Here is a 72,089-nt window from a genome sequence, read left to right on the forward strand (position 1 = left end):
CTTAATTTCCACTTTTCTGAAATTTATCTGGGACTACATAATTTTACTGCTTAGATTTATGAGACTCACTGAATCTTCTAAGTAGCACTGAATAAACAAAAGAACTTCACCATGTAAAACCAAATTAAAAGGTGACTCTGTCCAAAACTCAAGAAGAGCTGCATGAACAGTCAGGTTTCTGGTTACAAACCATCCTCACAAGGCAAGCGGTTTACAGAAATGTTCACGAGAGCCTTTTCTGGTGAGTCACAACAGGGCAGAGCATGCAGCATTCCATTCTAGAAACATATTTCTCTAACCTTCATGTCTAGTAACACACAAATTTCCGGAATATTCCAATGAATGAGTCAGTCCCTTACGCACTTCACAGATACCTAGAGTTACTGATCATCATTCTCTATCTTTTCCATGCAATCTTCTGTTCTTAGCTTGTTTACAACTGTTGCTTAAGTCACTTTTCTAGATATAATTCTTTTGGTAGTTGAATTATACACAGAATCACAGAATCACAGAATCACAGAATTGTAGGGGTTGGAAGGGACCTCTAGAGATCATCGAGACCAACCCCCCTGCCAAAGCAGGTTCCCTACACCAGGTCACACAGGTAGGCGTCCAGGCGAGACTTGAATATCTCCAGAGAAGGAGACTCCACAACCTCCCTGGGCAGCCTGTTCCAGTGCTCCGTTACCCTCACCGTGAAGAAGTTCTTATGCACATTTGTGCAAAACTTCCTATGCTGCAGCTTATGTCCGTTTCCCCTCGTCCTGTCTCCACGTACCGCTGAAAAGAGACTGGCCTCACCACTATGGCCGCCACACCTCAGATATTTATAAACCTGGATCAGGTCCCCTCTCAGTCGTCTTTTCTCAAGGATAAACAGACCCAGTTCACTTAGCCTTTCTTCATAGGGGAGATGCTCCAGGCCCTTCACCATCTTTGTGGCCCTCCGCTGGACTCTTTCCAAGAGATCCCTGTCTTTTTTGAACTGGGGAGCCCAGAACTGGACACAGTACTCCAGATGAGGCTTTACCAGGGCAGAGTAGAGGGGGAGGATCATCTCCCTCAACCTGCTGGACACGCTCTTCTTAATGCACCCCAGAATGCCATTGGCCTTCTTGGCCACGAGGGCACACTGCTGGCTCATGGCCAACCTGTCATCCACCAGGACGCCCAGGTCCCTCTCTGCAGAGCTCCTCTCCAGCAGCTCATCCCCCAGCCTGTATTGGTGCATGCAATTATTCCTCCCTAGGTGTAAGACCATACACTTGCTTTTGTTGAACCTCATCCGGTTTCTTACTGCCCAGCTCTCCAGCCTGTCCAGGTCTCGCTGAATGGCAGCACAGCCTTCAGGCGTGTCAGCCAATCCTCCCAACTTCGTATCATCAGCAAACTTGCTGAGGGAAATACAATACAAAACCTATTAGTCTGGGCTTTTTCAACACATTTAAAAGGAAAATGAAATACGCTTCCTGCACTTGTGTGTAAAGCAACACTATAACTTCTTGAACCTCTCTGCATTCATCAGAAAAGATCATTTCCAAGCAACTACCACCATTTCTCCCCTTATAGAAACAACCTTTCAACAGTGCTGGAGGAAACTTTCTATAAGAAAATACAATTGTTAATGCTAGAAATGAGGGTAACAAATAGGGAGAATGATTTGCCTCATTGAAAATCTGTGAGTAATATTCTGACTCATGTTTGGTTCAGCATCTTCCAAAGGTGGACAGAACACAATAAAGTTGAGGTATCTGCTACCTGTCAGGGCTTCTTCACATGACAGAACTCTACTAAAACTCATTCTCTACCAAGGCAATTCTTCCCTTTGTAACAGAGTAAATATCACCACTACGGGGTACAAAAGCTGCTGTTTTCATGCTGAGGCCAAAACAAAGTCCAAGACAAGGTGAGACCATCACAGAATTGGCATCCTGTCTTAGTGGCAGCATGTTGCTCAGAAGCAGAGCATGGCATTGCATGGATCACTCTTCTCCTAAAAGATGACATTTCAGGCAGAAGAGAATGCGACTTACAGTATCCTTTTTCAGGGAGTTTCCACATGAGTGCTGGAATCACAAAACATTGTTCTCTCAGCAGGATGTTCACTGACAACTACTGACTCAAAAATGCCAACTTTAATTTACAAACTTCACATTCAGCAATATTTCACACGTGGAGTATGTTAAAAAGTGCTCACCTCCATATGAAATCTCGGCCTGTGGCATTGAGGAAAATGGTTGCAATTTTGTTTAAAATGGGTCAAATTCATCCCTTCTATTGATGATTTTTTGATTTACAATGATGGCAAGTTTTGTCCAATGTGGTTAATGGAGTCATTAGTTAAAATTCTGCTTAAATAACTTATTCGTCCTTTTTCCCCACACATGAATTTTATGTAGCCCAAATCTTTTATTATTTACTACACAGGTAGCTAGCAATGATGTACTCAATAGAGTACTGTCCCTAATTATCAGAAATTAGTGATTTGGTACAGTCTGTATGATATACAAATTGTGACAAGTTTGCTTTCAGAGTATAAACTTTTAAAAACCACCATAAAGACCTCCATAAAAATATGACTTTGACTAGAAAAAGATATAAGCAGCATAACAGCTACATGGGTATTTTTCCTTAGAGATCAGGAGAAATATGACAAGTATGACTGCTATTATAGTTATATAGCATATTCCATTTAGCGGCGATATAGCAGAACTGTGAAAGCATATCCTAAGGTATTTTCACTTCATGCATTTGACATTGATATTAGTTATTGCATTTAAGATGCATTGGGCTGTTTATTGCCAACTGCTTCCCTTCACTGAGAATGTTAAGCACAGCAGAGAAATATTTGATGTTACAAATTATTTAGCTTGCTACTCTTCATTTTCCTTTTAGTATGCAATTATTTGTTTGGTTTCACTGAGCAAATGAAATTTCAAGGGCATTTCAAGGAAAATAAATAAAGTACAACCCAAAAGGGCTTTTTTTTTTGTTTGTATTCAGGAACAGCACTGAATCATGCATATGTATGAATCAACAAAATCAGGTTAGCTAAGAAATTGGAAATTGCACTCCACACTAGAGCATTTTTCTTGCTCTAGAGATCCTTGCCATGGATTTGAAGGACTAATAAAAAATCAGCAGCATGACTGGAACAGATGTTTTTTATGGACTTGGCTTGTTAACAGTCTTTTTAGCTTCTCCGAAGGACTTAAACCAAGTTCCTCACTTGTCCGAAATATCTGAGATGATGTTAACATTGTCCAAAATGTAGACTAACAAGCTGCAGTTAAAAGCTAAGGTCTTGCACATGGTTATGAATAAAAATTCAAAGGATTGCTGCAAATGTGATGAAACCCCAACGTAGGTAATGTTACAGAACAAAAAAAAAAAAAAAAAAAAGGAAACTTATTGAATGTGTCAAACCCTTATGGTATGATTCTGCTTGAAGGGAAGACAGGCTGGGAAAATAATTCCATGCACTGTACTGCTTGTGTTGTAGAAGCAAGAGCTCATTGAGCTCATTACAACCCAAAAAATAAAATAAAATAAAAAAATCCTTTATATTTAAATCATGGTTCACTCCTGTATGCAGTGAGAACTGAAACAAAATGAACCAGATCCTCAAGCTCTACTGTACTCAGTGGCACTGTGTCAATTTATATTTTCCATAGACCCTTTGTGTTCTCAATCTAGTTAGCAGTTATATGCAGATAAAAGACATGAATGAGAATAATTGAGAATTAAAAATCAGAGTCTGTCAGAGATGCTTCACTGGTCAAGTAATACTTAATTTACTCAGTTTCTGTTATATTCACTCATTCTCCTGTAATTTGCTAGTTTCTTCCATGAATTCGTGTCTGCCAGACACTCCATGAGATGTTCATTATGTCAAGCTCTGAGAGGCAAGAAATTGCCTTAGGACTTGCCATTTTAACATAACTTTCAGCTAAGACTGTAAAAGAATGGTACTAAACAAAACCATCCAGACCTGCAACTGGTCAGTCCAAATTCCTTTCACCAGGGAAAGAAACAGGAGATGTATAAATTACTACTCAGGCTTAGAAAAGGAGGAGGAAAGGAACAAAGTTTCATTTTAGGGAGGATTTGTTTAAATGGTACTTAAAAAATTTTACAATTCAACTATCTGTTTTTTTGTACAAACGTACCAAAGTGTTATTAGTGCTGAAGATTGAACACCCTAATGTCATTGCTGTGTCAGTTACAGAGATTCACCTTCACTTCAGATAGAATCATAGCATATCCCTCACTGGAAGACACCCACAAGAATAATCAAGTCCAACTCCTTGTCCCACACAGAACCACTCAGAAATCAAACTCTATGTCTGGGAACACTGTTCAAACTCTTCTTGCATTCTGGCAGCTCAATACCATGACCACTGATGCACCCCTACGTACATTTGGCCCTTTTGACTTCCAGTACATACTGCTTTTCAGATTCAACTTGCCGTCAGCCAGAACACCCCTTCAGTGCTCAAGTTCAAATATATGGGATTTTTTCTAAGGATGAGTTGGCTTTTCTTTATATATATAGTATTCTCTTAGAAAACTGAGAGAAAAAAAAAAAGACTTTATTCCTCAACAAGTGACTTAAACTCAGGTCAGTAAAGTTCCCTTTCTTCTCAATTTTTTTTTGTGAGCACTGTTCATACATTTCTCTTGGAAGTGTTCATGAATACCCTGGCAACATCCCCACAAGAAGGTTTGGTGTGTTTCTTTTCTCACTAAATATTTAGGAATTATCTTAAAACCTGTGGTAGATTCCTTGGGAGATATACTGAGGACTGTATTTTAACCTAGAGTAGTAACTGAGGTCAGTAGAAGTTTGCTATTATGCATGTCTGTCTTCAGATATCTTTGTTTGTTGCCACTGTCGTTCTTATATTTAGAACATGCAGCTTTGATTTATGAGAGCTTTGGTTTGTAAACAGCTTGAGTTTGTAATATTTGATGAAACATCTCCCACAAGTGGCTGCATAAAACCTACAAAAATACTTATCATGCCAAAATGTTCTGATTGGACTCAATAAACTCAAAGTAACCTAAAATTCAAGTTTGAAATTCTTCCAGATTTATGCAATCAAACAAGAATTTTAGTCACTTACTCACTCCAGGCTATGGACTGTTTCTATACAAATAGCATTGCAAAAAGAGAATGTACCCTCATTAAAATACTACACACAAAATTAATTTTCTACTTGCAAGTTCTTTGATGCAAATTTTAAATAAAATAGCCCGCTTCTTCTATCATCTCCTGTTTTATAATTATGTAATTCATCAGCCAGAATGCTCTAGTATATAACTCATCAGAAATACAAACAACAACAAAAAAAAAGAAAAACAAAACAAAAAACAATAGACAAGACAAAAATTATAGTGAAAAACTATATGCCAAATGCACAAATATTTCTTGCGTCTCTCCACAAAATCAGATTCTTCTGACCAGCAAAAACATTTTCAAGAAATGTTCAGAGTTGATTTTTTCACTAGTATCACACAAAAGGGGCAAACACTCACTGAAGGGAAGCATTTACCACCAAAAAGCAGATATTTTGAGGGAAGCTATCTTTCAACATCCAGCTTACCTTTGTACTGCCTTAGGACTCCTGATTCCTGGCTTTTGGGAAAGACGGGAGCAGCCAAGACGTTCTGATTACTTATTAAAAGGAAGGTACCCCACAGAACAGAATCCCTCTGTGAATTCACATTTTAGGAATGTTTAACTGGACAACAATATAAAATGTTTGATAGTTACTGAATCACAACACAATTTTCTCAGCACTGTCTTTCGTATCCCACCACTACCCTCATATTGCTTCCTTCGTCTCTCAGTGTGCCTATACACAATAATCTTTTGCTTATTTCTGTTGCACTCCTTTCTCTATTAGCATGGAACATGCTAAAGTAGCCTAGATCTCAGCTGGGAATAGCCTAGACCTGCAAATAATTGCTTGACAAGATTGCATACCAGATAATACTGATACTTTGTCTCATTTAAAAACTCTTGTTTCCTTACAACTGATCAGAAAAGACTCCATCACATATTATTCTTTTATAACACTGAAAGTAAGTGTGAGGACTGCTGATTATCTGATAAGAACACAATTAATTTGTACTCATACTCATTAGTCTTTCTTAATTCATGTCAGACCATTCCATTTGATCCATGACCTCTGTCCCCAGTCTTGCATGAAAATCTCACAGGATCAAAATCACATCATGAATTGGCACAGACCCACCAGCTCCAGCAGTTGACTGCAAAATGCTTCAAAGCCATCAGCAATGGCAGCTGCTACTTTTATGTGCACATGACTGAGTGATAAGTTTGCAGTTCCTATAAGGCAGATTGAAGTTGGCCACTGGAAAGCCTGAATCCTATTAGAAATACAGCTGGGTCTCTATTCTGATCGAATGATTACTCATCTCCACTTTCATTTCTATTTCCACAAACACAAGTGTCATTTGGGGTGCTGAGACTGTCCATGCAAATGCTTTTCCCATGGCTTTTGTAAGCAATGTTTGATATAGCATTTAAAAAAATGCAAGACAGCTTTGAAACCAAAGTGGTATGTCTTATATTGCATGACTCTTCTGCAAGTTTTTTAAATTTTGAGAATTTACATAATTACCAATATTGTTTCAAAGGAAAGGTAAGATATTCCAAAAAGGAAACAATTACCATACATGTTTGTCATGATTTTCATTGTTATATTTCCTTCCTGATAATTTGGTACTTAGGCTCATTCTGATCATGCTATATCATAATATTCAGAAAAAGACAAATTCATCAAGAAAATATATACACTTGTTTAGGAAATAAGAAGTAAACAGACATTTCTTTGCATACACAGGGGAAAAAAATATAGAATTAGTTCTTTTATCAATCATCAGAAATTTCAGTTTGAGGGTCAGCTGTCAGCATTCAGGTTTTGCTAGGTGTGGCCTTTGCAACAAAATGCTCAATCTGTATTTCTGCACAAATGATGTTCTGTGCTCTTGTTAGGAGGAAATAAAAGTGTTTTATTAAAAGATTGAGCAGGAAGATGGAATTTCACTCAATATACTTCTCTCATCAAGAACAAACTCCTCACAGCAATAACATCCACAGCCAGAGGCTTTAGTGTGGGTTCTTCTGAGGGCTGTTCTGTGAATACTATACATGTTTTTTGACTTTCTCTTACTTTCTTTCAACCACAGGAAAGGGGTGGAGAAGCCTACAATATAACTGCTAAAGACAGCTCCCAAACATAAAGCCTGTGTTATTTAAGTGTAAGAAATGTTTTCTAAAGTTACAGATAAACTTACATTATCTATTTATCTGCATCCCAATATTTCCTGATTATGTCCTAGTAAAAAAAAAAATGCTTGTTTTATTCTTACTAAAATTTCAAACAGGATCTTATTTGTATTGAACTGATTACACCGCAGCTTTGAATTACACTGCAAACAAACAAAAAAAATCCACATTCATTCATTAACCATTCATTCATGCAGTAAAGGTGAGATTGTTAGATACTTACCATGCCTGATGGGATAACTGTGAAGGGGCACTACTTAGCTGCTTGCCAGCTGCCCAGAATTGTAACTCAAGGCAAGAGAAGGGAAGAAAATTCCTCATCTCTGCCCTCACTCAGCAGTGGTCTTTTCACATCTTCCAAAGCCATGTAAAGAAGCAGACTAAGCTGATGCTTTTCTACCACTCTAGCATGAGGATGATCAGAGCTATGCCTCCCTGCCTCCCCCTCCACCCACAGACATCAGATTGTGGTCCGTCACCTTTAGATACTTGTTTCTACAGAAAGAAGAAAGCATGAGGGAATACATGTGCTTATCTTTCCAAGTTTCACTGCAGGCAATGTGGTACATTTGCCCACTCCTCTTCTGGGAGTTTTCTCCAGCTTTAAATGGATCCTCACCACAGACACTGCCAGACTGGGATCAAGAGGAAAGTTGTGGGTTTTTTTTTTTTTTTTGTGTTGTTTTTTTTTTTTTTTTTTTTAAAGAGCAGAACTCACACAATGATTGTCACAAATGCCACAGCATAAGCAAATTTGGACTCAACTGCCAACCTTATGGCCAGATTGTCAGAAGATCTGAATCAGGAGAATAATTTAAATGTCAAATCAAGGCACTGCAAAAGCAAGTTCCTGTGTTTCTCAGAGATAACATGACCTAAGGGTAAAGAGAAGAGCTGGCTGAAAAAAAAACCTCTTTTTCAGAACGTTTTGGAACTTTTGCAAATTTGCCAAATAATTTGGATACATAAATTTTTTCTCAAGCAAAAGCACAGCAGTGGTACAAGAGAGTTCTCCAAAAGGGCCTTGGGTCTTACTCAGATATATTTGCTTTTAAAAATATTTGCTATGGTAAGAAGTAATTTGTTAGCATTTGATCAGTGCTCCAAAATCCTTGGGAATGAAATGGTTTCAATGCCAACTATTGTTATTTTCTAAACAAAATACTTTACATGGTACTGCTGACATATAATTATGCTGATATTATTTTGGAGTATCTTTCATAAAGCACACACTAGAAGCATGGAGACTAAAGAGAAACACACATATTTATAATGATAAGCCATCAGTGGCTATCATTGTGTTGATATTCACTGTTTCAGAGGCGATTTTGCCTCAATAAGGACTGCAGAATAACATCCATATTGAGAATATTATATGAACTGAAAGAGAAAGTCCAGGTTAGGAGCTGTCATTCTGAAACTCATTTTCCCCACCATGAAGATGAACTCTTATTACCTGTGAATATGGAATTCAAATACTATTTTCAAGTTTTAAATGTAGGTAACACTTTACATTATGTGTCAGCATGGTACCAATTACAGCATAACTCTACTATTATGAATCTGTTGAGAGATAGGACTGAGCCTAGATGTTTCAAAGTATCCCAAACTTCAAGTAAAGTTCAAGAAGACTTCAATTTCCTCCTCTCACACAAGCCCATATTTAGTGTACTGAGACAATTGGTTCTTTGGATATAAGAGTGTTGTGGTTTTAGTAACAAACACCTTGTACTTCTTTCTTCCTTCCTCCTCCACTTCATGGGTGAAAATGAGGGCAGTTGAGAGATTCTGACACTGGTACATTAAGGAGCTACTGCCTTCCACCTGCAGAAAGCCCTGGACTTTGCCAGTAGAGGAGTACAGCATCACATTTGAGCTGCTACTTTGCTACGAATACGTAACAAATACATCTATAGGTTTTGAACCATGCAAGTTACGCAGTTCTTGAAGAAAGGAAACCAGTGAACTATGTTTAAATAACAAAATGAAATTAATTCTCCTGTGGAATATTTCAGCTAGATATGCAAGCTTGGAGTCTGTTTGCTGGACTGTGTTTTTAACCAGAATGCTAAACTCCAGTGTACAGGCACATTATCTATGCAAGTATTGGTTAATTAAATGCACTAGTCTTATTTTCCCCTAATGGTGAATTGAGCTTATATACTGATATCTGCCATTAACGCTAAATTGGACTTACACATGTAAAACTCCTCTGGCATTGAAGGGGAGAAAGAATCTTTCAGAGTTTCATGCATAATGGATCAGTAGCAAGATTAGCATTACATGAAAAAAAAATAGAAAAATAGAATTATAATGCAATTTCTATTTTGTATGTCCAATTTTGGTAGTGCATATTAGGATCCAGCACACAGGTCATTTTTATTGTGCATCTATTGGAAAGTCATACCAAAAAAGTCTCTCATTTATCTACAGAAACAACTACTCACCCAATAGCTATATCCTCTGTGACAGCATGATAAGAAAAGAATCTTTCTGTACAGTGGTAATAGGTTAATTTTCTGGTTTCTTAAAATTCTGGGATTTATTTTTACTAAACAATAGCTGTAATAAATACAATACCTTCTCTACCGTGAAATGTTTCTTTTTCTGTGCATTCTATGTGGTACACTGCTACACAAAAATTTTCTCAACAGGTACAAATATAAGTAAATCTTGTCTGTTCTATTCCAATAAATATTCATACGGAAAAAGTTATAAGCCTAGGTCATTAAACACACACATTGCAGGCTGTGTACAGTGCACTAAGTAAATATACACGTATTCAGGGCATCAAGCAACTTTACCTCCTAGTCTGCTCATTATATTCCTAGTACTATCTAGGATGACCAATATACACACAATATATACAGATCTCCACGTGTTTTTTGGGTGTACTCCACACTAAACCCGTCTGCATACGAATCATCTGTGCTGCCATAGCACCACAGAACGTGCAGAACTTGTTTCCTTTGTAACAAGATGCTGAAGATCTCACCTAAGCCAAGACTTTACTATGAATTTGACCATTATAATAAGGAACAGAGCAAGGAATAGCCCTTCTAACTCCCATGAAAATCTTCAGACAACGCCTGTGCAGAGTGGTGTTACAAGAAAAAAAAAAAAAGAAAGAAAAGAAAGGGGCAAGAAATCATTCACATGTGAAGACAAGTGGGAAAATGAGTTTAGCAGGCCCACCCACAAATGGTAAGGCATCACCTTCCCCTTTTCAGGATTCTGTATCTCAATCCCATGGCTTTAAATTGTGAAGCAAAACCTATTAACATAGGCTCTATGTTTCCAATAGAATAGAAGCTATAATACCAGCAGGAAATCAAACTCAGAGAATCACAATTTTGGGCTGCTCAGTATTCTGAGCCTAAATTTTGCAATAATTTTTCTTTTTTTCCTTCCTCAGTGAGTAAATGCACACTGAGAGCAGCTAGGAAGAGCTCAGTTCTGCAGTCAGGCATTCTTGCAAATCAGTATTTTTGGTCAGTACCAAAACAAACGACAACTTATAAATTTGTAAGTTCATCCAACTCACTGAGTTGGCAGGAAGAAGTTGCATATTCATTAATCCATATTTATATTCCTTAACTCCTATAACTAGGAATTCTATTCAATTGTTCCTTTGCACAATATATTTTAAAAACTTTTTAAGTCCAACCTTTTAAATTGTGCTTCTTTCTATGCTTTTTTGGTGCTTCGATCCTACAAAATTAAATACTAAATAGGGATCATAAATAATTATATTTTTTATTCCAGATGTCGTTATTCAATTTATCCTAAAAAAAAAAAAAAAAGTACGTTTTCCCAGTGGATCAAACAAAATAGCACAGAAGTTGAAAGAGAAAAATAATGTCCTCCTAGGGTTGAGTAATGTGGTTCGTATTTCGTTTTTCCAGCTTTTTGCCTATGGGAGGCATCTGTCAAGGCTGAGTCAGCACCTTCCCAGAAAAACCTCATAAACATGTTGGAAGACATTCCATTTTGTCATCTACCTAGGCACACTGGATTAGTATGCAAATAAGACACAAGAACAGACCACAGCAGCAGTGCTAATGCTCTAAGTGATCTTTCAATGTAATTAGAATTTGTTTCATCACACTAATTTGACATGGCAAATTAGTGAAGCTAAAATAAGGGAGCTTAGTATGGCCAGGGTGCTGGTATGTACACAGAAACTTGCCAGTAAGTCCATTTGCAAATGGGAGATGTCTAACATTGCATAGAAGTGACAATTAGCAAAAGCTCTAGAAAATACTATCTTTTTAAAATTTTAAACTGGTAATTTAATAGATTACATTTTCTGCTACTAGCTATAATAATGATTTAAAAATCTCTATGCTGTTCAGAAATCTTTCAAGACTTTGGATAAGTTATGTGGTACCACAGTTATACAAGTTTAGTCAAGTCTTGCCCAGTGGTACACAACAGCATGCTGTGTTGTCACTTGGGAATTCAAAAGGCAGCTTCCTGATTTCTGTCTCAACAAACGTGTGAGCCAAAAGCCATTCCACAGCAATAGCAAAAGCACTGGGCTGAGGACAGCGGTTGGTTCTGCACCCTCCTGCTTCAGACCATGAAAACTCAAGAGAGTTTCTCAGCCTGAAATTAAAACCAGACTCCTATTGCTACAGAGCAAATATTTCAAGGGTGCCTGGAGCAGCCAGGAACCTAGAAGAGGTCTGAGGAAGGCCTGGTTAACAGAGGGCTCATCCAGATTACAGAGAAGTCAAAACTTCTTGATTAAAAATGAAGGCTCCAGACTCAGACTGTTCTTATTTTTTTTTTTAAATATTTATCCTTACTATTAAACAAGTTATCTGAGCTTTGATGCAACATACTGTTCATTTGGACTTGCTCAGATTCTCAACCAATAGACAACATCTGGCTAGAGATGTGATAACAAACCTCCCTCAGCTGAATCACAAGCCCCACACAACATCCCCTTGAGATGCCGTTTCCTTTTGCATCTCTCAGTCCCTGAAAGAAAAGGGCTGTATAAGGCAAAGAGCAGCTGCTCTGAAATGCAGTCCACAGATAGGGGATACAATTTTTATTGTGTTCCTTTGTGGTGTACCAGAATAATGACTGAGGGTATAATAACAGCAGTTGCTTATAATATTTGCATCATATAATGAAATGCCAAGATAGAGTTTATTACTCATAATTTTTAGGTATATTGGAGAGGAGAAAGATATCAAGAAATATATATTTAATCTGATAATCTGATCACTGATAGAATAATTACCTATACTTTCAGTTATATACTTTGCATTGCTTGTATAATTTGACAATGTCCCAAAGAGAATTTATGTTATCTCTAAGGAAATGCCAAATGTTTTGGGCAGTTAGAAGAAAAAACATGATACTAAAAAAGAAAGCAAGCCCTAGGCAGTGTGGGAATCCTCACTATGGAGCTTGAAAAGCATTCAGAAAGGAACAAGTAGGACAGCAAGCTACACAAGTTGCCCTTCAAAAATGAGACATCTGTTGGTAACAAGTTTTGCATATCTTAAAGCAGTAACATCCGAAGTATGATATAGACTAGATGTTAGCTAAAGTCAGCAAAGACAACCCCACAGACCTTTCCTTTCCTTTTCAGATGAAGATGTCATGTCTCTGGGAAGAATTTCTGACCAGAACATCAAACCTTTCCAAATTCAGACTTTTTTGAGCAATGGTAAAAAGCTGCCCATAAGTAGGCTCCAGGAAGAAAGCAATGGAATTCCTCCTCTTAGAATTACCTTTGGGGGCTTTCTTTTTTTTTTCTTTTTTTTTTTTCTTTCCCTGAGCCTTGGGTTTCATGCCCCACAAATCTGAAAATCACTGGGGAATTCCCTAGAAACTGCACAGTAGAATTGTGTCCCTGAGGAACAGCCAAGCAAAACAGCATTGAAAAAGAAAGATGCTTTTGCATTCACTCATACTGAGAATTCTTCTCGACTTTAAATGTGGGCAACCTATTATTTTCAGAAGGATTTTCCAAGCCTGTTTTTAATTTAAAAAAAAAAAAAAAAAAATTGCCATCTTCTCCTTATAAGAGTCACTTGCTAAGCAGAGCCTAGGAAAAGATCAGCATTTTGATTTTTATCCCCAGAGATGCATGGCCACACACAGACATTTCTGATAAAAATAAGCAAACAGCACTTGCTTCTCTGCTTCTAAAAGCAAATGGATGTTGCTCACATTTCAAAGCTCAAAAAGTTAACACCTAATGCCTGTTTTGTAGATTTTAAAAGAAAAACTAAATGCAGTATACCTAGAAGTTGTGGGGAGATGGTGGGAGAACATAATACTCATCATAATATGGGATGGGACAATGCCTTCTTTTTTTTGTTCTCTTTTTTTTTTTTTTTTTTTTTTGGTCGTTGTTTATTTTTTGTTTAAGACAGAAGAAAGAGCCATACTATTGGGAATATTTCATAGCTAGTGGGAGGGTTAAATAAACAAATGATAATAACACCAATCAGACCTCTTTGCTTAAAGCCTGCAGAGTCAATCTGCTCCTGACTGTGGAGCTACCAACCAGCAAAGGCAAACTAATTAGACACAGTCAAACACTTAGGCAATCACACCTTGTGAATGTAAGCGTCTTCCTGTCATTTGGCAAGTCTCTCAGCTGCCTCTGAGCGTGAGACAACAAATCCCCTGCAAACAAGTTCCTCACTCTCCCTGTTAGTGAGATCTAACAGAGCACAATGCTGGAGGTGAAAGGTGGCAGTCTAGTCAGGTAATGACATCGTCTTGAACAGCCCACATTAAAATAGTGGCACTTGTTTAGACTAGCCTATTTGCACCTACCTGCAGAGGGCCTTTTTAATGTAATTATTAGCCTCTGCAGCCCTGCTTAGGATTTGAAAATATCATTCATTTTCATCTTGCTTCAACTACCGCTGCTATCTCCTATTCAATCCCAGTCACCTCATCTCCCCACAAGTAAGTGTAGAAACAGAAGCAGATGAGAAGAGTTGAATTAACAAGAAACAAGTTGGCAGGTGAGCTGCAACACAATAATAATAACAATAATAAAAGCTAAAAGATTTGACAATATATTCTAATCACTTCCTGACTGTAGCAGAGCTGCAGGCACTGAAATATCTTTCTGGGGAAAAGAAAAAAGACAGCAGGAGAATACCTAAATCCTCTTGTGTGAAACCCAAGGGCAAGAACCAATCCTTTTGAGCCTTAGAACAAGTATGTAATTATGATCTTTCAAAATTGTCTTACTTTCTCAGGATTAAACTATCTGCTATTGACAAATCATGTCAATAAGAACAATTCTAAGGAGAGATATTCATAACTACCACCCAGTTCTAGCTTGAGAGACCTAGACATAACTGAATGCAGAAGATATAAGCCAGCACAAAGGAACTGTGCAGCCACATACCAATGCTTCTTTCTGGTTTCCTAATGAGAATCCATGTTGCACTGCAGAGGTGAAGTGAGTTACTTTAACTCCATACCTTCTCATGTACAAATATTCTAAATATTTGTCTATTGTCTAAAGTCTGGCATAAGCTATCTCAGAGTGCAACCGCAGCATTTGCTGGATGAATGGGGCAGGGTGTATTTGAGAAGTACTTTATCAGCATGTGGTTAGTGAAAGCCAAAAAAGATGGGAAAAAAGAGGAATTGGTCAAAGAACAAAAGCTGTGCCATCCATTTCCTAAAGGAGCACAGAGTGTTCCAACTAAGTCCTCTACTCTGGGGACATTTTAAGAAAACAAAAACTGGATTAAAAATAAAAAGATGAAGAAAAAAAATTTCTTCATTTGTAAAGAGATTGATTTCAACATCTTCTAAGGAGAGGTCAACAATGAATAAATGATTTAGTTCTTGCCTTGTCTAGCAAGGGTCTTTCCAGAGAAAAGATGCCTTATTCACAAGATAAGTTGCTCTCCCTAATTAAAAGAAGGTTCGTGAACATCTTGAGTAGATTTGCTCAGTGTGACGTTTTGCCTCTTGGTATGGTTATTTTGGGTTGTATTTGTATTGCAAATATTAGTGTCACAAATTGTGTCAGAGAAAATAACTGCTCTTAGTGCTAACAAAGCATTTATTCATTTCTCCCAGCAAACAGTTTCATGAGTGACTGTTATATTGCAAGTAACCGTCTTTATTAGTACCACTGTCCAGTTGCCAGTTCTGAAGGAGAATCAAATTATCTTCCAAGCATTGCTGATACCTATTTTGTTTGTTTGTAGGTTTTTTTCCACCATCTGGCTATGATGGATGAGGGTCCTTTAACTATTCTTGTTCTGTAAACTGATATTATGCATCTGACCTAAAATGACAGCTGGAATCAGGGCCACACTTAGAGACGATCTTGCCTAACACAAAAATATAAGCGAGTTCTGGAGGGTGCCAGCCCTGGGTCAGTCTCAGCTTATTTGTCAATCTGCCAGTTCACTGCTCCTCAGTGCTCTCCTTCCCTGACTAGCAGAAGGCACTGCTTTCAGGGGTAGTAAATGCAGCATGTTGAGAGACAAGCAGTTGGCAGGAGTCCTTATGACAGGGGTGGCAAAAGCAAGACAGGTAGCCAGATGGATCTGGTGCGGCCCAAGGCAAGCACTGAAGCAAAGGGGTGAATCAAAATCAAAGGGTTACTGTACCCTGATGGGGAATCTCTGATTACAGTGACATTGTATAGGGAAACTACATACACACTGCAAGTTCTTATCAGTGCTCTAGTGCAACTGCAGTATCTTGTTGTGCAATGACATTATAAGTCATTTTATATTGCTATTATTATTGCTACGCACGTCACTTTATCTCTGATCAGTCCATCCTCTCTTTTCCATTTAGTCTCACTTTGAGACTTCAGGGGTTTATTGGTATTCACTGATCTTCCAGGCTCTGTATTAATTTGCTTTTAAACATTCGTGCTGCATTCATCAGAAATGAAGACCTATACAGACTAAATTAATCAATTAGAAAAAAAGTATTTTTTGCAGACAAAAGTAGGACCTTTCAACTGACTAGCTGATCTAAGTGAGAAAAATAGGCTCTCCAGCCATCAAATACTTGATTTACCATGATACCCCAAAACGCCACAAATACTATTACTGCAATATGCTTATTAAAAAAAGAATACTGTAAATGAACTTGTGGAATTCAGTTTGAAATGTTCAACAGCAAAAGGCTGAAAATAATTCATTTGGCCTGGATAAATTATTCAGTGCTATTGCACCATTAATACTTGTTTACTTATACTTATTTATACCCACGCATACACACAAACACACCCACTCAACACACTGTTACTTAGCTAAATATTTTAATTGTATAAAATATTAAGTAATGAATGCAATATTATCTTGTATATAACATGACCTTATTTTCCAAGCAAAGGTGACAGGATATTGAAGCATTAATCTGTGTGTGAATCTCTGTAATGACAAGCAATGCTGTGAGAAGCAGCTGCCTCACAGCTCTGGAACAGCCTTCGCTCACACAAGCCTAAATTAGGATTTGACTGACCCCTGTACCTGTAACTACTTTCCTCTTGACATTACATCTTGTTTTATAGCACATTTCATACTTGCATCCCAAGATCCTTGCTTGCAGGTTTATCTACCTAGAGGACAGGCCAAGGGGCACCTACTCTTTTGCGAGACCAGTGGCAAAAGCATCAAATCTACAGTTATCTGTGAACCTGTTGAGACACCATCCATCCCTTTGGCCATGCATTTGAAATAGTGGTACTGAGGGAAATGAAAGAACCAGGATTTTCCACAGCTATGCACCTGACCTCTTCCCCTGTTTCCCTTCAATGGTCAGATCCGAATAAAGACAGAAGGGAAGTTCCTGGAGCAACTGACTCCCCTAGGTAGAAGACAGGAGTGTCCTGGACTTGCCACCAGCCCTCTGATGTCCGAACAACAAAATTTGGTTTCTTTAATTTTCTTTCAAATTGTCCTTTAAAGGTAGCTGTGTCCAATAATGGGAACGTTTCCACAATAAGGAGCAACCAAGGAAATGGCTCAAAAGAGACCTGAGGCAAATTAAAGCCCAATTTAACTTTTGCTCGATAACTTCACTTTATTTGGATGAATCATTTATATGGTGAAAAACTTCTGCTTGCTACACTAGAAAAGTCAATTAATAGCCAAAGTGCTTAGAGTACAAGGGAGGGGAACATGGAGGAGAAACTCAAGTAACTGAGTTAAGAAGCAGAAGCACAAGACTTTTGACACAGAGCATAAGAAATATTGAAAAGGAAATGGGAAGATTTTCCCTGGCAGAAGGAAAATTTGTACCGGGTGGTCAGCAAGTGACAAGCAACAACAGATGCAGTTGACTCAGGCATGATTTGTCCCACACTGTGCCCCTGCAGGTGGCCCCAAGGAAGAGGGAAAGGCTTCACGGAAAGTCTGCAGGATAGAGCACGGAAAGGAGCAGGATAGAGACCAGCAGTGCCAAGCTACCCACCAGCTCTGTGGTCACCCTCACTGCCACCCTAGATAGATCAGAGGGAGGCTTTGCCTGCCTGCCCCTTGGATTATGGAAAGAACATTTTACCTTGGCTTGTAGACACACTTTCCCGATTGATCCGTGCTGCTGGCATAAGGCCTTTGTAACTGGACTTGGTTTTTAGGGGTTGCTCTCACTCTGCTCTCTAGGTAGAAAGAATCAACAATATTCAGAGCAGCAGCATAAAGAAAAACCACAGCTTTGTCTTTATCAACAGGAAATGGGAAAAGATAGGAAAAACTCCCACTTTTTCATATCACTCATTGCTTTTCTTCTGGATCTGTAATTATTCAAGTCAATCTTTTAAATAATCGGGAAAATAAGTCACATTATCAGAGTATTAGATATCCTTTTTCCAACAGTTAGGAAAAATCTAATCTATCAAGTTGTGGGGCAGGAGCAGCTTCTGAAATACAGGGAGTGAGCCATTTTATTTGCAGCTAATTTAAATTTAGTACAGAAAAAAAACCCACAAGTCAGCAACTTTTTTTTTTTTTTTTTTTTTACTAGCTCCATTGCTTTCTTCTTAATTGCAAAGGAAGGAATATTAGATTCAAGTAGTAGCCACAGGAAAAGAGATAGTGAATAGCTGTGGCTGAATGATAGCTTGATTGGTGTGGTCTCTCAGGTTTTATCACATCTGAATAGGTTTAACCCTTCAAAAACTGGTCACTTGTCATTTCTGGTAGGATAACTACTTTGTTAGAAAAAAAATGCACTGGTGCATATGGTATACCATTAATAAGTCTCACACCCCATAATAGGAACATTTGTACACAAATGTGTTTTTTGGAATCTAGCCAAGAGCGTAGCACCCTAGTGAATCACAATGCACAGCTAATGAGTTATTTTTGGTAAATTTGGCACTTGGAGTTAATAGAACCAATTTGTCCCTCCAAAAGCTAAATCACTTATTGCTTCTTTGGAGGTGCTAAGTGGATCTAGAACTTCAGGATGCTGTCAATAAAAATTCATCAAAGCTGCCTAGTAATTTGTGCTCCTCTCTGCTACTGTTTAGAACAAAGGTAAAATGCAATGACAAGCGAGCAAGAGTTTGTTACAGAAAGCAGTAGTGCAATTTAACTGTGCTTCAGGGCTGATGCTTGCTGTCTGACGCAGGTGAACACAAAGAAAATAGACTATTATTATTGGGAAACATCCAATTAAGACAGCTAGACTCAAAGTGCAAAGCTCTAAAAAAAAAAACACCGAATTCTCCATGTCCCAAGCATTTGGAGATGGGGAGCTTTGGTTAAGCTTGCTACAGACTACTTATAAATTCAGATCTGGAATTAAATTTCACATCCCTTTGAAACAGAAAGGTATCCAATTCAAATTGAAATTGAAGGGGAGGCTAGGAGGTTAATATGAGGTTTTGGTTTGGGAACATCTCTGGTGACAGAAAAAAACTCAAATTATTTTTCATTTAGAGAGCATTTCTCCAACTCAGAAAGTCATAGCCACAGATGCCAGCTGTACTTCCTGTGGGAAATTCCCCTTAACTCCTCCCTTTCAGGTGTAAGATGTCATTAATGACCTTCCTATGTTGAGCAAAGAAGCTGCATATGGTTGTGCAAAAGATATCCACTGAAGTTTCCACTTTAATATCCAATGAAAAATGTATTTGGTAAGGAACTCTAGTTTTGAGTGTATAGCAATTGTCTGCATTAACCAACCAGTCTAAGTAGAGTGCACTGAATAGGATATGAGAGTAAAGCAAAAGTTAGAGCTATGCCAAACTACCTGAGTGTAATGTGGATAGCAGTGAACTGTGACTCATGTCATGTTGTGTTATGTAGCATCAAATCACTGTACAGTGTGACACAACGTAAGCAACATGAGTGGCGTGAATGTGACACAGCACAGCCTTTTTTCCTCTCTCTCTCTCTTTACTTTTTTTTTTCTAAAGAGCATTTTACTTTTAATCAGATAGCTGCTGTCAATTCAGATAACAGCTGCCTGACCCAAATTTTCAGCTGACTGAAGTGGACGAATACTGAAGTGTGGACTTTCTATTACGAAAAGTTAACATTCCAGACTAGCATATCTGCGCTAAAAATACTCCTGCCTCATTCTCTTCCACCTACCCTTTTCTTCCTCCCCTAGAACTAGCTATATTTTCTTCTTGATATTGAATCAATAATTTCATTCCTATATTACAAACCTTGAAACAATACTGGCAAAAAAAGTATACTAGAATTTTACTTACTGGTGTTTAATTATTGATGTAGGCTTCTTTAAACATATTTGGCTCTCTGAAACAGCTCTTTAGAACTGTGTTCCATTTCTTATTGCTTACCTATTCTGTTTGTTCTCTGCCTCCCTGATCCCTTTCGATTTTCTGCAGGTTAGCAAGTGCTGCATTGTCTGCTTTTGAAATGTGTCTTTAGGCATGCTTTTGTTTGACAAGGAATGCCAAGGCTGAGCTGACAAAGTCTGTTTGAAAATCTTTTTCCAGGTATACAAGATCAGTAAGTCTGTTCAATGTATTCTGTGATTAGTATTTTTCTTCAGATATTTATATCAACATTTCAGGTTCAGTGAAAGATGTTTTCTGAGCATACCTGTCAGTGGGAAACCTACTAAAAGTAAGTAACAGTATCATTTATATATTCAAATGTATAAATATATTTATGGTAAATAGTTGACATCTCTCTCTATATAACTTAAAAGAAAATATACCTTTAACAAGCACTCAGTCACTGTTCTGTTCACAGGTTGAAACAAATATCAACTTATGAAAGCTGTCTTTTAGGTATTTTGGCTCTAGCTCTTCACAACCAGGATCAGTTTAAACATAATATTTAGATTTCTGCACCCTTTCCCCTGCAGGAGCAGGGGCACTGAGACTGAGGATAATGTTTGTCCTATAAGGCAAACTCTCAAGTAAAGAAAGCCTTTATATATTCAGATACAGCAAACTCATGAATTCCAAATACTTTTTTTTTTAAACCAAAGATATCTTTTGCCTTTTACCTTACCAGTTGTAACACAGAGATCGTGTTCTTTACAAAATCGTTTCGTAAAAGTGGTACCCAAGGTATACCTGAAAGAGGCAAACTGAACGGAGGTAATGCAATTACAACACAATCTCTCTTTTACCAACACATCTCCTATTTGTCATGGTATATCATGGCTTTGGGAAGCAGTCTTCCACACTAGTGATTGCAGATAATTTTCTGAATCCTTGGGAAAGAAGTACCACACCCCAAAACATTCACCTTTTATTCCTGTCTTCCACACATCTGCCTTCATATAGTTCTACTGTCACACACTGGCTCTGGTTAGGGCTAAAATACTCTTTGCTTTTGCATGGGGTCACCTCAGCACAATGACTCCAATATACTGAGCAATTCACAAGGTGGTGCTGGGATCCCATGCAATTCCTCTGGAAATGGAAGTCTGTATAAAAGGTTTGACACAAAACAAGGAGTTGGCAAGGGCATGAACTTAAGGCAGGACAAAGACCTAGCTGAAGGACAGAAATTTCAGTCTAGAACACAATTTTCCTTCTGATGACCACAATACATGCTTCTTGGAAAGCAAAAGGCAAATAAGGTATCAGTGAATATCTCCAATAGTGAGATAAAGTCTGTTCTCCTGTAGTGACATCAAGTCATCTCCAATCTGAAAAACAAACAAAACAAACAAACAAACAAACAAACAACAACAACAAAACAGAAGAAAATCTCTAGATGTAAAACTCTTAATTCTAAAATAAATTTTATTTTTTAGGTTCTAAGCTTTTGTGTGTGCATGTGATTGTACTGTGTGTGGTTTTGCACTTCATTTGACTTCATTTCAAATATACTATTGACAATGGTAAAAAAAAATCTCCATGGATATAAGAATGCATTGCTGCACAATCCTTACTTTAAAAAAATAACAAACTTGTATTTTTATGAAAAAAATAAAGATCATAAATATTCTAACAGTCTTTTGTTACAGTAAAAGTATTAATCTAATGTGTTTGAAACTGGAAAAGGATAACAATTGAACTTAACTTTGAAACATGTGAAAGTATAACGCTTATGATCTTTCGCCATATGAAAAGAAATCAGTCAATTCTGTACAGGAGTTCATTTTGTTTAAAAGGTGCTTGGCACTCTAATTACATGAGAAGTACCTTTCTTTAATAATCTATTTGAAAGATGGGGCAAGATAAAGACAAAGTCTAAAAATACTCACAATGTAAACTACTCTTCAACTGCTCTGTTAAAATTAAAAGCTGAAATTCTTTGGCTCTCTCATTTCCTAGCAGAACACAAGAAAGGAATATTTTAGTTGGTTCTCACCCTCCAGGCAAAGTAGTATAAAACCTCTGGCCTGATTCCAACCCCATTATCAAAGGACCACTCACCTAATCTAAAAAAGCAGCTCTTCATCAATTTATCATTAACAAGACCATTACAATATAATGTAGGGAAACGGCTTTCCACCAGGGATTCAGTTAATGGGAGTCTAGAGCCACATAACAAGCATGGCAGAAGATATGCCACAGTAGGTGAAGATAATATACATATATTCTACTCAAAGAATACTGCAAATAACTTCTCTACTGTTGATGAGCTCTCTGCAATCATTATTATTTTAATATTTAATTTTAGAAGTTGTTTTTTTTTTAATTCTCCTTCTATTTACAGCAACATGCATGAATTCAAAATAACCAGTTGTCATTGCTCACTCCCTGTGCAAATGTTTTATACAATTTATTTGGCAATCAGTAGGACTGTGGAACTGGCAGAATGAGCTCGTACCAGAGCAGCACTCTGCTTCACAGGACTGTAGGTTTTGGGAGTACTTTCGATGGAAACACGAGTCTAACTATATTGCTGAACCATGGCCTCAACTAAAGCAATATTTTATGGACAGAGTGTGAACTGGATCTCTGCAAATAATCCAGGCAACAGCCACGCATCACTCATTTTTCAAAAATAATTTCATCTTAAGAGAGAGTTATTGGTATACTCCTAGTATTACACTTCCTTAGCTTATGGAATTGCTGGTCTACATTAGTCTGAGACACTTAAATAGAGAATTTGCAATTTATTCCATATAAAATGTATTATCATCCACCAGCTGTGAAAAATTCATCCACCGCAGGCCATACTAAATTTTATTGTACTTAAGTGAAGGTAAAGGAGATTAGGAAAAATAAAAGCCAAAAAATGCCTTCACTGAATGAATGGGTTTAAAGAAATTGCAAACCGTGTGGTGTTTACGTCACTTCAACTCAGATCTGGGAGTGAAGTTATATATCCTGAAAAAAAAAAATGTGAAGTGTTGCTGTACATAACAGTTCACATGATCAGCAAGGCAGGTCATAGCAAACACTTCACCCCAGTGCTCTGGCCTACCGTGCTGGCTCCCTGTAGGGCAGAGATGAGCTCAAGGTCACTACCCTGAAATTCGAAGTGTGCTGCAGGATTGGCCCCACCTACCTGTGAGACCCCCTTCTCCTTCTCCAACCATGACCTTCCATGACAGCGGTGTTCCTCCAAATGGTGAATCTACCTGCAAACAGGCAAGATGCTCCTGAGAGGAGACAACTTTTGGAGAAGCTGGATGTTGACTACGGACCTTCCTCCCTGAGGAGAGAAAAATAAACACATTTGTAAACTTCACTGTGTGCCTCATCCTTCCATCTGAACATCCCTCAATTTCTTCAAACAAAGCAAAATTCTATAAAATAATCAAACTTGTTTCCCAACTAGGAAGAGAAAATGCTTCATATACAAAGCCGCATTCATACACACAGCTTTTAGTAGCAGAAAACATTTGGATGTTGCACTGCATGAGAGTACACAAGAGCATACTGAGACTAAACAACACTATTACAGTAGTATTTCAGGTACAGAATTAGGAGAATCAAATATGTATTACACCAGATATATGTATTACACATATACATTTGTATTTGATGTTCTTGCCCTTGGCCCCTGTGCATTGCCATAAGGAACTGATACGATGATACAGATTTGAGAACAACATCTTCTAAAAATGTTTTATGCATCACAGGGCAGAGGATATTCACTTCCTTCCAAAGCTTCTGGTGGTCTCTGATAACATGTTTTGTTTAATATTAATTTCATATAATATGTCAATCCTTCATTTAAACTATTTCCTTTGAAGTGAAGAGGAACTAGTAATTACCATAAGCCATGTTCTGCCAATATTTTCAAAATCTATTTATTCATTCAGACCCAAAACAAAGAGGAAAAACTGAAGGGAAAAAAATGGCACAGGAGTTGTGTACAGCAAAACAAATCACAACCGTACAAAGCTTCCACTTCAATCACCTCAAAATATTTTATTTCAGTTTTTAAAAGATGTGTTTTGTGCTTCCATTTACTGGATCTTTCAAACAAGTGGTTTCTGTATCACTTGGAACTTGTTCAAGCAGAAGACTTAAATACAAGGGAACATCTTCCAAGAAGTTATTGGCACTTATTCATTCCTATTAACTGTTTGACTTTGAGGAACTGACAGCAAAAAAAAAAAAAAGCTAGTTTGTCAGATAAGTCTCAGCCAATCCTAACTAATAGTGGTCCTTGGGAAGATCTCAGGAAAACATTCCCAGTGCTTTTCTATGTTGAACACTGATTTCTATGTGCGGCAATATCAAGAAAAAGCTTTCAGGGGGTAGAGGGCTCATCCAGAATAAGACTGACCTATGATTTCTCTCCTCGTGTCACTGGAGAAGCCTGGAGGCTGTACCTGCTCCAGGAATCATAGAATCAGAATGGCTTAGATTGGAGGGAACCTTAAAGTCCGTCTAGTACCAACCCCCTTACCACAGGCAGGGTTGCCACCCACCAGATCAGGCTGCCCAGAGCCCCATCTAGTCTGGTCTTGAGCACCTCCAGGGATGGGGAACACACAAATCCCTCTGGGTAACATGTGCCAGTGCCATACCACCCTCTGAGTAAAAAATTTCTTCTTAACATCTAACCTAAATCTCTCCTCTTTTAGTTTAAAGCCATTCACCTTGTCCTATCACTATCAGCCTGTGTAAAAAGTTTTCTGCCTCCTGCATGTAAGTTCCCTTCAAGTACTGGAAGGCTGCAGTGAGGTCTTCCTGGAAGGTGTGGGAAAATGCACAGGTTGCAGCATCTTCACAAGAGGAGCATGATTTCAGAAAACACAGCATCTGTACCAGTTAGATAATGTACCTGACCAGGAAACTGCAAGAACAGCAGCTGAAGAACTGGGCTGAGAAGATGTAGGAGCAGCAGTAGGAGACGGGGATAAAGGTTACTGAAGGTCAAGTACAGCCAGCACATCGCTGCTGGCACGAAATTGCTGCTGCATTCCAGGAAATCATTTCCTCTCATCTTCCTGAGCCTGTCACATCCTATTTCACTTACCAGTTCCTCTTCAAGGTGTTCGTCTTATTTGTCTCCTTGGGTTTGCTGTTTACCTCCATTTATTCTCAGCATAATTTGAAGCTCATTGTTTGAATCCTGTGACTGGTGGGTGAGCAGGGGGAGAGCTAACCTGTGTAATGATCTGGAGAATCTATGTGGGAAGGAGAGAGAGCAAGATTAGTGAAAGTGATTACAGCGGGAGTTGTGATGGGAATATCATTTCACCAGAGCGAGCAGTGGGAGACCGGCTGGCCTGTGTTGTTTGTGCAGAGAGAAACGAAGGAGCTGCATTACGCTGTGAGAGCTGTGTCCGGAAGCTATTCAATTACCTGCTGATGAATAAGCCAGAAAGTTGTCTGAAATACAGTTTAGGAAGCACTAATGCACCTCATACAACTCCAGCTTTATGGTAATGATAGATAATTAGCACCAATGGGTAAAAGGCATGAATACTCAAAGTAAAACATTAGCATATATTTAGCAGATTACAGTTAAATTTAACATGAGCTACCTGTCTCTGCTGAAGCAATTCTTGCAGCAGGAAACTCAGCCCTCCTTTGGAAAAAAAAAGGTATTTTAAGAACTCTACATTTGGCTTCCTGAGGGCTCTTTGGAAGAAACTGAAGCTTGGTATTCACAAAAGAACTGTGAACCCCTCCCTCCACCCATAACCAGCCTGGGCCTATATACAGGGGGCAAGGTGTGGGCAGGGGGCTCTGAGAGGAATGGTGTGAGGGAAGCCAGGCCTGTCTCTGCCTGACACAGCCAGCTCCAATGGCCCCACCACGGGGCATGGCTGGGCCCCTCAGTCATGTGTGAGCTTCTCTGGGAAAATGTGTTTGAGGAAGGGTAGAAAAACATTGTGAGGAGAGGAGGAGGGAACAGAAAGAGTGTGAAACGAAAGAAGGAATACCAAGTAGGAAGAGGAGGAAGAAGAGATGCTCCTGCAAGGCAGAGTAGATTCCTACACCATAACCCATGCCATGCTGGAGCTGGTGGCTGCCTCTTCAGATTGCTCATTTTGGACAGCGCTCTGATGTGTCCCCAGCACACCACAAGAACTTTACTGCTTCTATTATGCCTTCATTCACTTAAGCTAACAACTTTTGTTCCCTGTAGGTGCATTTAAGATCTTTATTTACTTGTTGTCCATGATACTACTTTTTAACTTTCTCTCACTTATTCTTCACGCTGACTTATTCTTAATCCATTGCATAAGATGAACGGGCAAGCCCCAGTGCAGGGACCAGAAGCCTCAGGGCTCTCAGTAAGAAGCATAGGTCCCCTCCTGTTCTCTGGCCCAAGAAAGACACATTTACAAAGTTTCAAAGCTTCAAGAGGCTGAAAAGACAGCGTATGCACCCAACAGCAGCCAAAAATCAACTGAAGCCTTGCTGTAGGAAGAAGGAGCTGTGGATCTAGGTCTACTAAAGCAAACCCACGAAAGCCTACTTTTGGGCTACATTTCTAGGATGCATTTATGAGCAGAAACAAGTCACTACTTTTCGTAACAGTATGTTATCTACATTTCAGTATGTGCTGTGTATATTTCTGAAGCATTCTCTGAGTGCACCTGTGTTAACATTTCTGAGATTTTGTTAGCAACTTTTCTAGCATGAATGCTGTGCTTTTAGACCCCTGTCCAAGCGCTATTATTTAGGAAAGTTTAAGAAAATGCCTTTAAGTTACTAGTGAATTAAGGAGAGAAGAAATAATCCCTCTATTTGTTCAAAGAAAAACAACAGAACCTCAAACCACACTAGAAATAATGTTGAGTGTTTATCATTTCATGCATATTGCAATACCTGAGTAAAAACATTTGCATCTTCTGAGAATAAAAATGAGAAGCAGCAAAAGAAATAAGGAATCTACCAGAAAAGTACAGAAAACTATTGTAAGTGGAGGCAAGCTACAGCAAAAGCTACAGCTGTAACACTACTCATGGATGGAGTATTCATAGATATTATGATGTACAATATCTGCAATTAAATTTTAAAATAAATTGTTAAAACAGAGAGGTACGTCATTAAAGGAGGAGAAAGATGTGTACATTTGAGAATACAATAATTCAATTGTTTTCTTGAAATTCTCTTTTCCTTCAGGAGATATTACAAATTTCTGTCTTGGATAAAAGCAGAGCTGTTTGTAAACTGGCCTATATTGCCCACTTTGTTACAAGAGTATTTATAAGTATTTTAAAGAGAGATATAAAGAAAAGCATTTTTGAAGAACAAATCTTATTTCTCTTCATATATCTAGACTCACACTGAACAGTAATACTCAATACTCTTATTCATACTGCAAAAATGGAGATCTAAATTTGATGTGAGAGGAATTCAATGTCTCTTTTTGACACAGAAATTAAAGAGGTCATGTATCTGACATTGGTTAAAACCTGTATACTGATCACAGAGGTATCTTGCAGAAGTAAACTTAGGCTTAAAGTCAGCAAGGGAGTTTCTGGACAAATTCATACAGAAACTCCAACCTTCTTACCCAGTTGATAGAGAGGCTTTCATGAATGCATCCTTTAGGTACTGGAAAGCCACAGTGAGTCTCCCCACAGCCTTTTCTTCTTCAGGCTGAACAAACACAAGTTTCTCAACCTGTCTTCATAGGAGAGGTGCTTCAGCCCTCCAATCGTTGTTGTGGCCATAAGTCACTTGTTCTGTGTTGTCCCACTTAATCAGGGGGGTTGAATGAGGTAACATCCAGAGGTCCCTTCCAACCTAAATCAACCATTCTGTAATTATCCTTCCAGTACTACAAGAAAAATCAGGAAGGACTCTTTATCAGGTAAAGGAATAATAACTTTAAAATAAAAGAGGGTACATTTAGATCAGATAATAGCAAGAATTTTTTTTACTCAGAAGCTGGTGAGACATTTCAAATCCCTGGAAGTATTCGCTACCAGGTTGGATAGGGCCCTGTGCAGCCTGATCTAGAGGGTGGTAACCTTGCCCACAGCAGGAAGGTTGGAACCAGATGGTCCTTTAATACCCCTTCCAATCCAAAACTTTCTGTTATCCTACTTTGTTTGCTTTTTCCTTTTTCTTTTTTTTTTTTTTTTTTTTTTTTTTTTTTTTTTTTTGGTATTTTTAGCACAATAGAAAAATCTTGTAAACTTTTCAAATTATTTTTTTTCCAGTGTTTTTTATGGTTTTGGAAACACCTGCAGTACTTAACACAAAATGATTTTCTCCGTCTTCAAAATAGCATTAAAAGCTACAGTAAACACACAGTTACAAGTAATTGCACACACAAGAGTCCATAGGGATAATGGTTTGGCAAGATTTAAGTTTGTAGTACAACACCAACTCAAAGCTGGAGTTCAAATACATGCTTTGTACCAGCAAAGCATACACGAGCTTTGCAAAAGAACATGAACTTGGTTGCTTCTGAATAAATGATCATTACAGGAAGAGTGCCTATATATTAAGCAGTTGGAGAACAGTAAAAAGGTAAAAAGTTAGAACTGGAAATGCTAAAACCAGTTTATTCCAGATTTAGACAAACTTTGTCAGCTTTATTCCCAACATCTTTTTGGTGACGTTTTGGCTGTGAAAGTTTCACAGAACCTTAAAAAAAAATACAATACCCTTCCTCCAATCTACATTTTGCACAAGCACATAGTCTTTACAGATTCAATAAATTATTCATGAAGAAGGAAATATTACTATTAGACCCTGGGGTCTTGGACTCCCCACATGTAAAAGATCTAACTCTACACAATCAATCCAGCAGGATAACTCTGTTATACTCTACTTAACCCACATTGCCTAACAGGGTTTGAAAATGGATTAGTGGATGATGAGCTTGTTTTAAAAGCCATGTTATCCCCTAGAAAAAGAAAGGATAATTCCTACTAGCTGGTTTAAGAAATAAAATGATCCTGGGTTGGAGAGAAAGTTTTCCAATGTTCTTATAACTAGCTAGACACTGATGTGCGATGACCAGAGATGGAGAAGTTGAGCATCAAAGCAGGGAGTCAGGTAAAAATATTACCATTAAGCAGTAGCATTCTAGATTGAAAAGGAGATAATAAAGTTGGATTATTACTGCATTTTTTCTGAATATCATCTACAACAAAACAAGACTTCTGGAATGCTTGTAACTCTTCAGCTTTATAACAATTCACTTAATTGATACTGATATGCTGAGGATATTCTAACACAATTACAAAGACAGAAATAAAGCTGAAAGTATATCTGGAATCCAAATGTTTCATTACTTTCTAGTTTTTGGTGACTAGGTTATCAAAAAATCCCAGTGGAATTTGCTATCTATAATGATGAGATCCATTTTTGTCACATAAATCCCTGTTCACTATCAAAGCACTGTGGAATGGCTGCTTTTGATTCTGCACTTGTCAAGATAGCTGTGTTTTTCATATATGCGTACATTTTATTTGTAATATTCCCTTGCAATAGAGAAAATGACTGTAAATACTTCCTGAGTGGGCTGGGGAGAGAAAAGAAAAAGCATAAGAAAGCTTACCTCCAAACAGAGACAGCACATAGAGTCCACGAAGCAGATCAGAGATGTGCTCTTCTGGGAGGTCTATGAGGAATCCCTGTTCCCAGCATGTTACCGGCTCTATAGCCTCAACAATGGCAAAGCTGGAGTCAGGAGTACTCTACAGAATACAGATTATGAGTCTTCATTCACAAAGAAAAAAAAAGCCATCAAAAAACAACACACAACAGAATTTCACATGCTTCCTGTTTACTGCTGAGAAATATTCTAGATCCATACTATGACAGCTTCTCACCAGATGTTAGCATTGAAAGAATAAAAGAGCTCATCGAACAGGAGTTTTGATTTTGCAGCTAAGAGACTGTGCATAAAAATCTGATGCCAAAACTTAGAATATTCTAGATGGAGAACAGAGACATATTCAGAACTTCCTATGCATCTACTCAAAACATATTTTGAATATCAAATCTTCATGGCAAACCATACATAGGCAAGCCCTAGGCTGAAAGATGTTTGCATAAAACATTAGTTGAATAAATTTTAAATAATGTACATTTCTGGATCCAGTAAAGCAAGTTTTAAGAGGAGTATCTACCACGAATGCACACGGTCACTCCAGGGTTCTGTGAAAACACAAAACTCCAGAACTCAAGAAATGTTACATCGGTGTAAAACATTTCTCTTGTTAACAAAATGGCAGCATGACAAATATAACGCAGGAGTACTGCCTGGCCCCCTTTGCTTAGCACATTTTCTCTTTTATTCTTCAATACTTTTTCTCCCAACATGCTTTTTGTTTTCAGTGCTGCTACCTGGCTCTTCCCTTTCAGACAGCCTCTTTCTGACAGTTATCAGGGTTTAACATACTGTACTAGGAGGCTCGTGAATATTGCTCTTTGATTTTTAGTGCTTTATGATGAATGGCTAGGAATCGTTGCTGTAGAAAAAAAAATAAAAAGGAAAGAAAAATAGTTTCTGAAAACCTTTGTGCTATTGAATTCTGCCTGCAAACTTTCCAGCATTGAGCTGCTTTGCAAGAGGACTGTCACTCTGCATGCTATGCATGCTAGCTGTAACAAACCTGCCTAAAAAGAGAAAGGCATAATGTTGGAAAAATAGGAATATGAACAATAGGGTTTAAATAGGATGTGTTCTTTCTTACATTTTCCCTTCTTGGTTTTTGGTCTCTCTTTTTCTTTTTTTAACGAAGTTTTCCTAGATTTGTTTAAGGTACTCTGCGTCTCAAATCCTTCATCACTTCACAACAGGTCCTCACCTCTTTTTTCATTACCTAAACAAAAAGAGGTAGTTGAGAATTAAAATGTTGAACCTTGGAATTACAATGATTGTTTAACTCAGCAGAGGAATATGCTACCTTCTACTGCTTTCAGCAATTTGGACAAAAGATGGAGTAGGAAAAGTCGGAGGAACAAGAAGAGTGCAGCTCTAGAACAAGAGGTGGAAAGCCTGCCCAATAAAACATTCACAGGAGGAAAGTAAAGAAAGTATCCCAACCTCTGGGCTTCCCTAGGGATGTCACAGAATAATTTGAACTGGAAGGGACCTTTAAGGGTCATCCAGTCCAACTCTCCTGCAACGAACAGGAACACCTAGAGCTAAATCAGGTGCTCAGAGCCCCGTCAAGCTCAAACTTGAACATCACAAATGATGAGGCATCCACCACCTCTCTGAGCAACCTGTTCCAGTGTTTCACAACCCTCACTGAGTCTTTGACTCAGAAGGTTTTCCCCAGCGAAATTCAAGGAACTTATATACTTGTTCAGGGTTTCCAGAGTTTTCAGGTGAAATAAATCTCAAGAGGACTGGATTTGTCCCTCACACTTGGCCAGAGCATGTGCAGCAAAATCCACACCTTCTAGAAACACTGGCAAAGTTGTACCTGGGAAATTCCAGGCAGGAGTAGGGCCATGCTCTTACTGTGTGCTGTCATCACATTCATGCAGCCGGAAATCCAGCTGGAAATCACTGCTGAGGAGCCTGCAGGGACATCCAACAAAGCAGCAGGTGTCCTGGTGAGTGAGACACCTGATGCCAGCTCCTGAAGCTACAGAAGTACAGTGCAGTCACCAAGCCAGCAGCTCCAGCTGGCAGCCAAGCACAGGGAACATCGTGAGCACCCTGCTCATTCCCACAGTCCTCAGAGAGGACTGGTAAGGAGCAGAGCACTGGCTGGTCTGTGGGGGATGAGTAAATGAGGGTTGTTTTTCTTCCAATTTCAGCATGCTTGTGTACCCTTCTTACTATCTGGATGCAACATGGAAAAACCGTACAAGCTTATCTATGCACAGGAACTAGGATAGGCTAACAGACTTTAGTCTGTACCGCTTCAGTGCTACAGCCCCTGAATAACAAAAACATACTTTCAATCTGGTTTCCAATGCAGCTCAGTAAGACAAATTGTAAGATGTCTTTCTTTGCAATTCAGCAGCACCTTTTAAAGTCACGCACATAGCCAGATTCTGTTCCCCTGTCTGCTGGCTCACAAATGGAGAAGAAATGAACAATCTGTCAAAATCAAACAGAAATACAGTGTTATGCATTGCGTGACTACACAGCGGGCACCCATGGCACATATCAGTATAATGCTAGTTATGCTTGTCCGGTGTTGTGCATGTAACGGTGTGTTCACCAAAGCTAGCTGATAAAGTTCAGTGGGTAGAGCATAGGTTAGTACCTTGCTCCTTACCAGTGTGCTAAAAGGCTGCACACAGATGTGTCATTTCATTAAGAAGCCACTTTGCCTTGTGAAATCAGAGTGCCAGGGTCTCAGATGAATACATGGCTCTTGGCTGTGAGGTCACGATTTCTTTCTAAGTCCAACTTCTTTTCTCTGCTGTACCAGATCAGTCTGACGGATTTAATAGGATTCGTGGGATTTTCATTTTTCCTGAGAGTCTGCTCTATTTATAGGCAAGAAATACTGTCTTGCTTTCCCACCTCACCAACAGTTCTGTAAAATAGCTCCACCTTTTAGGGGTCTACACTAAATTTTTTAATACTATGGAGAATCCTTGATTTGCAAAGACATGCTCAGAGTAGAAGAGGTTTCCTTTGCAACAACCCCCATCCTTCAAATTCATAAAGTTCTCTTCCCAGAGTTCTAAAACATCTTTCTTTAGAGGCAAAGTTCTCAGAAAACTTAACGTTAAATTAAACTTTTTTCCTTTGTTCTGAAGAGTGCACTTTGGGGCAGGAAAGCAAGGAAAATAACAGAAGATTCTCTGCTGAAAAGGGCATTTTCTGAATGGAATTTCAGTTCATACCTATTAAATGCTCACATGGAGGTGTTTTGTTTTTTTGTTTTTTTGTTTTGTTTTTATTACTATTATTATTACTTAATTATTATTGTAGTTTTATTTTTTTAAAGCCAGAAACAATGTTCAGTCTCATATTCAGAATTTTCTGTGTCACATTTCAACCTGGAGCATATTTTTACAGTTAAGTTATAAACTCTTAAGAATTTATCATTAAAAATGTGTGACAACTTCCTAGTAATAACTTTGGATGCTATAACAAGAATGCTATAATGATAAAAATGATTAAATGCTATCATTCTGTTCAAGACAATGCCAACAGATTTTGTGTTAACTGCCTGCAATTAAAGGTCTGGCTTTTTTTAATAACCTATTAGCATGAATTCTGCCAATAGTTCTGTAGCTTCTGAACTATTATTAAGATAAATAAGTTCAAGGAGTAGAAAGAGTAACACAAACATGAAAAGAGAGACTGTTTCAGAATTATAAATTCCCATGATAACAAAAAGTTCAGCTTTAATATAAATCTAAGTGTTCTTATTGCAGGTTAACCAGAGCAGGAGAGATGACATGTACCAACCTGATCTAACACATCTGCCTGGGAGCACTGAGCATTCAGAATACAACTCTTGGTAACCCTTAGGAGTGCCCTAGTGAACTGACAATGCAAGATTTAACTGGAATAAATCTTAATTTTTCTTTTTTTTTTTTTTTTAACTCATGATAGAGGGAAAACAAAATTTGCACTGGAGTGGGTTGCATTTCTTTTCCAGTCTCTACATTGTTCATTACAAATAAGTTAGCTAATTGCTAAATAACAATAACAAAAAAAAAAAAGGCACTAATTAACATAGTAGCTTTGACATCTGTGAAAATGCAAAGTTAAAACTTAATTAGAAGTTAAAACTATGTTGTTTTATTGATGTGTACTTTGCATTTTTAGGCCTTTAAACATTAAATGGAGGTTTACTTAGGAAGAAGCATTACAATTAAACATTTAAACACACCGTTGATTTTCCCCTCTAGTTAGTGATATTCAGCCTTCCTACTGAAACAGTCACAAGCAAAGAAAGCAAAATGAGAAAGCTGCAAACACGATCAAATATTTCCACCTTCTTTCTAGAGTAAATGATTGCCTCACAATTGCTACTCTTCTTATTTCGGTTTTATTCTTTTCATTCATCGGCAAGGGAATTCATATACCCCAAACCCCCCAACAATGATACTCTGCTAATAAACTCTTACTGCCTTCTTCTATCCATCAAAACCACTGCAAAATCACTGTCTAGGAATCTCACCACTCAGACACACATACTGCTGACTCCCCTCGGGAGCAGTGTGCAGAACCCTGTGCCAATCAGCAATTATAAGATAATGGTAATAAAAAGCCTGAACCAGGGAGTTATTCAGTTGCTCTGTCAACTCTTCCAGGACTCTTTCACATGCCCATGAATTAAGTAATTAACAGAACAATTTATTGCTCAGTTTAAAGGATTTCCATCTCTCTATTCAGATCTGACAATCACCAAAATTCATCTCTTCATCAGAGAATGCCAACTATTGATCCTCATATCCAAAAGACAAAGAAATCCATGGAATGTTGCTAGATAGCTTTTAAAACTGCCACAATTGGAGAATCACCCTCCAGTGCAATGCACGTCTTACCTTCCAGAGTACCATTAAATAAAAGGTAAATTCACAAGAGCTGGAAAAAACAAAGCTGTGATTAAAGCAGGATGCAAATGGTCTTCACTCTGAAAAAAAAAAAGGATTATTCTGTCCTTAACCTGGTGACTAATTTCACTGACCCCCACGGTGCCAACACAGCATAACCTAGAACATTTTGCCTACAGAGATGATTTCTATAAAGAGGCAGTTTTAAGCATTGGTGGCGCAATGAGCATTGTCACTCTAGTTCACAACCCAGTCTGCAGCGAAGAGATGAGCATTTATAACCTAGCTGATACACAATATTAAGGACTCATTTGCATTACAAATACTCATTGTCTTTAAACATGAGCATGAGAGGTTACATTAGTGGAAGCAATGTCTGCAATACTACAGTCATGGTGGTCAAGGGAAATAGTGTTCAACTCCATGGGTTAAAATCTGGTGAAGAGCATCACTTTACCTCTGTGCTTTAAGTATTCTCTACTAGTGTAAGGAATTTTGTTTTCTTTGCAGAAATTGAAGGAAGGAGTCAGACAGATTGCAAAGGAGAAAAGTTATACAGAAAAGGGGGAAAAAAACAAACAAACAAAAAAAAACCAACAACAACGAACTAAATTTAGACATGAGTTTGCTTTAGAGATATAAAATCTCCTTCACTGAAGACCTTTAAGAACAAATTGGAAAAATGTCTACTGGGGACAAGACAGACATTCACATGCCTACCTTAGTTCATTTTTAGTGATCAGCTGTTCTCTTGATACCAACTTGCTTACTTTCAGGGTTTCAGTACTTGCAATACTGTTCAGTGTTCTCTTGGTCCAGTCACATCACTGAATCAGTCATATTGGCCCAAATGGTCCTGTGACCTTGAATTGTTACAGGGCAGGAGAATGAGTCAAAAGAACTACTGTTAGGTCTGAGACATTTGACCAGCCTGCAGGGGTGGCAAGGAAGGTGTTTGTAAAGAAAAGAAAACTCTTGTAGAATCTCCACAAGAGTTTCCAAAGACTAAGCCAGGCTTTCCCGATTTTGACAGAGGAGAACTTCTTTTCATTTATTGGTGGAGGCAGGAAAAAGGGGCTTCGAAGAATGGCGAGTTTGCTAAATGTAAAAGGGAAAAAAGTTATTAGAAGAAAAGTGAAAATGTAGAGCATATCACTAATAAAAACGTGACTGAAAAGTTGTATTGAAGGATAGCACAAAGAAAAATCGTTATATCAATTCATAATACATCATGCAAGTATTTTTAATGAAATTTTTTTTAGACCGTAGCTCAAATCCTGACATTTATTATTTCAGTGATTTCAGATGCTCTTTCCAGGATTTCTGAGAAGAGAAAAAAAAAAAAAAAAAAAAAAGGAAGCCATTCTCAAACCTTGAAACAAATTGGCTCCCATATGTAAGTTTAAATTATCCATCACCCTGCAGGAGGATTCAAGTAAAATCGAAGGCCATCTTGATGAATAATCAAGGTAAATTTGTCACATTTTTTTTATCGTGCTGCATGCTTTCAGAGTTTCATGAAAAGATCCACATAATTAGTTTACCTTACGAGGAAAAAAGTTGAATGACAAGGTCAGGCTCTTGCCCTTTCAGTAAATTAGAGAAGATTGCCATAAATTGCATAATATAATGAAACACCAATTTGCATATTTGCTGCTATATTAAAAGGGATCAGTTTTAGCTCGCAAAGCAGAACAAATAAAAACATGCATTTTAATAACTCAGATTACTCCCAGGAAGTGACCCTCAGCAGAAAGCCTGATTATCACTACTTAATTAGAAGCCTTGGAAATCTAAATCCTCCTTTAAATCCTATTCTGTGTACAGTGAAAGATGAAGTCGTGAGTTTTGTCTTAGATTCAATATTTACTCTTTACTAATATGTTTGCAGGGGAGACTTTCCAAGCATTATGAAGACATGCAAAAAATTAATATTCAGAGAAAGAGTGCATAAAACCTGTGTTGGTTTGCAGGTGCAAAGCAATTAACAAGCTGGCATTTCCAGTACTTTTAATTAATTAATTAAAAATTCAAAGCTGACTTTCATTTCTTTAAATGTTTGAACATTTTATCCATCAATAATGAACCACTACTTACTGATGTGCTACAACAGCTGGTAAATAAAAAACTTAGTCCAACATTGTTAAAAAAAGTGCATAGGAATTTCACATTTTGCTTTTTTCTTGCAATTTAAAAATTCAGTATTTAGAAACTGTGTGATGTGGAAGTGATTCTTGTTTATCCATTTTGCTGTAAAAATAAACAGCACTTTCTATTGGAGTTGAACCTAGAACAGGGATTTAAAAAATCAGAAGTTTCAGTATAAAATATTTTTGGGTTTAATTTTTAGTTTAATTTAAAAATTAAATTATGTTTGCTTGGGAAGTCAAGGCATTTTTCTTAAGACTAAAGTACTCTTTTCTGATCTTTAAAGGTTAAAATTATACTATAAAATGAGATTTTGAGTCATTTCTAACTGGCTCCAAATAATAAATAGTCAGAAAAAGGTGCCACGATTAAATTTACAACTTGATATCACCTGAATGATAAATACATTGTTCTCAGCAGAAAGAAAGAAAGCTGGTACGTATTTAAAAGACACCACCATTAATACACTAATTAAAACATAAATACTACATTGCTACCTCACTAGGCATTCACTCAGCTGGAACTAACTGTATTTGCTTAATCTACAATTTTAGATGTATTAGCAAAAATAAATGTTGGTGAATGTAAGAGCCTGATTACATATCTTGGGTAAATTGGTGATAATGAGTCAAGAGACTTTGTGTTCATTCACATATATTAGAATAAGAATCATTATGAAATTAAAGCTAAGATTAATCCTGCTAATGACACCATGGAGCATCTGGGAATAAGATAACCCAGATGTCAAATTCGCTGTGATACTGTGCTGCTATTTGATAGAGTAACCCCTTGAAGTGTTCTTGTAAGGCAGCTAGCTGGTACCCCACAGTCCCAGCACTTGAAATGCAAATGAGTGACAAGATAGACTAATAATGAGAGCAGATTCTAGCAGTAAGGAAAATGAATAAATTAAAAAAAAATCTGAACCACTGATAAGAACAACCAGCAGGCAACCCAATGTCCTCAATTAGGGTGGATGACATCTGCAGTGTATTTCTCTCTAATAAAGCCCTCACTCTGTATTCCAAAGCACACGATTCTAACACTGTTAACATTTTAATGTCTTGGGCGTGCATGGTAACATTAATTACAAGATGATTTGGATGACTTCTGAATCTCTTTTATGTCTTCCACTGAGTAAAAATCTGAGTTGCAGCTTTGATATCATAAATAAAATGTAGAGACCTGCCAAGCATTAAAGCTCTCCTGAAGTAACTCAGATCTGCTAAGTTACATTAAACCTTTATAGCTAAGTAAAGAGCATTCTCTAGGAATATAAAGAGGGTCAGCATCTATACATCTTAATGGCAAAGTTTTACAGTTCTCCAGTATTTTTCATTAGACTGGAGCTGTTGTTGTTTTTAATTACTAATGAGCCTAATCTAATGTTTTGTTGAGCTCAATTTACCTTCTCTGATGCACTTGTTCAGAAATTTACACCAAGACTTGGTGACTTGCTTCCTTGTTTCCCCAGCTGTGAGGAACAGGAGATCTTCTTGCTGACTGCTCTGCTCCTCATCTGAAAAAAAAAAAAAGAAAGAAAAAAAAACAAAAGGAGCAATTGTTAGTAAAAACACTCCTAAAACAAAACTAGACCATCCACAACTGGAAAAGGCCCCAGCACGTACTTGAGCAAACCAATAGCAATCCAGTGTCTCCGTGGAATTCTACGATTCATGCTGAAATGACTTGGCACCTGATCCAGCACTGCTAGCCATCCGCAGCACTGCCACCAACCCTGTATCAGCCACTTAGACAAACTCAGTGCAGTGGGAGGAAAAAAAGTAGACAAGGCAACTTTAGTGGAGGGAAGATGCACAATATCCCTGGCTTGATACTGCCGTCATTCCTCCTTGAAATGAGGAGAAATCTTTTCATGCAGTGTCATAGCCATCTTCCCATCAGTACCAAGGAGCAAACGTCCACTACATTAACTTGTAGTTTCTCCTGTGAAGCAGACAGTGGACATTCACTGCTGTCTGGAACAGGACAAGGAACAATTCTGCTTTATTTCATCAGCTTGACACTACTACCACTGGGGAGAGGAAACAGATTCCTGGCTGTGAAACTCTCCCTGGGGATAGCTCAGCAAAGATGCCCAGTTTTCTTCAGTTTCTGTCAGCCCACAAAACTTCACTCTGGAATAGGTTGCCATACACAACCCAGTAGTCTTTATGAGAAACATCACTGTAGGAAAGGCTCCTATACTTTTGAAAGTCATAATTTAGGGTGGGGTGCGTGCAAGTGAGCAAATGTAAATGCTTTAATCTTTTCCTTGATATTTGGACACAAGCGGACTGCAGTCGTTGTACCAAAGATGCAAGACCAGAAATGACTAAATGCTATGCCTCATTCAGAAGAGCAAAGAAAGAATAATATGAAAATCCACAGTTAAGACTAGCAGTAGTGAGATTTGCGGTGAGGAGCTGCTCAAGCTATTAAATCCCATGAAGGACCTCCTGCCCAGAGCCTCACATCTATGTCTCTTTCTAATGACACTTATAGGACACCAACACTAACTTGTTTTTTCTGCTTTCCTGGATTCCGTAACACAAACATTCCTCTCTATCCCTCACTTTCTCTCCCCCCATGCCTTCCTCTGTTTCTCCTTTACCCTTGTCTCATACACGTGTTTTTCTTCTTTTTTTTTCCATCCAAATATATTGATAAGACATTTACTGATCCAATTAAATTTTGTACAAGTATGAAGCAAGATAATTGAAGAGAAATTAAGAGAAAAGCAAAGTGGCCTTGGGATCTATGCCTCCAACTGCATTTTTTAGGTGCATTTTAGAGGATAATTTATACAAACTCTCATTTAATGCAAATGTTCTTTCCTTTTTCAGCCTTCACAGCCACAAGAATTAATGAAGCGCTGAGAAATTTCAGAGAATATCTTGATGTTAATAATTTTAAACCCTTCCTCGGAAGAGCAAGGGCAATTATTTCTAGTGCTATTGCCATAGATCTTATCTTCCAGGTGGAGCCAAGTGCTAGCACAGTTATGCTTGTTCTTTACACCAGAAGTTTTGGGGGCTTCATGAGTCAGAATTTGAAATGTTTTCTCTATATAATAAAGTGTACCTCTCTAGATACTTCACAGTCCATGATTTGCTCAGTCATGAATGTAACTCAGATAGATAAGGTTACATAAATGACACAGATTCTTTTCCCTGAACAATGATATCAAAATACTCATGTTTTTAGTTTCCTGTTGAGATTCACAGAACCCAGCTGCAGATAGACGAAGAGTACAGATGGGCTATGACTACAGTCAAAAACTGATGTATGGTGATGCTCAGTGAAAGAATCAATTGCTAGCTACATGGTTTAAAAAAAAATTTAAAAAAAAAATCAAAGCAGGAGGTAATAAAGACTCAGTTGCCATGCTGAGAGCTGGAGCAAACAGGATACTTCTTCAGGACAGCTTAACTTTGCAGAGACCAGGCCATAATAAAAGCATCTCATCTCTTTCTGACTCCACTTATTCAGACTAGACATGCATATAATATATACACACACACAACAGTTACATGCCAGTTTCCACACCTCCCCACTTCACAAATTAAGTTAAACTCCAATCACTCAATTCCCAGTCACCTTCTGAGTCTTCAAGAAATATCTTTATTTATCTGAGGTTCATTTTCAGTCCTATCTTTTAGCTTATACGGTTGTTTTCTTAGTTTTTCTAGGTCAGCTGTGCAGGAGAAGGACTAGTTATTTGAAACAGTTCACAGTCTCACCCACTTAAAGCATTGAAAAATTTGTATAAGGGCCCCCAAAGCTAAGTTAAAAAAAGAATTCTGCATGTGTATACTAAAATGTGAATCTGTACAATCACTTCTAGCTATTGAAATATGTGCATCCAGAAGCATGTGTTGTTGACAAAAAAATCCTTTATTTTAGGTTAAATAGATGACGCTACAAGCTGTAAATCACCTTCATATGCTGTCCTTGACATACACCCAATGACTTTGTAAATTAACTTTTCTAAGAAACACGGACTGATCTTTTCCCTCCCTACAACACTTATCCTATTAATCAGCATCTTAATAACCATTTGAAGTGACTTTGGGGAAGAAATGACCACTAAGTACCTTTAAAAATCCATAGCCTGCATCTCTACTCTAAAAATACTGGTTTGTTTAATTTTACCCATCAGGAAATTGCACAATGCACCTTCCTACAGTGACCCCAATGTCTATACACACATATAAACACATCAGGATTTTTATTTATAACAGTCTTCATTATAAGGGGGGAAAAAAAACCCCACACTGACAAAACATGCATAAAATATGACATTTTTTAATGTCATGTAACCACAGGACTGAACCACAGAGACACAGAAGGGGAAAAATTCTGCAGATGGATTAAGAAAAATACCCCCTCCATAAAAGGTAACTACATCATCTATCTATTACTATTTTCGTCGGGCAGATTTAGCAAATTGCATGCCAGCAGGTTCCAAGAACTGTACAGGGAATTTCCAACACAAAAGTTTAAGTCACAGTTTCAAGGGTCTTGTCTTCCCTTATGCTTGGACAAAATCACCATTAATATTAATGGCAGACAGGCATGCACGTAAGAGAGAGAAACCCCTAATTAGTGTCATAGCACATGCAACATTCCTAACAGGGAAACCATTTTGTATGCCCTAATTGCACAAAATTGGCAACAAGTTACTGTATACATCTGTATCAAAGGCTACAGAAGCTCATGAATTCTCCTGAGGTAGGAAGACGTGCCCATACTGCAGAGTTTGGGTGACAAAAGCCGTCTGCACGTGTGTTATCCCTACAACCTCTGCTAGATAGCAAGGGTAGCCCCCCAGGGTTCCCTGACTGCTGCTGCTGCAGACCCTGTCTCAAAGGAGGGGAAGCAAAAGCACCTGTTCTTTCCACCGCAGTAGAGATATTTTTGAGTGATTTTTTTTATTTTTTATTTTTTTAACTCAAATAAATCTAAGGGATTGATTTCTGCTGGTATGCAGATGTTGCAAAACTGCACTAAACTCACCCTGAAGTCTAACAAAAATACCAGAATTGTACTGATCACTTTAGGGAGTAGGGGTTTCTCTCATCTAAAGGAGGCCTTCTTCATGAAATGCAATGCTGTAAATGATCAGAAATTCAGTTTGGCTGCAGAAAGACCTTCAACATTCATGTATTCCCTGCTACATCTTCTACTGAAAAGCACGAAAGGCTAACATTTCTCAAAAACACTGCAGAATGCTTTTCATTTTTAGGTCAAAAGTTTGTTTTCATCCTAACTCAAACAATAAACCAATGTTATTCATAAGTAAAGGTGAGTAGGTAAGTGGAGTTAAATGAGCAGCATTTGGTAGAGTGTTGTTACGGAGAAAGCCCCAGCTTTCTTACAGTAAGAACCCTTTTCTGACTTCAAAATCTTTAAATAGATGTTCTTCAAGTGCTGTTTTCTCCTCTTAAAAACATTCGAGCAAGCAATTCTTCAACTAATTCACCTGACTTTCCCCTGGTGCTTTAGTGTGTCAGAAAGAAAGGCAAGTCTTTTCTAGACCTTTCATTCTCTTTTTTTTTTTTTTTTTTTTTTAATTCATTCTTCTAGAGCCAAAATCTGTAATTAAACAAAATAGGGGCTGAGAATGTGCAAGTTCAATCATCCAGTACTTCAGATTGTTATAGCATATCCACTTTACCGATTAGAGCAACACAAATCTGCTCATGTTATATTTGTGGATAGACTGCTTGGCCCTTAATACTCAAATTGGACAAGTTTAATGTTTCCCTGGCTGGTCTACTGTCATACCCATCTGTCAGAGTGGCAGAGTGCCCATTCACAAGGTAGGATGCCAGTTTCAACCAGAGCATGGATACTAATCAAAGAGCAGTTTAGGAGGAAAACCCATTGGATGTAGCTAATGACACCTTATTTACAGAGATCCTCCTGGTGTCAAGCAGTGCCAAATTAAGAACACATGCTACATTACAAGGATCACATCTGTTAACAAATATTGGCACTTTGTCACTGGCATCTGCCTCTTTTGTTAATCTGCTTCAGTACTGAAAAGGCTGCTGGAGGACGAGAGGTATTCAGCCTTCAGTCTACCAGCATTGTCACAGATTTACTCAGCAAGAATTTCCCACCACCAAGACAACGTCTGTTAATGTTACCTTTGTGTATATCTCTTTCTATGGTCTGTGATGCCCTGTAAAAAGCTGTGAAATGGTTACAGAATCATAATATCTGTTCAAATGAGCTTTTTCATGTGTTTGAGGATTTATTATTGCTATCCTGTCAGCAACAAGATGAACATGATTGCAGAAAACAAGAGTGACAAGTAATAAAAGATGGAGAGAACTGTTGTATATTCTCAGTACAGCTGAGTTTATAATCTAAGACTGAATTAAATACCTCATCCCAATGGAAAAGCCAAAAACAGAGTGCGAAACATCATATTTTTGGGACTCCTTTGCTCTAGTATGTTGGGTAGGTATTTGGTTTTGTTTGTATTTTTGCTTTTAAGCTGACCAGCGTGGATAAATTCAGGCATGTACAGCATGGGCCATTACAGAGAGAAAAGCTTCCACTTCTGAAAGCACATGATTACAACAGTTTCCAAACAATTTCTATTTTAAAGTCATTTCTAGCTTTCACCATGATAAAAAACAAACTGGAACGTGTCCACAAGTTATAATTAACACCGCTAGAGCCTGGGCTCACAGTCTTGAGCAGTTTGCCATATCACGCAATGGATAGTAGCCCTAGGAGTTGCTAGTCCTTGCCAGCAGTCTCAGCAGTGCAGTGTACGGCTGGAGAGGAGGGAGGGATGCTGGCTCCCTCATCCCACCAGGTGGGAGCTAGAGCACCGGGGGCTCCTAGCAGCAATCCCTTTTGGGAACTGCTGCCACACCTCCTGTTTGCTGATTGGAAGGCAATGGGGTCTGCATTCCTAGTAAATCATTTTCCTGTGGTCCAGGAGAAAGCAATGGGATGAACGATACAACAGGAAGGTGAGGTTGAGGGTTGGTAGGGCCTGTCATCTTCTAGGGTACTGAAGCAATGACAGGGATCACCATCATCTGAGGCTGGCATAAGTGCACTGTGTAGATTTAGTGAGAAAAGAACATATGTATTAAACCCCGTTTGGGTATCTCAGCCTGATGAAGAAACAAGTACTCTTCTCTTTGCTTTGTTGATGAGATATAGTTTCTTGGCTGCTCACACTGCAGCATGACACAACACTGTGCATGATAAAGGATAGGGTTGAAAGCTCTTGGACAGCTGAAGGTAGCTAAAGGATTAGCTGAATTTTCTTGAGCAGGCATTAAGAAAAATAAAGCCTTAAAATGCTCTTTTCTGTTGGCTCTAGGAAGGACAAATCACATTTACACCCTCCTGGAGCCAGAGATGATTATACTGGGAATGGAATTACTTCTTAGTCAAACACAGTCACTGTTCAAAACTGCCTGAGAACTCAGTATTACTATTTAGTTCATATCACTCTTGAACTGAAAGGTTTGGCTCTAGGACTTTTCACTGGTTTCCATTAGTCACCCTGCTCTTTGTTGCACTAGTGAACCATGATAACATCAGTAGTTTGAGCTGGTTGCACTTTAGCACGGTGCACTTTTGTAGCATTCATAGAGAGGGCAGTGCTCCTCAGGAAGCACTGAAGATAAGGTTCCATAAAAATTCAGTCTTCCTGTGCTACTTGAACAACTCTGCAACATAACTCCATCTTTGTAGGAGTTCATCTTCAAGCTTCAAACTGAGCTAGGTGAGCCACTTAAAATGAAGGCATAGGACTGTATGTTGGTGCCTTTGCTGTCCAAATATAAACTAATCTCTCCTACCACCATAAAAATGAAGATTCCTGCACGCTTTTACCAAGATTAAAATGTAAAGCAAGTAGTTTGCTTCCATGCCATCTTAATGTTTCACTCACCAGCCAGCAACAGCGTGTAGCCAGTACACAGAAAGGAATTGAACATTTTGTTGATTGATCCCAGGAAGTTGTGGTTACCATAACTATTACAGATGATTCTTTCCTCTTCATTTATAGCAGCACATCTTGAGGAGAGACAGCAATTCACTACGTAGAAATATGCAAGTAGAACAGAAAAAGTGAGCATCACTTAGCAGGAGTAAATCAGAAAAGATCTCCAGATCAGCCAACACACTTGCAGACCTCCAAAACCAAAACTGGGACACATTAAAAGAGGCATTTAACAACAATTAAAAATGACACATTGATTGGTTTGTCTCAAAGGTCTAAATAAAATCTAGCTTGTGACAATCTCTTCCAGGGAAAAATATCGCATATATAATGATACAAACATCACTCTCAAACCTAACTGTTGGATTTATTTTGCTTAAATAGTCTTGAAGCACCATATGACATTTGTGATAATGTCATAGGAGAAAAATGTTTAACTGCCTCCTGGATTTACCTGGCATGTGAAAAATGTATTGATAGAACAACATTGTTGTTATCTTTAGAACTACATCTCCTGTCATCCAAATTAATCCTCATGTTTTGCTAACTGCACAGGAATATCCTTAACCATAAAGCAACAGTCAACACTGGAGGCTAAAAGTTTAGAAAGCAATAAGGATTTCACCTTTTGACAGCCAGAGTCTGAGAGAAGCACAACACGACTAACCACAGCCCAGCTTCTGAGTTGGGTGTGTCCTCGGTGTGTTTGCTGCAGCCTGAGCACACCCATCCTTGGGATCCAGCTTTTACCTTGCCCACACAGCTAGTGATCACAGCAAAGATGTCATTTAACAAAGAGTTCACTTAAGTCCACACTGCTTAGCCTGGAAAGAACGTGAAGTTTGTTAGACCACCAGAACACATACCAGCACATGTAATGGTTCCAAAATGAGCACTGGTCATATTTGCCTCTTGTTCACCAGGGAAATGCACTGAAGTCACTGTTAGAAGTGACATATGTGGCTGTGGAGTCCAGATTGTGCTGCAGTTTTAGACAAATGAATTAAATGTCTCATCACTCAAATGCTTCCTCTAGATAGGGGAAAGGATGCGCACCTCCAGAAGGCATTTCAAAGTCGTAGGTCAGACAAACTGCCCTTTTTAACAATCTTTCCCTCCCCCACAACTAGAGAGAAAGCCGAGGGTGACTTAGCCTCCGCAGATAGATCCTTATGCTTGGTGGCAGGAGTCACTTTTCATTTGATGCACCTAGTTCAGAGAAGCAAAATGGCTTTTCTTGGCTAGAAATCAATCAGAAAATACCTGCTTATCTAAACCCAGCACCAAATCACATTTTTCTTTAGGGGTTCCCCTCCAGTTGGTCAGTACAAATAGTCTGTCTCCTGGGCATTTGCATTCCTGGTGATGAGAGGCTGTGTAGAGCACTTAGCACTCTGCCCAAGATGGCTGGAAGCCCAGGAGAAAACTTGCAGACCAGTGACCTTGTAGACCACTGGTTTTCCAGTACCAAGACAGGACTCAACAGGTGCCATGCTATACAGATCTAATGAGACTGCAGCAATCAAGGTTTCTGGTGAATAATGTAATAACAGTGATGGGACTGCTTGAAAAGCAGTAGTACTGTCAGCATTGGGAGGGAAGTCAAAAAGGAGAGCTAATGGTCAAGTGAACCTACCGATGTTTTATTCTTTTACAAAGACATAAAAAATTAAAATATTAATTTATGTACATTTTAAAAACTATGGAGAAAAGATAGAGGCTTCAGGATAAGTATGATTCCTACAACTCTGAATTCATATATCCATCTAAAAGAATTCATATTTATTAGGGGAATAAATCCTTAAAATTCTTTCAAAAAGTCTCATCAAGCCAAACAGTGTTCTAGGCTAACAAACGGAGACAGAAACCTATGTCAGATAATGCTTTTAAAAGAGTTACTGAAGCGATCTGCATGCACTTCCTTCACTTCCCTGGAAAAAGCCTCCTTTTATACGTTTATCAAATGCTGCCCTCTAGTGAACAGATGGCCGTCAGTTGAACATGCAGAATTCAAGAGTTACATGGCTGAAACAAAAAACTTGGCTAAAATAACCAAAGTACATACCAAATTGAGACAGAAGTTACATATCTGGACCACCAGCAGCAATTATGAAGTTTTTATATGGTGGTGATAGTTTATCCTTGGTGCTTTACAAAAAGGATTAATGAAATTAATTTGATTGTTGTAACATATCCTTTGCATCTCTGCCATCTTTTCATATCGTTAACTTTCACTGGGCATTTATATTTCATATGCTAAAGCTCTTGAGACTCTCCACCACCACACAGGTATCCTGTCAAGAGTTAAATGCTGAATCTCAAATTAGCCTAAAGTTCACACTGTTCAATGGCATTGTATATTTACCCGGAAATATGTAAAGGAAGAAAAGAGCTGTGAAAAATAAATGCAAACATGGAAGCAGACAATTCTTTCTCCTTTTCCCAAGAAAGAGTTATCTCCCATGTCCTATTTGCTTACCCAATTTTTTTTTATTTTTTATTTTTATTATTTTTTATTTTTTTATACACACAGGAAATTAAATGCTCTGACAAATACAGCCTTAGAAAAAAAAAAAGCATGGAAGTTTTCATGAACCACAGGTATAATTAAACAAACCAACAAAAACTAAGCCTCTCCAGCTCCCAGAAAACACGCACTTAATAGATTCCAACTTGTTAACATTTACACAGACTCAATATTTTAATAGTATTGGTTTTATTTCTCTATCAAGTTGCAATTTCACCCATTAAGGTAGAATTAGTTGCTTTATAGTTTATGAGAAGCATTTAAGTAGAGGGGTTTGTTTTTCATGGGATAATTTTCCTGTAAGTGCACACTGGTAATGTGCTCTAACACACAGCTTTCCTCCTTTTGTAATTTTGAATATATTGCATATGCTAAACAAGCTCTTTCAGCAGTAAAAGAATAACCCTCCACTTATTACCACAGTCCAAAAGAGCACTCACAACGGGGACATAAGAAAACATTTCTTTGAGGCTGTGCCCCCAATTATTTTCTTGAAAGACACAAAACTTGCATTTAATTAAAGGTATAAGACATAAAACACAGAACATTAAAAAGGACTTCTACAGTCACTGCAACCAAATAGGCATTCTGCCCATTACAGCAGGTAGGTAGTCACGTGTGTTAGTTAGAAGCCTACTCCTTCAATTTATGCTTAGTAAATGATATCGATTCACAACATGGGAGGTTCCATGCATGGGAAATTGCCATATCTTGGCAGCTGGTGGAATTATTTTTTCTTCCATATTACCAATACATAATATCTTTTTACTGTAAAGCAAAACAATATCAAAGAATGGCAAGACTTCAGGTGAGCTAGCAAATCTAAGGGCAGCCAGTTCTGCATGGCTAATCTCATACCTCTTTGAGAGTCCTCGCATTTGGAAAATGCTTAGCACTTACCTCTGAAATGCAGACTCCTTTCAGGCATCCTCAAATGTAGGGCTCACAACCAAGATGCATGGTGTCCAGGTACATTCTACCTGGACAAAACAAAACAAAACAAAACAAAAAAAAGGAAGTGGACATCAAAATCAGATAATGCAAGTTTCAGCTCCAAAAATCTTGCGTAGAATGCAAACTCTTACCTGTAATTACCTTTTGGTGTGTCAAAATCAGGACTGTAGGTTACACAAATAGCTATTGAGTGTGCCATACAGATGCTGCACTGGACAGTAACTGTGTGCTCATAACCTGCATGGGCCATACGGTGCTCAGACATTTGCCATGACTCCACTGAGAGGCTTTCAAAGGCGTATACAAGAACAGAGCTGCATCGCTGAAGTTAAAGCCAGCAGAAGATAGATAAAAATACTACCCAAATATAGGAAATTTCAATGATCCATTCTGCATTTCTGTAGGGGTGCAAAGCAAGCACAGAAATCATTTTCAGTTTTGACAAAAGATTGCATTTACCTTAATCTCATCCTGCCTTGTATGCAATAAGACAGATTTCAGTAATAACTTGTCCCAGAATTCTCACTCTCCAGTGAACATGTATGTGACCAGTACTCAAGGGAACAAATTTGGCTGGTTGGATCATTAGCTCTGCTTGGTAAAAAAGGCCAAGTACCGGCATATAGAGTAATGAAAGCAGCAGCCCATTCCTGCCTAAACACTCACTAAAAGGAATCCAGAGACCATAGGAGACCATAGTGTAGACTTAAACAGATTTGATTGTACCATATGAAGACTGATGAACTCCATAATTTGTACAATATGGAAACTATTAGCATCCTGCACAATGAAGCTGAAGCAAATCTGAATAAGTACTGGCTTTACTCTTGCAGAAATACTCAGAGTGTTATGGAATGGGATGCAACCAACCCTCGTGCATCTTACCTACCTTAGCTGCTTAAGCAATACAGTATGCAAGGCAACTAATCACTGGTGCCAGTTCTTGTGGGTTCATTCCAAAACACGATAGTTTTAGATATATTCTAGCCTGTGGTCCTCTGTCAACATGTAGGGTTTTTCTCTCAACATGCAGAAGACTGAGTCAGTGCCAAAGCAAGGGCTGTGCTGGAAATGATTCTGCCCAGTTTGTGAAATAGCTCGTTAAAATCTGCCTCCAGCGAGCTACAGCCCCCTACCACTGTTCTCTGTTACCCAAGCTGTGTGACTTGCACTTAACTTCTGCCGCTCCCCCTGCCCAGTCAGGCATGGATCTGCCACCGCCCGTGAAACTTATTGTCATTAGTTTGACAGCCAGCCCCTGGGCAGAGCCATGCACCCAACTCTGATACCCACCCCTCTCCTCTGAGCTGCAGAAAGAGCAAAGGCTCTTCATTTCTCTGTTTCCTATCTGACTAATGTAAAAAATTAATAAAACAAAGATCTGAACATCTGTGCTATTTAGAGCCAAAATCCAAACAACACCTAATGATTCCATCCACAAACAGTTTCTTGAAGAGATTTTTCCTTCCTGGATGACACAAATTGCAAATTATACCACTGCTCACAGAAATACAGAGCGATGCAGCTCTGTTCTTGTATACTCCTTTGAAAGCCTCTCAGTGGAGTCATGGCAATATAGTCCACACAGAAAGCTCATTTAATCTTCCTATCCCTCAAGCATTCAATTGCTTTGCTTGTTTTGAAGGAGCTCATCACAACTGGGATGAACACAATTTAACTGACCCAGGTTAAATTCACACCAGCAGCCATAAAGTAGGTTTCTAAACATTCCTTGGGAAGAACACCAAGTGGAACATTCCGCTATCTGCACCCTGATTGCTTTGCAGCATGACATAAGTGAGGATCAGAAATAAGAACTGTCTTCATACCAAACTGACTGTGCACCTGAACTGTACACCCCAGACCTTTCAAGTTGCACATCTACCCAAGAATCCCTAACAAGTCTGCTTATCTGTATAAACACCGGGCATAAGACTATGCAGTCCAAGAGTATCTGGAAAAAGAAAATAAAAAAGTAGTCAAATTTGAGGATTTTGTACCCAAAGTCTGAAGTACATTAAAAAAAAAAAAATTGCTTTTTGTATAATACTTCTGAGCTTGTTTTGTTTAAAAAATATCCATGATGCCATTAGCCATCCATAACACTTGATCATTCCTCCTTGAACAGGGGATCCCAAGCAATGGCATGTGTAGGCAGGCACTGTGCACAATTCCGGGCTGATCTCCCAGTTCCACCCCTGCTCAGCTACAGCCTGCTCACTGCTACTTACAATGAAGACCCTCATTACCTCATCATTCTAGCAGACATCACACATACTTTTCATAGTTTCGAGTAGAGGTCCTCCCATCAATTAGTCATTTGCTTTTCTTCATCTTAACTCACACACATGTATGGATCGGCTCTATTCAGTTTCGGCTTTAGGTTTCACAAATGGAATATATTCTACATATGCATGTGAACACATAACACACAGCTATTTAAGTCATATACAATTCTGCAAAAACTGCAAAAGGAAAGTTAAACACATTGTCATGCAAATACCTCTTTAGATCAATGCTGAAGTGGTAAAATTATCAGTGTGAAAATGGTAAAATTGTCAGTGTAAAATAGCTACCAAACCAAGAACTCAGTCCTACATCCTTTTGAAAGAACATAAAAAACTCTCCACGATTTCAGTAGAAGAAACTTTGACACGCAAAGAACTGTCATCTGTCAAATACATTGCCCTGTAAATATTTTGCAATTAAAAAAAGCAAGAAAAATAATACGAAAAGAGCAATTAAATCTTATCAGGGCTCTTCTTGGCTTTGCTTATCACTTCCCATTGTTTTTTGAAACCCATCATGAAAAAAAGATTTTTAGGCCAGTAGCCATATGTTGACTGTTGTCCCACATTTACCCAAGACAAATATAGTTTTGTTTGAAAATTTACTTAAAAATTGCTCCGGGGTTAAGACCTCATATGCCAAGTTTCAGCCCAGAGCGAATTTTTATGGCCAAGTTATAAACCCTTGAAAATAGGAAAGTAATACTGTAAGGATTTAAAATAATAGAAAATGTTTCACATAATATAAATCTATAAGCAGAGTATTATATTTAAGTCTTAATATCTACATAGTTGGATTATCTTGTATCTTGACAATCATACTAAGTAATCTTGCTTCCTTTCCCCTTTCTTTGATTCAGTGTTTCATTCTTATGCATTAACAATGCTCTGGGCCATAAAATACTGTATTAATATTAGTTTGTCACAGTAGACTAAATTTAGAACAATTCATTAATATGGGAGAGTAAAAGGCATTCTGCCAGGAGTGCGAGTGACTCTGTAAGCTCTTAAGGCTATAAGTTATGCAGATAGGCCACTTGAACTGGAGAGCTAGCAATTCTTTTTGTTACTAATAAGATATTCTCTTAGTTGAAGCCGATTCTATTTCTAATTAAGAAACGTGGAAAAAGACAATTTTACCATTGAATGTATCTCTGATCTGTGGCCAGAATATGCCATGTACCATCTTTCATCTGCTTTCTGGTCAGATAGGATTAGTGGCACAAGCACAGAATGCATTTTCCCCTGCAGAATACAAGGAAAGGAAAAACAACTCTGCTACAATATTTTCTTTGGTACAGCCATAATCTGCGTATCCAGAAGAACGTCCTGCAATCAGAGCTATTTCAAAGCAAACCTTTTAGCGTCTGGAATCACCCCAGTGAAGAAAGTTTTCATTTTTCACAAACAGAGTCTTTCATACGTATAGTTTCATGTCAGTAATGCCTTCTCAAAGGTTGTCAAATATTAATTTTTTTAAATTTAGTCCCTTGCTAAGCTACAAATATTCATGTTTAACACCAAGTAGCAGTTCAGGGGCTGACAACAGTATGTACCTTTTGAATGATGCATAGAAAGCAGCAGTTAGCACAAAGACAAAGCCACCAGATTGGTCTCAGGGAAACCCAGTGTCTGAATTTTTCATGATTCCTCCAGCACTTAAAGAATAAGAAACTGGCTACTACTGTTGGGAGATCAGCACTGTGAAGGTCAGAGCCCAAAAACATGCAAGTGAATCAGGTTTTGCCTGGGGAAAGTGAAAAGGGATTTAAGCTGCTTAGGAGAATTATAAAGAATTTTCTAATGTATTTTACAAGCACTGTAGTAGCTAAACAATGGCTATAAAAATGAGGAGAGAATCATATCCACCTACTATTCATTGCTTTTAAGTCTCAAAAGACAGAGAAAAGACCTTTTCTTTATGTCTTAAGGCTTAAACTTCCAGAGATCATTCCCTTCCTTATAGACTTCCCTTCACCCTTCTTTTGCCTTTTAAGAACTACAGCTACTTGGGAAGGAAATTGATAAATGGGGAGTGTAAAACAAATTCAATAATTTCTCCTCTACATTTATAAAATTGCAACCGCAGTTCAACAATGTCTTCATTACTCCACAGCCCAGTGCCCTGTGTATGTGTTTATCTTCCATAGCAGACAAACTTTACTTGATCTCATAATGATTTCTAGAAAGTAAATTGATTCTAGGAGGAAAAAAAATAACATAAACTGCTTAGAAAAACATTACACTGTTTAAGCAACTGATCGCTTCACCTGTCATCATCTAGTTAAGCTCTTAATGAGTTATTTTCTATTCTTGGTCACATCCGATTTATTTTTTTTTTAATATAAGTCCCTTTGAACAGCTGGGAGTTAGAGCATCCTTTGATCACAGTATTCTGAATTTTCAGTCAGAACAAGGATATTTTTGTCCTTTCTGGGGCTATTTTTACAAGTACATTTCTCCAAGTACGCACGCCTGAAAAGTAATGCCCAAAAACAAGGAAGCTGAACAATTAATGTATACATTTTTACATAAATGTTTATAAATTTAGCAAAGGGAGAGAGCTTTGCCACAAGAAACCTCAGCTCTTTTGAAGGCAGTTTTCTAATGATGACCCTTGGCATGCTAGCCCACATGGGATTCCTCCGAGAAGAGTCTGATGAAAATTAGTCTATTCTCATTTCAAACAGAATTTTGCTGAAGTCCTGATCAGAGCATCAGCATGGAGTCCAGGGAGACAACACACGCTACTTGATTCACTCTGCAGCCTCCCTCTCCTGGTAATTGTTGCAGGAACACATAGTGACAAGACTATAGGATGTGAGGGGTCTGGATGTACTCAGGCTGTTACTCTCTGTTTAAAGATTTAAACCATCAGGGTATGATAAGGCTTTTTGATGTTCATTGAACATGGAGCTTGGGTACAGAAGAAGGGGAAAGGGCTTCACCGGAAGGCAATCATCTTTCAGAGCCACAGTAAGACTGAGAGAGGTGGGAAAATCTCAGTCTCAGCATAGACACGGAACAAAGGGAGATGAAAGGGCTAGGGTGAAGACGGGGCCAGATCTGGCTGTGAGGCAGAACTTGCACTAAAAGACGGTTCGATGCCTTAAAAAGCAGAAAAAACATTTAGTGTTCTGGCTCCATTAACATACACTTTTGGCTAGAATTTAACTATTCTGCACATTTTTTGTAGTTTGTGTTGACACTAGGTTTAAACAATGCCCCTGGCTTATTTTGAAATTATTTAATGAATGTACTTTGTCAGATGAACATCATTTCCTAATTATACAGAAAAGTATTAAATGATGAGCTACTTAAAAGAGTGGATACAATCATTTCTTTCCTAAGGGACAAACCAAAAACATAGGCTGGTGCCATACGCCCCTGTATGAACCGCATGACATTGTGGGGGCAGAAATTTCACTTGTCTTGACAAAGTGCTTTGAGATCCATAGCTAGGAGTCCTCAACAAACACAAAGCATTATTACCATCTCCAGGTAAAGCTGATATGCCACGTTTTCATCGCCCAGAACAGAATGCTTATCTCCAAGGATAATTAAGGGCCTAATCCTGCACCATGAATGGCAATGAGCACTTTTGACTCTAATTAGCTTTAACAGGAGATGAGAAGAATCAGTGGGTGACAGGATCAGGCTCTCAAATGAAAGAGAGATTTGAAGGAGTTGTCTGCACCATTTCTCTCACACACACACACACACACACAGAGGAGGAGAAAGCCAGTTTGATCTGAGCATCACTTCCATGCTCTGGGAGTTTCACAGCACCTCCGCTGTACAGCACTGTAATTTTGTAGGTCCAACAGGCATTTGCCAGCATTAGCTGTTCTGAAATAAGAAAGAAAGTAAAGGATTCACACAGAAAGCCGAGTGTTAAGCTGATCAAAGTTGGAGTTATGGGGATTTATATGCACCTTTCTACCTAAGAAACATTGCCTGCTTTTTTATATTAATCTCAGTGGGCCAAATTTATCCTGATGTAACTCAAAGAGTATCAGAAGAATTACTGCAAAGATGAAATGGACCCAGTATCCCTGTGATGTTATTTATAATCTGTATGTTTTGCTCTATAATAGCACATATAGTTAGAAGGCTGCCTGACTGCATTCACTTACAAAGGTGCAAAGACTATTGACTTCAGCAAAATTAATTCTGAGTTTGAAGACGGAGATTCACATCAAAGCAGGTACAAAAGCAATTCCTGAAAAATCATCCCTATACATTCACTGATGCTCTTAAGCTGGCATTAAGAGCTATATTAATACTCACGTTGTGGTGTGCATTCTCCTTCAAAGCTGGTCTGGCATCCTTTTTTTTTTTTTTTTTAAACAGCTAAACACCTTACACAATTATGTTATGAAACAATGAGGTCTTAGAGTGCTTGAGCAGTCTGCTTCTGTGAAAACACTGAGGATCTATGTTGGAATCCAAGATTAGCATTTTCAAAAACATTTAAGAGACTTAAGAATGTAAACTCTACAGAAAGTTAATGAGACTTGTCTTCCTACATCTGTTGGGTTATCTAAAAGTTTAGACCCTATTGCATTTCAGCAAGAGCTGGCAGCCTCCCAGCTAAATCCTTGAAAAATCTAGCTGACAAAATAACACTGCAGTGGAAACAACAGAAATAACAGAGAGAAGGTGGGTAAATTAAGTTTTTCTGTGATCAGATCAATTAGGAAACTACCAAATCTCTAGAAAATGATTCCTCTCTATCCAAGACTCGCTCTAGATTTTATAATAGGAAAGAAACGTTCTAGTTAGCACAAAGGGTACTCCAACTAACCTTTGGATGGCTCAGATGAGCTCTATTTTGTGCCCACTACTCTGGCCAACCTCCAGCTGGAAAGGAAAGGCACCTCCTTCACCACCACCACCAAACAGACACATGTCAGAACACGTCTGTCACCTTCTATAATGATTTGGTATCAAATTTCAATATGTTCTGAGAAAGGAAGGAAGTGTGTTCATGATCTGTCACTATTCTGAACAGTGCAAACTGAACAGTAAACCAAAGTACCTTGGAGGGAGATGTAGATAAGACCAAAAGAAGCTGCTATGCCATCTGAATCTCTGCAGGCATTTTGATGTGGTGTTTACGTAATGCAGCAGTTGCAGGAAACAGAAGTTGAAGAACATTTTGGTTATTTTTAATGGAAAATGTATTCCCTCTCTTTCATGTCCTTTAGTTGCTGCCACACGACATATTCATCTGCAGCCATCAAAGAAATTATGCATGGAGCAGTAGCTCACCCAACCCTCTGTGGCTTCAGCTGACACTTTAGAAGCTGGGATCCAAAACGCAGTCCCAGACCATGGATGTCCTAGTTTTTCCCACATAGCACTCCTTCCTCCAATAAAGTTAAAAAGGCAGTTTTGTGAGAAGTGACAACCAGCAGCACTGTAAAAGGGCCAAAGTTTGAATGAGTCACAGCAGCCACCACTGGGATGAAATTTATAGGGGCCAAGTAAAGCCACATTGGGATTGACAACTTCAGCCCATGGCCGGAGAAAGCAAATTCTGTAGAATAAAAGGCTGGAAACAGAAATTCAACCTGATTTCTTGTAACAGTCAATTGTGTGAAAAGTGCTCTAATAAACACATACTGCAGCAAGAATAAAATGGCACCAGTTGCTTTTATGTTATTATACTTCCGGGTCCTCTCACAAAAACTCTCCCCAGAAAATCAATAAAACAGATTGTGCCCAGCAGTCACCCGTTACAGAATTAAATCCATATGCCAACACAAAACAATGAAGAAAACAAAACTAACAAGGGATCCATTTGGCTTTGTTTGACTTTGACTGCCAGAGAATGAGAATGCAAGGCTGGATGTAATTTAATGCAAGCCTTGGCCTGTCCTGGTCATGCATATGACTGACCCTCAGGGCAAGACCATCAATTTTCTATTAAAGATCAGAGAGTTGACATATCAAAGTCAACATCTAGCTGAATAACTGCAGTAACTTGATAATAATTCTTTTGTGGATTTCCGAGTGGCTTTTCGGTAAAGTATCAGAAAGGTAGCAGTTTTCAATCCTGACCCAACAAGATCTGAATATGAAATAAAGGATTTGAGCTTGATCTCCCCATGATGTGAGGATGAATGTTCTGGTAAATGTTAACTTAGTGCTCTGAATAGCTCAGTAATAGATGGGTTTAGGCAGTAATAGGTTTAAAATGTCAACTTATTGAATAATTATTTCATGTTGTACAAATACTATGTATAAGAAGGGATTTGTTTTGCAAATTTTGAAATAAATGAATGGATTTGTGATGTCCTTCACTGTTCTGGTCAGAATGTTATAAAAGAATGGAAATTAGTTTCGCTTCAATAAAATCCCTCATTGTTCTGACTATATTACAACTCGTGAGCCTTGTTTACATCTTACTCTTAAATAGCCTGATGCATGCTTTGGTCCCTGTGAGAAGGTTGATAATTATTTGTTATGCAAATAGATAATAAGAAACTAAAAAGAAACTAGCAGGTGTTTTGGTTTCTCTTGTTGTTTTGCTTGTTTGTTTGTAGATATCTGCCACCTAAACTCAAGAGAACAGTATTAAAATGTCATTCCATCACTTATAGCCAAACAGTTCCTTCTGAAGTAAAACTGAGCACAACCATCAGATTCTGAAGTAGTAGAACTCCAAGACTGCCTGATTGCTAACACATGGATGGAGGCATCCACGCTGATCCCTTTTCCACAGCATGCTATTTCAGCAATTGCCTCCTGTCTGGGCACTGGTGTTAAGCAACCTGTAGAGTACTGCTAGCACGCTTGGGAGGATGATGCCAAGCAATTGTCCATATGGCATTTTAGAATATAAAGGCATTCTGTGAGACTTTTTATTTTTATTTATGTTTTATTTTGCTTATTCTCCACCTGCTTCCACCCAAATCTTGCACTAAACTGCTGCCTACACACACATTCACGCTGATTTAAAAATCATGCTCATTTTAGCTTATATGAAGTTTTAATCCACTGTACATAAATTGGTATCCAATTGCCTGTAGATGGATCTGAGCAGTTTTGTTTTCCTGACTGACTCTGAAAGCATTTGTTGATCTTAAACTTATTAATCTAGAAGCAAATGTATACACTGAGCCCAAACTGTTCAGAAACTTAATCTTCATGAAAGAGAAGGGCTAAGAAGGAAGCTTAGCTAAGCTTAGCTGCTCTATTTCCTAACGAGTTTCAATACCTGTGTGGCTCACTCCCCAGTAAGAACTGTGCGACTTGAAGCCCCGTCCTCCAGACCTGCTGGAGGACTGGTGGCTGCACCAGCTGCACTCAATTATTCCATGGCCTATTTTCCACAGATAGCTTCATGCATCTAGATTTCTCTAAATTTCCCAAAGAAGCACAGGACTTTAAATCTCTGGGGGGGGGAAAAAAAAAAGCCCCAATTTCAGGTAGGGAACTGAACTTCAGACAGTCGAGTGATTAGGGAGAACTTGTTACACATGTTGCTGTTCTTTGCTTCTTGGTCCCAAGTTGCTGGGTAGGGTTGCCACAAGGCTAAATAAGCACTATGTTTTAGCTTAGAATAAGCTGTTGTCATTGGAAAAGCAGTTCTATGAAAATTGTCCTATGATGAGAGCCTACATTCCTGACAAGACAAGCCCCAGACAATTCTCGTGGAAGTGACAGCTTGAAAGCCAGATCCCACTGGGGGATGTAACGGTCAGCAATGCCCAGCCAGTTCTATGGAAATTGGAGGCAAGATCATAAAGAAAAATGTGATGATGTCTGTACAAGATCAAGCACAAAGAGGATGGGAGAGGTTGGGTCGCGGAAAGCAGCTCTTCATCTCATACAAATATCTTAGAGAACAATATAGGGATTACAGGAAATCATAAGCCAAGTAAACTGCTTTTTGGATAAGTATTTTCCGCTTACAAGGCTGCCCCAAGGCAAAAGTTGCTCTTTAAACAGAATTTGATTTTAAGGGCAAATTTACAATTATAATTAGCTGCAATGAGCAGCCAAACCCAGAGGGAGGGCTGCATTCAGGCCCTAAGTACAGCTTTGCGTGGTCTGGCAGCTACACCATGACAGCACATTCAGGACCCCCTGCCTTGATGCCTTCCCCTAAGTAACGCCCTCCAGACAGCTGGTGGGTAGTGCTGGCAGAGGGACTCCTGGGCTCCTGAAAGAGCATGGAGCCAGGAGAAGCTGGAAACAAGTATATAAACAAAGTATTTTAAATCTGATCACAGAGGTGACTGAGCTCTTAAAGAAACTAATAGCAAAGAGTAAAATGGAAAGCTACAAGGCTGAAGATACATCAAGCTCAAACTTAAATGAAGATCATAGAATCAGAGAATCAGATCTTGCAGAGAATGAGGTGGCACGATAGCCCAGGAAGTATATTCAGCAGGAACTAAAATGTGGGAAGAAGGTTAAATAGTGCCACTGGCACCAGAAACTTCAGCTCCAGAAAGACTAGGTAGAGATAAGCGTGATTCCAATGAGCAGAATTTTTCTTGGCTATATTCTGTTATCACTTCATCCCAAAATATCATAGGTTGTTTCTGCTTTTTGATTATATTAAATGCTAAAATGTGAGACAGTAAAAAACAGTCTTCTTCCTTCAAGCTATAAACTGGAGCATTATTCAGGGCTGTGGCAAAATAACATGTGAAATTATGTAGTTTGACCACATCTCCTAAGTGGGCTGACAGCTTGGTGAGTTCAGACTGCAAGCACACAGTGAAGTTTCACACAAACAGTATATTATATTCAGGTTAGGAGACATCATAGCTGGATCTGATCACTAACAGTCATGAACTGTGTAAGGCAAACTAGAGTGGCAGACATGCAAGTTGCAATTGTCTGTGCTGTGCTGCTGAGGACCCTGCTCACCCCAGGCTGCACAGTTGACTTAAGATAAAATATAAGACACTTGTACAGTTAATTGATTGGATGTACAGCAGAAGTCCTAAGTAGACCGTGAAATATTGGGAAAATCTGAATCTTTCTTCCTTGAGAATGTTTCTCAAAACGTATGTCTCCCTAATTCCATCAGAAATTGTGATAGTAATTAGATTTCTCTAGAGTTTCCAGCTGGAAATGCAGTAGCACTAATACATTTTCTCTTACTTGTGATATCCATTAATCCTCTCCCTCCAGACTCTGCCTGCTCCAAAAACTCAGGTTGGCCAGTGATCATAAAGTGTCTTCTTGAAGCCATCTTCTGTGGGAAGACATAACTTCCAAAAGCACACAGCTATCCTCCACTGCTGTCTGAGTATTTGGACAAGAGCTTCCTCCCAAAATTCACAAAGGAAAATCTAAAGGTTCAGAGAAGACAAGCTTGAGTTAAAGTGGTGTTAGGAGTAGAAATAAAGTGAAAGTGTTTTCATCCTTACACAGATGAAAGTACCTAGAAAGATACATCACTGATGATTCAGGCTGGTAGATATACTATGCCAAAGCAGCTGAACAACTTCACCTGGAGGAGCTGGTGGGAGAATCCTGGGGCAGGGCTGGTAAGCAAACATGACTGTGATGCATATGGAGAAACTGCACTAACCACTGAAAAAGTGCCACAGACCCCAAATTCTAAAAGAACTCATGCTCTAGCCAGTGCTTCCTGATAGTCCAAGCAAAGGGCAAAATGTAGTTAATTGAAGCACAAAAACTAAACAAAGCTTGCTCTGTTAGAATGAAAGCAGGTGTGAATTCTTACCTGGATGCTAGCAACATACCTGTGCTTTGCAGGAATATTCTTTCTGAGGTCAAAGACTGCTCTTGGCACCAGCACTACAACACACGCACTCGGAAACGTTAAGGCCTGATGCACTGCTCAAACAATTAGCAGTCAAACTTAACAAAACCTGTCCCTCACTGACAAGAAAATCTTGACAGATTTCTCTTGACAGAGATCTACTTTGCAATAGAATTTTTCATAACAATTCAGCAATTCATGACAATACACAAAATGTATACCTTAGAATGGCAGGAAAATCAACTTCACATCATCGCCAAACCACAGCATTAGCTCCTCTGCATATGGAAGGGCTTTTTTCTTTAGGGCTTTTGTGCGGTTGCTTATTTTTCCTCCATGTTAGAATCAGATTTTTCTTGTGAGTAAAGAACTTTTCCAAAGCATGGAAAGGACACCCCCCGCATTAAGCGATTCAAAACAAAACCTTGTCTTATGTCTAGATGAAAATCTATTTGTACAAGACAGCCAACCCCAGCATCTCTGTGATGCAGATGGCATTCTGATAATGCAGAATTTAGGCCACAAAATCTTGCTCAGCCACGCCTTGTAACCTCTTTCAACACATCTCTGTTTCTAATAGAACAGATGGCTTCATGGAGGTTAGTTATTCGTATCCTAAACTCTCCCTGTACTTGTATTTCATACGCAAGCAAGTCTCATCCCTTTGCAGAATCTAACCTCTTATCTTTCCATTCTTGAAAGTAAAGCTATGTTAATGGGGCAAAGCCTACACTATCATCCTCCTCCTCTCTGCCTACCTTGTGCAGTGTCTAGGGCAGCACTGGAGGGAGGCAAGGATTTACCCTTATGATGAGAAGCACCAGAGCAGCTACCAGGCGAGCCCCAGGGATACACCTGTGCTGCCATGAGGTCTGGGCACTTCTGCCCAGGTGCTGGGTCAGTGATGCTACAAAGCCAGCATTTAGCCTGTTCTCCTAAGCAGTCCAGAGATATTAAACATATCCTACAAGCTATACAAAAGTCTGATATTTTCTTACATTAAGTAATGCAGAATATATATAGGAGTGCTACACAGCTACCAAAAGAGCATTCAGGATACAGAGGGACATAAATTGCATAGCTGAAATCGTTAAGCCATATTTTTAGCTGCAAACTTGTTAAACCCACACTCATTTGCCTCCACAAAAATATTTCATTCTCTTTGATTAACAAATCTTTCTTAAATGAGGTTCAGTCCTACACAAATGTAAAATGGATGTGTGTGTTTTTTTTTTTTAAAGCACTGAAACATATTTGCATTTCAGCACATCAACGTATCCATAGGACAACTTTAATGAGAGGCTCAGCTTTTCCAGATTATTTGGTCTCTGTGTTGGTTTTGCTGGCACATCTGAAGTCATCTTAAAAACTGAAGGCAGACCAGGGATCCATAGGTAATCTAAGAAGCACAACGTTTGTGCTTGTTTATACCAGTATTTGCAGCTAGTACATATCCATGATTTATTTGCAAACAAATTAATTAATGTTTCAGCAGCTGTTTGCAGCCAGTCTGTGATCTAGTTTAAACAGAGATGACACTTTTTTTTATTATTTTTTATTCCACATGGGCGATTTCAAGTACTCATAGATTATATTCTGACTATCAGTCCAAATGATAAAAGAGGAGTGAATCCTGAAACAGCACAGCTGACTTTATAAGATCAGCATGCTTCCACATCTCCAGTTACTCCCTAATGCCATCTTTCCTGTGTTATCTTTTAATTAAGGCTGCATAATGCCAGTTTATAAACAAATCTCTAAGTAAGATCAAAAACTGACATATTTTAAATGCTTTTCATTCTCTAGTTTGTGGTCTCTTGAGGGTGTTATTCTAAAACGTACATCTCTGTATGAAATGACTTTTTTATCACATTATGTGTAATGAAAAGAAATGTTTGAATATTGTTCTGTAACCTGACAACAAACAAACAAATGAAAGAACAAATGCTAGGGAGCGCAAAGAATAAGCATAGTATACAGTAGGTAGATCACTGCAGAAAACATCCGTATACTTTGTGATTTTATTTCTCTCCTACTTCTTTTTCTTTCTTTCTTCCTTTTTTTTTTTTTAAAGACAAAATCCCCAAAGTCTCACTAAGCTAAATTTCCTCCTTCTTCTTTGAACAGACTACACAGATTTTGTTGACTAATTGAGATCAATCCCAGTTGTAAATCGCCTTGCTATCCTAAAGCTTTAATTAAGCTACCAGAGGGAGTTGTTTATCAATTAACACTTGTTACAAATTATTAGTAATTATATGGACTTTGTGTATATACTTCAGTCAGTAAAACCTGAGCCATACTTTCCTACAACAGAAATTAATTCAGATGGAGCATATATTTTTTTCTTACAAGCAAACAAAACAATCAGCACAAAAAAAATATTCAAATTAGATTGCTGCAGGAAGACTTGAAGTAATCCATGGCATTACTTTTAACTAAATGCAACACACTTTAACATATCTTATGCATAAACGTGGGCACTAACTTGAAGGAAGTTAGTCAAACTTTTTAAACAATAGTAGCACTCTTTAATGCATTTTCTTTTTCAGTAACAAACATCTTAAATAAGGAACATTAGGTAAAAGTTGAAAATATGTTCAAACATTAAAGCTACCTATTGCTCTGCACAGCATATTCTGTGATAGTTTTAATTGGCTTAATTGAGATGCACAAGTCTGATTAATGTTTAATTCTTTTATATTAAAAAAGGGAGTCAAGTAGTTCGACATTTCTTCAATTATGTTAGATCTTTCTAGACTTCAAAGGAATGTTACAGTAGACAGCCAGATACTGGATGAACTGATTAAAGAATAAAGACTGCTCATTATAATCTAAGAGTACAAAATTGGTTTGTGTTGCCTTTGAAAGTTGAAATTAAGAGCTGTTGAGCTAAAATTCAAGCTACAGTAATTAACCCAATTTATAGCCATCTTAGCTTACCTGGTTGAGTAGGATTAGTCATTTGAAATGATCCACTAGATTCACTGCCTCATTTATATTTCATTTTATAACCAGAGATTTTTTTTTTCCGCTTCTACAACCTTCTTTTGAGACAGATTTTAATGCCTCTACTTAATTTGTTTTTTAATTACTGAGGATAGATCCTTGCTAATTCACATTAATGAAGGGACAGCCTGATTCTGACCGATGAACGTGCACAAGTGAAAACTACTGGGCACAAAAGAGGTAACTGAACTTTTACCGTAACTTCAATGGAAGTGGCAGAGAAGCCTCTTTCTTTAGAACTAGTTTGTGTTGGCAGGAGCTTAAGATCTCCTCTACTGTCAGTAAGCAATGAATCTACTGATTTTAGGTGATCTTGGGTTTTGACCAGATTAGCAACATCAGATTGACTGAAGTCAGATTCAATGAAGTCTTAATTATTTGCTCTCAGCAATGTTCCATTAAAAGGAAGAGAATAAAACAATCTAATTTTATAATTATGAATTAGTTTACAAACAGAATCACACTTAAATTATTCACAAAAAATGCAGTAAGAAAGGGAGTCAAAGAAGCAAAGAGATGGCTATTTGGACAGCTGAAAGCATCTGTGTGTTACAGTGTGTATTTGATAATTATGCTAGTGACTTGATTTGATCAAGACAGCCCTACTCTTGAGCCTATTTGGGAGCTCCACTCACAGCAATAGGCATATCAGCTCCACCCCTACACCAACCAACTGAAAGGTGTATAGATCCAAAAGCTGTAATACAGAAAAAGCAGCTCTTCACATGCAGAGAGTATAGTGGTCCAAACCTGGGAATACCTTTTTTTTTTTTTTTTTTTTTTTAATACAATACCTGGTAAATGTAGATGAACACAAAAAGATATCACAAAACTGAATGGTTTCTCATGCAATGAAAACTCTCAGTTTTAACTACATTGGCTGGAGCAATATAATCTTCATACTCCTAGAAGACAGTGCCCAACCGTTTGTAGCATCTCACTGGTAAGTTGTTATGTTAGAGATTTAACTGTACAGAAGAGTTGCCTTGTAATTGCCTATTCACCACGAGGAAGAGGGATTTTGTTTTCTTCCTTTCCCACATTAAAGCAGAAGCTCATTACCCAGATACTAAAGTGGCCACTTTCTCTGGATTATCAGGTTTTTGGATGACTAAGAAAAACTAAGTGCAAACAACTCTAGCACCAAACCTACAAATATTTATTTGAATTTGTACAGAAAAGAAAATGCCAGCTGATATAACCCTTAAAAAGAAAGCTACCTTCTTTTCTGGAGGATAATGAACCAGTACAGAGGCAGACTGACAGTTTCAAATCTTAAGTATTGCAACAAAGAAGCTCCAGGACATGATTACTTAAACAAGATGACCTCTGCACTAGAGGGGAATATTTTTGACATACAAATTACTTCAGGTAAGCTCTTCGTAACTTCCCCCCCTCCCAAAAAAAAAGATCACATGAAGAAATACTGGAACTTTGACATGTCTGCATCAGTCTCCTGCAGCACCAAATGAGCAAAATGTCACATTCAGGAACCAGCTGCTTCTACTGGAACAGTCACCATATCACTGTGCAGTGCTGGAACCTTGGCTGGAAGGTCTGACAGCCATACCAGACAGCCTTGCAGCACACAGCTCCACACCCACTGCTATGAAAGGATCCTTTTCCTTTGTACCACAGAAAACAGGCACACTTCCAAACTTACAGATCTTCCTACAAGTTACGACAACCTGAGATTTCCTTCCTTCTTTCAGCAACATGGCTATTTTACCACTTCACTTGGGAGACTACAGCCAAGTGTGATGATTTACAGCTTCTGGGTGGTGACCTGCAACCTAAAGACGTCTCCCACCCAGTTATGTTTTAACCCTGCACTGTGTAGCTCTGCATAAGGAACCTAGGAAGACTATAATAAACCTTTTGCCTTTCAATACATGCAAGGAAAATGTTCTTGCTTAAATTTTAATAAAAGAGCTCCTGTGACATTTATAATACCTTATTAGATCACATGGCCATGACAGGGTTTATAGTTTTGCATAATACTCATATTTCCTTGGATGAACTGTGTAAGTTGCTACAGCACAGTAACCCACATTCTGTCAGCCTCCTCTGCTGGCCCAGTCTTTCCTTCTCTTTATGTAAGAAGAGCAGTTTGGCCTTCGGTGTAACAACCGGCTTCAGATCTCACAAATGAAGCAGACCAAGTGGCAGAGTCCCACATAGGATCTCTGTGCACCAGGGGACAAAGAAAGAAGTGTTTTGTTAATGAAGAGAAGACATTCATCTTTAAAAGATTTCCCATGATGTCCTTCAGACACAGAGCAAAGGAAGATATAAAGGGTATTTGCCAGCTGCAATTAAATTAGGTATTCTACACTCCTGTTTCTAAATCCTGAGTGTCACTCTTAAAGTGATAGCATATTTCATCCTAGAGCCAGCCACACTTTTTCGATGGGAGATATCTACCATAATAATTTTAAAACCCTAGGAATCCCTTGGAAGTTACCTTGTGATTTAATAAGGAATCTCATCAGCATCCGTTCTTGCTTTGCCACTGCTCTTTGCTAAATTACACATTGTGAGAATGACAGCAGCAGACAAACCTTCAGTATGGTTCCACCTACATTAATGCTCAGCAGATAAGTGCTCCCAGCCATAGGATGGATGGCAGAGAACATGCAGCCCAGGCTACCAGTTATGCTCTCACCCACCTGCGGCACGGAGCTCCAGCAGATTTCACATTTAATTGCAGACTTTTCTTATCTGCTCAGAAGTGTTCCTGAACTACACAGTACCTTTGAATTTTCATCGTTGGCTGAATCTGACAAAACTCTTGGTATCATACATCTCTCTCACTCATCTTGAGCAGATCTTGTTAGTGCAGATTATAACTTGTTAAAGATTAATTCCTAAAGCATCCTCAAGCTTTCTTTTCCAACAAAGGAAACATCAATTATAGGCTCACACATAAACTTTGCCCCTGTCTTGAATACTTGCTGCCCTTTATAAATCTTAGATTTCTTCCCCTTGTGTGCGTTCAAAGGAGAGATTTTATTGCCTCCAGGGGTTGTTAAACTGATTGCAATACCACGTATTTAGAGCAGTTCAGTGGGAATTAAGCTGGTTCAATGCTGTCAGACCTAGAATATAGCTGTCAAATAGCATTATAAGTAAAACACCCTTGATAAGAAATAATGACCAAATGTCAATCTGTTTTTTTTTTTTTTTTTTTTTTTTTTTTTTTTTTTAACCAGCAGCACTACAGAGAGCTTGCCAATGGAAAATACGATACTTTGGACATTATATCAGCTATTTTTTTAGATAAGCTATGCAGTAAAGTGTGGTTCTGTCCTCCAATTTAGCTTATTTTTAGACAATACAATTTGATCACATAAAGCATCTCAGATCTACCTTGGGTTCAAAGCAGTAATGTTAGAAGTCTTGCTTTAACCTCCTCATTCTCCTTTTAAATTAAATAAAAATAAACATTAAGAATTCATTAATTGTATTTCCTAAATATTAGCCATATAGAAATTAAAACAGCCAACTTGACTTAGAGCTCCCCTATGCTGTTACACTAGAAAGGTTTGCATTCTGGATATCCATAACTTCACACTACAATGCAACCCACCAGGTATTGCTACTTTTCTGATTTATGTAATTTTTTTTTTTTAAATGATAACATTATGCATAAAATTCCTACATTTCTTAACTTCTTTTGCAGATCCAAATATTTATGCAGTAAATACTCTAGTACTTCAACACTCACTATTCTTATTCTGATATGTAAATACTTACTATTCTAACACTTAAATAATCAGGGGAAAATACAGCATCAAAAAACATGCTTATTTCTGATAAACTAGAAGTATATATAACATTGTTTCATAAACAATGAGACTTTAAAACTTAAACTCATTTATACCGACAACTTAAGTTCCATTTGTTAATACGAAGTAGAGTTCAAAGTAACATGCCTGAAAATCTTGGTTTAGATAAATCAAGATCAAAATGCTTGTAACAATTTTCAGGCACAGTTGCAGCCCAAACATTCCAAGAGGGACAGACGACACGCAAAGAAAGAATGAGGAAAATCTAAATTAATATCCTCCAAAAAGGCATTTTAAAACTGATATTGTGTAAAGTTCTGCAGAAATCACAGGTGAATGAACAAGTGATGGAGGGAAGATATAACAATCCAAACTGCGAATCACAACAAGACTAAGTAAACGGAGGCCACATTACCCTTTCCATTCAAAAGGATGCATCTGTTGACAGCAGTGAAAGCCCCAGCACATATCTACTCTTAGGTCGCTCCAAAAGCAATGCCTTCTATTTATTTCCATGGAAACTACAACATACACAAAGAGTGCAATAACTCTTATTAGATAGAGCAAATTCTCAGCTACAAAATGCTATTTTTCAACATAGTCAGCACCATTAGTTATACATTTTCCATCAGTGATGAACAAGAGCCTGCATGCCACTGCTTCAGAGCTGTGATGCACATCTGTTGCCAATTTCAGACTCGGTTCTTCACTACAAACCTAGTGCTCTGAGCCAGAAGTGCCCCCAGTTCATTGCGTAGCCACTGCACAACAAAGTGCAACTCTAGCATCAGGCAGCAGCAGGAATTAATCAGTGCACTATAATCACTAAACAAACAAACAAACAAAACATTCAGGTATATTTGATGAAAATAAACATCCTAGTATATTTGATGAAATAAATGAAGTATTAATGATCAATATTCACTATTAGGGGCTGAAGTATTTCATGGGGTATTCCCTTTTGGATGAATTCATAAGAATTAAACTCCACTTCCACTTTTTGCTTCAATACTTTTTTGTTCCTCTTGAGCAATACTTACAGTTTGGAATCAGTTACCACTCCGTTATTAAGCACACCTAAGGAAGCACAGCATAACAATATGTCACCATGGGATAACATGAATAATTTCACAATGTGATATAAATGAGGCAAAGATGGAGCATTTATCCAAAATCAATCTGGAGCTGCAGGGGACTCTCCCTTTCCTTTTTTTTTTTTTTTCCTTCTTTGAAGAAAGTGGGAGATAACCAAGCATGATTTGGTTTCCTTTATATAATCCAGGAAGCAGCTTGTAGTGATTGATTTTGGAAAAAAAAAATAATAATAATAATTAAAAAATCACTGTTAATATGCAAAAGCTGTCCTTTAATTGTTTTTGCAAATGAATATTTTTGTACTGTATCTACTTCATTACCACATTAAACAAATTGCAGGAAGTCTCCTTTAAAACTTATTTGTATTTTTAAGTGGGGTTTTTTTTTTGCTTGTTATTTGTTAACTGAAAGTTTATATTCTTCCCTCATCGTTAAGAAAGAGCTCCAATGGATGTATCAAGCTGGCAAACATTATTTAGCTCCGTAAAATGCGAACAAAAAATGCTGGGAAATTCATTTTAAAAATAGGACTTTGCTGCCCTCTAGTTGTCAATTTCCAAACTGTGGGAGAGGACAGGAAAAATCAAAACTACACCCAGCCCCAGGTATTTCTCAGAATACTGAGTAAGGCTCAATTATGTAATTTACCTTGATCTTAAGTGGAAAATCAAATTCATGTTCATTGTCTCCATTTATTTACTGTAATTGATGGAATGCTACAAAGCTCTAAGGGGGAAAACAGATAAGTAAATAAGCAAATCAGCTCTTTTGCTTATGATTAAATACGGTGCACGACCATAATGAGAAGAATGATTTCTAAAGGCTCACATTTACATGCTGCTGAGAGCAACCACCCCTCAGCCACTCACCTGTTGGTTATCCGTTGCTGGGGCTGAGCACAAGTTCCTCAGGCCAAAGCCCCTCCTTTCCTGTTAAGTGTCGTGTCTTGTCCAGCATATACAGAAAAATGGCCAGGCTTCTGTCTCTACTTTCTCTTGCAGAAGTGCACATTCCTTTTACTTTAACAAGTCTTCACACATTCTGGGTTCATTTTGCTCCATCAGGCAAGATCTGCAAAAGACATCAGATGGAATCAGCCTGAGCCCCTGCTTCATTTTCTTTTTGATGTACTAAGAAGTGCTGAATATGTTCAGTTGCAAACACCCAAACAATAGATGAGGAAGTCTGCTTTTCCTTACTTCTCTTCTTCTATCAGGAACTCAAGCCACATTTGATCTAGCCACTGGTAATGACTATGGGATCAGCACAACCATTACAGCACCAATAATCAGAAGCTAAACATTGTTACTTATGTGGCAACAACTTACACTTTTTTTTTTCTTAACTTAATAGTGCATTAGTTTCTCCTATTACCCCTTAATTAGAATATGAGAGGAAAACCAACTCCTCAGCAGCCTACTCACCCCACCCTCTCACTGAAGAGCAGGGAAAGATTTCAACTAATATGTCCCTCATCCCCTTGGTTGTATAAAATAGGGAACCAGAGGTAATGCCCTCAATACCATGATGGTTAAAAGCTAGTGGGACAATAAAATATAAAATAAAACACTAAGGAAACAACTTCTATCCCCTTTCATCTCACCTTTTGATAGCAAGCTATCAGGCAAAGGTAGGCGTACAAGGAACACAGTGAAGGTCCACTGCATTTTAACAAATCCCTAAGGTACGATAGATCACTAAGGCTGCACATCCTGCATGCTGCAGTACACCAAGTCACAGGTCTGTATTTTTAAACATTCATCATCTCAGGAATGCAAATGCAAGCAAGATACATTTTAATTCCTCTTTGATTTTGAGAGCTGGTGTGCATGAAGTCAAGGAGCATACACCTCTTCAGGTAAACCATTAGTCTTACCTTCTGCACAGAGCCCACTGGTCACACAGCCTGCTTTAACGGGTTTTACACTCATGATGTTAACGACCACTGGATTAGAGTATTACCAAAATACAAGAATCTGCACAAATGAAGTTGTTTTTCTTAGGCTTTAATAGCAAAATTTCTGAGGTGCTTGGCAGAAAGCCTCAGCTCTGGACAGCTGACAGATGCAAGAACACACACTATCCAGAAGAGGCAAAGCCTTTTCTGGGTCATGCTCAGGCTCTGCTCTCGGTGAAGCTGACGCATCAACATTGATCATCCAGGATTACAACAGGCTCTGCTGCCTATTGCCACAAAGGACAAAGCCCCTGGGAAGATCTCCTGGGATCTCTCTTTGCTATTCACACTGCTGCACAGAAAGCACACCAGCAGGCTCCAAGACAAAACCTTAAGGCAGGCCACACAGACCTGGTCAACTGGATTTTGTGGCATGGTTTGTTGTTGGAGTGAGCTTTTTCCATGTTGTGCTTGTTCTCAGAGGACAACAGCTTCCTATTTATGCAAACAGGAAAGTAAAAAGCGCGGCTTTCAAGAGGAACTGAAAATTTGATTAATTTCATATGGCACTAAATAAAAATTTCTGAACAGAAACCACACAGAGCCATTTGGGAAACATGCAAACTAAACCTGAACAAGCACTGCTTTTGCTCAAACAAAAGGAGTCAAAGTAGTTAAATGAAAGTTGTCTACTTCAAGTAGGCTTCTCTATTCTAACTGTTCTGGAGTTGTTCAGTTACAGAAATAAGAAAATACCTGATTCCATCACTGAGCTTACTCTGCTGGAACCTCAGAATACTTCCAGCTGCTTTATGAATTCTCTCATCTCCAAGAGAGAACTGTAGCCATTACTAATTCCTGCAAACATGTAAAATCATTGGAAGAGCTAAATATGAGCAGAGAACCTGGGACCTTTATGGAGTTACTTTTAAAACAACTCTTCTCTTTCCATCAGGAAGTTAGAACTATAATATTTCTACAGGTTATTGCTAGAGTGACATCTAGCAAACACTCCACATTCACACACATTTGCAGTAATATTAACAGTTGCTGATCAGCATTCTTTATTGTAATTTACATTCAAATATATTTTCTATATTTAAATATTGTTTCAAGTCTTAAAAAAAGAATAAAAATTATGAGAAATCCAAGAACAGAAATGGTCAAACAAATATGACGGAAGAGAAGTCAGAGAAACAGAAGGGAAGCTAAGCTGGTCTTTATTTGTAATACTGACATCAACATGCTAATTAACATTTGGTTAACACAGGTGAGATGTAGAAAGAATGAATACCAGAAAGGTGAATCCCCACAATGTTTGCAGTTGTGGACATTCTTCATGATATTCTCTAGAAATTCTGCACCCTGCAGCACTTACAGCAGGGCTTCACTAGAGTACTACCACTGGTTCTCTGGAGTACTAAAGATAAGCAGAATAAAGCAAGTAAAACCTCTGAGGAAGAATGCTGAAGAGATTTAGGAATATCATTACAACACCCTCCATGGCTTTGAGAGAAAAAAAAATTCTGAATAGAGAAAGAAAGGAAAATATCCTATCCAAGACGTAGGATTTAGCTGCCTCTGATTTCACCACAATGCCTCCATGTATTTCCAGGGAAATCGAGTAAATGTTTATGGTACGGGGCAGAAAGCAAATTGACAGCCATGGTATCCAGACAGCTATCAAGCAAGATTCAAATTCTGAACTACAACTTCTGCAAAGAAGGAAGCTGTTGATTTCTGCTTGAAATAAGGTTTTTCTGCAAGAATTAATCTTTAAGAAATCCAGCTTGCTGCATTTTAAACTTCCTGTGCTAGCTTACCTTTCACATTTTAAGCATCTCATTTCAAAATTCACTTCAACTTTTTTTTAAACCATTCTGTATAGAGAAAAGTCTCCATTAGTTTGGATAAAGCCTTTGTGAGCATTTTTTGAAAGAAACAAAGATTTTCTGACCAATCTATTAAATGGAAGCAGCCTACTTCTGTTTGCTGAACTCTTTATGTTGACCGTCTCTAGCGTCCTAAAATCATATGGGAAACAGAATGAAAACCAGAA

The 72,089-nt window shown here is 38.3% G+C and overlaps 1 long non-coding RNA gene across 1 annotated transcript; it reads right to left on the bottom strand.

Annotated features, from left to right (window-relative positions):
* Window positions 1-19,026: 19,026 nt before the first annotated feature.
* On the bottom strand, window positions 19,027-30,976 carry LOC146543712 (uncharacterized). Its single transcript, XR_014885227.1, has 6 exons — window positions 30,803-30,976; window positions 29,662-29,800; window positions 25,165-25,315; window positions 23,239-23,385; window positions 21,986-22,051; window positions 19,027-21,424 (listed from the first exon to the last, which is right to left on the bottom strand). It is a non-coding gene; the product is annotated as an uncharacterized LOC146543712 (long non-coding RNA).
* Between the last annotated feature and the right edge of the window lie 41,113 nt (window positions 30,977-72,089).

This window comes from Meleagris gallopavo, chromosome 10 (genome assembly GCF_905368555.1).
Source record: "Meleagris gallopavo chromosome 10, MGAL_WU_HG_1.1, whole genome shotgun sequence".
Taxonomy (NCBI): Eukaryota; Metazoa; Chordata; class Aves; order Galliformes; family Phasianidae; genus Meleagris; species Meleagris gallopavo.